General features: G+C 35.9%; 2 protein-coding genes and 1 long non-coding RNA gene across 4 annotated transcripts; 2 read left to right on the top strand and 1 right to left on the bottom strand.

Annotated features, from left to right (window-relative positions):
• Positions 1-21077: 21077 nt before the first annotated feature.
• Positions 21078-35481, top strand: LOC114301615 (serrate RNA effector molecule). Its single transcript, XM_028246576.2, has 12 exons — positions 21078-21676; positions 26439-26557; positions 28915-28972; positions 29915-29989; positions 30137-30211; positions 30311-30358; positions 30586-30654; positions 30795-31598; positions 31686-31734; positions 33791-34071; positions 34170-34352; positions 35017-35481. The coding sequence occupies exons 1-12, from the start codon at positions 21243-21245 to the stop codon at positions 35075-35077; spliced, it is 2256 nt and encodes a 751-aa protein (XP_028102377.2). The 5' UTR covers positions 21078-21242; the 3' UTR covers positions 35078-35481.
• A 1823-nt stretch (positions 35482-37304) lies between these two features.
• Positions 37305-50260, bottom strand: LOC114301616 (protein FAR1-RELATED SEQUENCE 3). Of its 2 annotated transcripts, none has more exons than XM_028246578.2 (6): positions 50063-50260; positions 45370-47689; positions 45174-45263; positions 44254-44403; positions 39663-39779; positions 37305-37875 (listed from the first exon to the last, which is right to left on the bottom strand). In XM_028246578.2, the coding sequence occupies exons 2-6, from the start codon at positions 47611-47613 to the stop codon at positions 37831-37833; spliced, it is 2646 nt and encodes an 881-aa protein (XP_028102379.2). In that variant the 5' UTR covers positions 47614-47689; positions 50063-50260; the 3' UTR covers positions 37305-37830. The 2 variants fall into 2 exon arrangements, with proteins under 2 accessions (XP_028102379.2, XP_028102380.2); XM_028246579.2 differs by having other exon boundaries at positions 45370-47778; positions 50063-50239.
• Positions 50261-57913: 7653 nt separating this feature from the next.
• LOC145806768 (uncharacterized) lies at positions 57914-67846 on the top strand. The gene is made up of 4 exons (XR_014350254.1): positions 57914-58337; positions 62376-62443; positions 65153-65746; positions 66964-67846. It is a non-coding gene; the product is annotated as an uncharacterized LOC145806768 (long non-coding RNA).
• Positions 67847-72089: the final 4243 nt, after the last annotated feature.

Below are 72089 nucleotides of genomic sequence, written 5' to 3'. Positions count from 1 at the left end.
AAACTGTGGACTCACCTTTTTCTGCACCCCGCCTTTCGGAAAGGATTTGAAAAAAAGGCCTCACAGTTCGGACTCCTGCGGTTTTGAATCTAATCTCACAAAGTGCAATGTGAAATTGATAATCACCAAAGAGTCGAAATCTAACAAATCATTTTGGAAAATTGATTTTAAGTCAAAAGTGCCAAAATTGGACTGTTTTGCCAAATACAGAGTCGCTACCTAAATATTTTATTTTTCAAGAAATTTAGGAAACCCTGACTCGTGCCGAAGGTCACGTGTCCGTCATCACCAAAGTTTCCTCGACTAAGGAACTTAGGTATGATAGGGGAAGGTCCTGAAATAAGCACCTCTTGCTCGCCCGATCAAAGATCGACCTCTACTAATCATGATATGATTTTTTATAAACATTATGTGTTCTTGTTCCGGTTATTAAACCAGCATTACTACGTGATGCGCACAAGCAAGTATAGACTAGTTTGCTCAATTTGGAACAATTCAACTTATGTTTGTTTGCAAAATTGGTTTGAATTTGCCACCCTCAAGTGAGCTTTAAAGATGTGGATTTGCCATCAAACATAGTGGACTTAAAACATGATTTTCCATAACAAAGTGGGCTTAAAACTTGCATTCGTTGAATTGTTCCAATTCAAACAACGAGCCTTCATCCACAGGCATTCATGCAGTTTAGGAAGTAAGCACATAGACTCATGGCAAGCATGCGAAACATAGCAACATAGCAATCGCACTCATGCAAGTATGCTAAAGCATAAAATTTACCGAGTACTCCAAGCCAAAATAGAAACTAGATAGAAAGATGCATGATCCTAACTATACAAGATGCCTAATGCAATATATGCAATATGCAATTAATAGACTCGGCTACTGATATGGCATATGGATCAATTTGATAACATGCGGTTAAACACATATTCAAAGATGTATTAAAATTGCAATGCAGTTTGAATGATGTGCCGAGCCTCGGTGCATGCAATACAAATGAATGGATGCAAGCATGCGATATGCTAATCAAAACATGACCCTAATCTAACCATCAAAAGTGATTAAATAAATAGGAGAAAGACGTAGGATTGGAAGACATACACACACGCACGCACACTTATTACAACATTACGCCCTCACGAAGGAGAGTCCAAATGAATAAGAGCTAATCAACTAGCTACGCTAATTAAGCTAACTATTACAAATCAAAATTAATTAACTATTCTAGTTAACTAATTATTACAAACCGAAATCAAATAACTAGCTAAACTAACTAATTATTCACAACATTTAATTAGCTACAACTAATTAATTACAACATGCATCTAAGCTAGATATTTAAGCGATAAGCGAGCTTGAAAAATGCAAGAGAAGCTCATGCACGTGCTCGACTTTCACCCGAAAAGAGACTGTCTTACTGCTGCATGTCTCTGTTTTCACATTTGAACACCAAAGAAGCTGTCCACTTTCAGAACACCTCTGTTCCACCTCAAGAACACACTATGCAAATTTCATTGGTGGCCGACAGGGGGTTTGTCGGCCACTGGTGATGGCTGTCGGCCAGTGATGGTCTAAGCTTCCTTACTGTAACAGAGAGCAAAACAGAGCATTTCTCAAGGGTTGTTTGCACACTTTGCCTCTCATTTTCATGGAAAAACCAAAGGAGGGACAAGTTGTGGTTCACAAACCATCAATCAAGCAATTTCATTGCATGATGGCTTGTGAAACCAATTGTGCAAGATCAATAAATGCAAAGACAAGACCAAAAGGACCATCACCCTATCATGCATGATCAAGGGCAATGGTGACCAAGGAAAGTAGCACATTTCATCACTTTTGAGTATACAATGTCCCATTTTCCTTATGTTCGAATTAACGTCCGATTCGAACACATGCAATGCAACACGAAAGATACTTATCTTGCCTCTTTCACTTGTCATTTTTTTATTTACTCATTTTAATTACCAATTCATTCTTTAATCGATTTGTCCATTAGTGAGTGTCCTTTAATGAAAAGATGGCTCAAACCACAAGTTACTTTGGGCATGAAAGAGGCATTACACTGTTGGTAATGAACCCCCTAAGGGATTAAACCATTAGGTGTAACACCCTCATTTCACACTTAGGCAAACAAGTGGTTTGAAAGCACTTCCAAAGCAAACAAAAGAGTGAAGAATTGAGGGAGATTATAGAGATTAAAGTGTTGAAGTTAAGTGCAAAACAACACTAAAACATGCTATCAACTCAAAACAATGGTGATTAAAGCCCTAAAACACCAAGCTAGTGGAGGAAATTACACTACAACCTTGCCATGTAAGGCTCAAATGAATTAACGAGCCAGAAACAGAGGCAAAACAGCCCTAAATACAGTCTAAAACATGCTGGACTTAAGCCACAAAAAGCTAAAACAATAAGCTAATACATGAGGCTAACTAGGCATGCAAACAAGACACAAGGAGGAGAGGCTAACCCCTCCAATTTTGGACTTTAAAATGAGGTTTTTGCCACTGAAAAACCTCTAAAATTCAGTGGTTAAAAGGCCCAAAAAATTTGGTTTTAAAATGATGAATAATAGTACAAAAGCTTAACAAATAAAGAAACAAGAAGGGTGGACCTTAACTTCAGCACTTTAATCAAAACTTTTAAACCATAAAAATAGAGTTTTTGACAGTTCAAAATCAGCCAAAAAACAGTTGAAATAGATGGCAAAACAAAGATACAAAACAAGTATAAACAAGGTAAGTGCTATACCTTTGAAGCAAAGCACAAATTAGGCACAAATTCCAACTCAAACCTCCTTCTAGACCTCAAACAAGACTCCAAGGAACCTCAGCTAAAAAACGGTCAAGTTTGATTAAGGGTTGGTATGCAAAAGTATAGAGAAACTAGGCAACCAAGCACAAAATATCAAAAGAGAGAGAGAAAGCTAGAGAGAGAGATTTTTTTTTAGTCTAAAATTGCTAACCCTCCAAAATAGGAGAGGAACCCCCCTATATATAGAAAAACAAGTCATGAGCTTAGGAACATCCTACCATACATGTATATGGAGATGCAGCTCAGTGTGCAACAGCTAGTACAACTGTCAACAAATATCTGGAAAAAGACACTAATGGTCGTCGGCCACCACTGGTAGTCAACAAGCATAAGCCAAGACCGACAACCTATGGGGCTAGCCGACAGGTCACCCACTCTTCCAGACTTGAAACAACAAGCTTTTGGTCCAAAACAGTGCACAAAATAGATAAGGTTTCAAGACTCAAAGGCAAGGTACTCCACCAAGGACTTTGAGCACTCAAAATGAACACAAACAAGCACAATCATCGAGTGCACAAGCGATGACGTCCGAGTCTTGAGGACGGTCAAAAGTGGGGTGTCTATAGTTAGCTTGGAGAGGAAGACTGAAAACAAAAGAACTACTACACATGTTTGGAATTTTTGAGGGTGATAATGTTCTGAATTGCACTTTCTATCATGAGGCAAGTGAATCAGTTGATTATATTTTGCTTCATTGTCCTTTCGTTTGGAAAATATGGTCTACTATTGCTTTATAGTGGAGTTTTCAGTGGGCTATGCCCAGTTCCATTGAAGGTCTGTTACTTTGGTGGATAGGTTGGAAGTTTAAAAAGAAAGTTAACCAGGTTTGGAGGGTTTTACCTGCATCAATATTGTGGTAAGTGAGGACATATAGAAATGAGTGCGTTTTCAAGGCAGTTCAGCCCAATTTTCTTGATCTGTGTGAATGTATTAAGGTTAGAGTGACAATATGACTGAGATCTCATATTAGTGGTGCCTTATTCCCAGTTAATGATGTTGTTTTCAACTTTCAACAAGCCATGAGGTGTATTGGGTCTTAATGAGTTAAATGTGGTATGGTGGAGGTGCTTGGTGGTATTGTTGTCTACAGAGGTTGTAGGAGTATTGGGCTACTGTTGGTTTTTGTCTATTGGTTACTGTTGATTTTTGTTGTTGCTGGTGTTTTGTTTGTTAGGATTAGGCACACGTAGAAATCAATCATATACACAGAAATGAGACACAAGATATTTACGTGGTTCGGCAATTGCCTACGTTCACGGAGAGATATTTCACTATCGAATTTCACGGAGGGAGATTACAGTAGGGCTGAGCAAGGAATCCGTGAAATCCGTAATCCGATCCAGTCCAGTCCAATCCGATAGGTTTGGATTGGTTTTTTGAATCCGTGGTTCGGTTCCGGATTGAATAATTAAAAATCCGTAGTTCACGGATTGGTTCCGGATTGAATCCCACGGTTCCGGATTGGAACCGATCCGGACCGTATACAAATAGTCTATATTTTTATTATACATCCTCCCCCATAGTAGCTTTTCCTATTCTATGTAAAATCTAAACTCAAACCTAAAATCGTATAATATCTTCTTTTATTACTTTTGTTTGTTAGTTTTAAGTTTTAATTTGCAATGGTCTAAATACTTATGGTGAAACCAGTTTTCTTATGGTTGTTTAAATTCTAGAACAGTATGTCGTTATTATAGAAAAACATGTTGCTATTATGGAACTAATATAGCGCTATGTTTATATTTTTATGAAATTCAAGTGTTATATATATATTTTTGTTATTTAATTATGTGAATCCGTGGTTCTAAACCGATCCAATCCGTATTTAAATGGATTGGTTCGGATTGGTTCCATGATTTAAACGGATTGGATTGGTTCCAATTTTTTAGGAACCGTAAATAACGGATTGGTCCTGGTTTTATCCCAATCCGGTCCAATCCGGACCATGCTCACCCCTAGATTACAGAACCCACACTCATTTCCTCTCTATAGATTTACACACTCTCTCTGATTCTCTCTTACTCTATCTGTATGTTACCATCCATTTCTCCTCACTTTAATTTATACACAAAAGAGGGAAAACAAAATCAAGAAAAGGAAGCCAGCTGCTTTCCTTATTCTGATGAACATTCATAACACAACAAGAAAAATATGGGTTGGTCATCCACCTATCCTCTCCTCTCCTACTCTTTGACTTGGAGCTAGCCTTCAATTAATTCCTTTATGTGGGTTGGAGCTAATAATTCTCTCATCCATGCCCATATGGATAACTGATTTCTCACTTGAAGTCCATCCCGATCAGATTCTCGCAAACTTCCAGTTTGTCTCTGGTGACAACCTTAGTCATCATGTCAGAAGGATTCTTGTCCGTGTGAATCTTCACTAGCTTCATCAACTGCTTTTCCATCACTTCTCGTATCTAATGATACCGGACATCAATGTGCTTTGTATGTGAATGGTATATGGAATTCCTGCTCAGATCAATTGTACTTTGACTATCACAATGTATCTTATACTCTTCCTACTATAGACCTAATTCTTGGAGAAACCGCTTCAACCACAACATTTCTTTCCTAGCATCTGTCGCAACAATGTACTATGCTTCTGTTGTAGATAAAGCAACATACTTTTGTAGTTTGGACTGCCATGAAATAGCTCCCCCTGCAAAGGTGACCAGAAATCCTGATGTAGATTTTCTACCATCAAGATCACCCGTCATATCAGCATCTGTAAATCCCTCCAAAATTGGTTCAGCTCCCCCAAAACATAGACACATCTTTGAAGTTCCCTTCAAGTACCAAAGAATCTATTTGACCACCTCTCAATGCTCTTTTCTTGGATTGGCGAGGAATCTACTCACAACACCAACTACGTGAACTATATTTGGTCGGGTACACACCATAGCATACATCAAACTTCTTACTGCAGAAGAATAGGGGATTGCCTCCATTTATTTCCTTTCAAAGCTAGTCATGGGACACGAACACTTTGTCACCTTGAAATGGTTAGCCAGTGGTGTGCTGACTGGCTTGGCATCTTTCATGTTGAACCTTTCAATCACCCATTCAACATATTTCTCTTGTGATAGCCATATCTTCTTGGTTTCCCTGTCACGAACAATCTTCATACCTAAAATTTGTTGTGCTGGGCCTAAATTCATCATATCAAAATACTGCGACAAGACCTTTTTCAACTTGTTGATCATAGTAGTATCATGTTCGATGATCAGCATATCATCGACATATAACAGTAGGATGATGAAGTTTCCATCTGAAAACCTTTGGAAATATACACACTGGTCTACTACTGTTCTTGTGTACTCGTGATCCACCATAAATGAATCAAACTTCTTGTACCATTGTCTTAGTGCCAACTTCAGGCCGTAAAGACTCTTCTTTAGTTTGCAGACTAAATTCTGTTTCCCTTTAACTTCAAATCCTTCTGGTTGCTCCATATAGATCTCTTCCTCTAAATCACCATGGAAAAAGGCAGTCTTGACATCCATCGTTCTACCTCCAGATTCAAGCAAGCTGTTAATCCTAGAGCTACTCGAATGGAAGCCATCTTCATAATTGGGGAAAGGATCTTATCAAAGTCAATCACATTCTTCTGCCCAAAACCTTTTACCACCAAGCGAGCTTTATGCTGCAATAGTTTGTCGTTGCCATCTTTCTTCAACTTATACACCCATTTGTTCTTCAAGGCTCTCATGCCTCTTGGAAGTGGAACGAGCTCATAAATGTGGTTCTTCTACAAAGAACTCATCTCCTCCTTCATGACTTGTATCCAACAGTCTTTCTCTATATGACTCTTTGTTTCCGAAAAACTCTTGGTCTCCCCCGCATCAGTAATTAGAATATACTGAGAAGCGGGATATTTGGTTGATGGCATAACAGCTCTTCCAGATCTCCACAACTGAGGCTGTAACAAGCCCGCGTGGGCCTCGTGCTACAGTTCAGACTCGATTTGTGTCACGGTTCTAAGTCTGAACCAAAGAGTCCAAATCCGGCAAATCGTTTTGAGAAAAACAGATTTTTGAAAAAGAAGTGCCAAACATGGACTGCTTTGCCAGATACAGAGTCGCCACATAAATATTTTAAAATGGGGAAATTTAGGAAACCCTGACTCGGTGCCGAAGGCCACATGTCCGTCATCACCGGAGTTGTCTCGGCTCGGGAGCTTGGGTACGATCGGGGAAGGTCAGCTATGAGCACCCCCTCTCGCCCGGTCCGAAGATCGGCCTCTACTAACCGTGATATCCGTATTTGAAAACTTTATGTGTTCTTAAACCAATTATTAGCCTAGAATTACTATGTTATGCGCGCAGCAAACAAGTATAGACTAGATTGCCTAATTTGGAAATAAACATTGCATATCCGTTCGGTTTGAAAATGCTTTGGAATTTGCTACTCGCAAGTAGGCTAAAATGCGGATTTCAACGAGTCTTTCTAACTCAAGCAATCCAACCTTCACCCACAGGCATTCAAAACAGTTTAACACATAAGCATCTAGCCACATGTTAAGCATGCTGTCATGGCAACATTCACACTCATGCGATATGCTAAAGCGGGAATACTTACATAGTACTCCATGCCAAAACAAAGAACTTGTTAGCAAACATGCATGATCCAAGTCCATGTTAAAAATGGCTAATGCAACACATGCAAAGATGCAATCTAAACAGGCTCGGCTAACCCTAAAATGGCATATGAAATGCTACAAGTAACATGTATTCAATTTGGAATTGAAAAGTACAATGTAGTTTGTATGATGTACCGAGCCCGGTGCATGTCAACAAATGCATGAACGCACGCATGCATAGCATAAGGTATGCTAAAATAAATGTGCCCTAATCTACCATCATAAGCAGGTAAATAAAAGGGAGAAAGAAGTGGGGGTTGGAAGACATACACACACGCACCCACACACACTTATTACAGGTTTGCCCTCGCTCGGAGGGACCGAATAAATATTACAAATTAATTAACTACGCAAGCTAATTAATATTACAAATTAACTAATTTAATTAACAAATTAAATAAATTAATTAAAGCAGGAAAACGCCTCGGGAAGCGCGCCACCATGCATGGGCTGCCTCTGTTTTCCTTCCTTTCCTCCTCTGGAGGCTGTCAAAGCCTCAGGACTGATCCCTTGGATAGAGAGGATCACCACCGGCTGATTGAAATTGCCACCGGCAGTGTGGTATGGCCATCGGCACAAAATTGAACCTGTCGGCAGAGAAAATGGTGCCGGTCGGCACATTACACTGTCGGTCGGCAGAGTATTCCTGCAGAACCTGCAACTCACAGCAACAGAGGGCAAAACAAAGCATGGCAACACAATTCAAGGCATGTATGCACCAACCATGCCCCTTATCATTGTGATGACTCAAAGGGACACGTGCCTCGGTTCTCGGACCACCAATCACGCATTTCCATGCATGATGGCCCAAAGAACCAAGTATGCAACTTTGATTTCAAATGTATGCAAACCAATCAAACAAAACTCCCAATCCCTATCACCCAAGTCAAGGGACAAGGAATGCATGCAAGATGCAATGCAACCTAGGCATACAAGCTAAGGATGCAACATGGCATGGCAAAGCACTTATGCAAGCATACAAGCATACATATGGCAATGCAAATAAATGGAAAGATGGACTTATACATGAATTAGGCAGCTCTAAAATAGACCTAAAACAGTAGCCAATGTGCTAAAAAGTGAGGGCTAAATGGCATGCACACACACATGCACATAAGGACCAACACTTAAGCACAAATCAAGCAACATTCAAGCACACTTGAAAGGGACAAACATGAACAATTAGCATGCATTATAAGCATTGAAATCATGTCATAAAATGATGCCAAATCAAGTTATAAATCAAGTCAAGCATGCAACGAATGGCCTAGGTGTTCAAAGTAAACCAAAGTGGCATTGAGCTACACTTAACAAGACCAAACAAGGCATGCATTAAGCGACCAAAGACAGGTTTATAGCACGTTAAAACAAGGCTAAAGGACTCTTTAGATGGCATCTAAATGGCCCAAATACAAAGGCATACACCATGGCCAAAACATGGAGCATTGCAACACATGCTTTCAAAGCATTAAAGAGACATGCAGGGCAATCCAACAAGCATGGAAATGGGACTGAAATAGCATGTAGGATGATTCCAAATCATCAAAACAATGCAAAGATGGCATGCTACACATGCACATACTCAAAGGCCAATAAGCCCAAATACAAAGGGGATGTATAATGCATGCTAAAATCGACCCAAATACTTATGGACAGATATAAAACATGGCAAAATAAGCACATAATCTTCACAAATACAAGCCTAAAACATGCTCCAACAAAGGCTAGCAACCTAGAACATGTTAAGGCACAAATAAGGCATTACATGGCAACTATGCTAAACATGCATGGAGTTCCAAAACCAACTTTAAATCATGTTATATCATGGATATATAAGCATGAAAAACAAACCAAACATGCTCAACACACACTCAAGCATAGGCTTCCTTAAGAGGCCAAAATATGCCCTTTTCAAGGACAACAAGGAGAGGGGGTGGCCCTTTCCTTCTTGGGACTTCAAAGCATCATCTTCACCACTGAAATCCCTCAAGATTTCAGTGGTGAAGAGACCTCAACACCAAAATCCTGGAGCTAGCACAAAATGGCTCAAAATGAGGCCTTTTGAGGCCTAAGGGTGGTCAACAACCCTCAAACAACAAAACACTCTTAATAAACAATAAAGAGGGCCTAAAAACAGAACTTTTTTATGTTATACAATAAGCACAAAAAAAGCTCTAAGATAGGTATAAAATCAATGCAAAAAGGGGGGAAAAAGGGACTAGAATCTCACCCTTGAAGACCCCTTCACAAATGGTGCTCCAATGGCCTCCTTGAGCTTGAATCCAACACCAAAACTTCAAAACAAACTCTTTAGAACCTCAGCTCCAAGAGGAAGGTGAAACACTAGGTGTTTGTGTGCAATAGTGAGACACAAAACACCTAGTGAACAAAATGAGAGGGAAAGAGAGATAGAAAGTGTATATCTAACCCTAACCCTAGAAAAACCAGAGCTTCGTCTGTATTTTTCTCTCCCAAAAATGTCTAAAAGCCCCTCTTTTTGCCTTAGAGAGAGCTTCTCTCTATATGCCTCTTGTAAAGCTTACAAGACAAGCTTTACAAGAGGGAGATCCCTCCATACACGTGTATGGAGGGGAGCAAAAGCAATACAGCTGTCTAAAAATATCTGCAAAAGCAGATGAACAGCAATCGGCCGGCCAAAAATGCCATCTTGGCCAAAAAGAGTGCTGGTCGGCAACAAATAGTGCTGACCGGCAACAAAGAGTGCCGGCCGGCAAACTACATTGCCGGTGGCAGCAAACACCAGCCGGTGGCATCTAGCCACTGCCGGTGGTGGGTGGGGATGGTCTACAAGCCCCACCCTGCCTCTCAAAGGCAAGATGCAAGTGTTTGGTGCAAAACCAGACACTAAACGGTCAAGTTCGGAGATCCTGAGGCAAGGCGCGTGAGCCGAGACCTCCGGGAACTCCAAACGAACACAAACATGGATAATCACCGAGTGTTCAAACGGTGACGTCCAAGTCTTGAGGACGGTCAAAAATGGGGTGTCTACAGAGGCCCAGTTGCCTCTGGTTAAAAGCGTTGCTCCCCTTGCTCAACACCCTCTCCATCCAAGTCTTCATCTCTTTCCTCCTGATCCTCAATTTCTAGCATAGGATCCTATAACTCTGGCACTTCTTGTTGCACATCATCACAGCTAGCATTTTGTGATGGCTCAGAAGATGGTAACAAGTCTGGAGTGATGACATCTCTAGAATTTGCAACCTTCTCAAAATCTGTTACTGTCTAGTTTTCTTGGAACATAACATCTCTGCTCCTGAACATCTTCTTGTTCACTAGGTCCCACAACTTGTACCCAAATGTTGCATCTGAATAGTCCATAAATATGTATGGAGTGAACTTGTTATAAAGCTTATGTATGTTTTCCTTGGAGATATGTGTGAACACCTTACACTCGAAGACTCTCAAACGAGAATATGATACATTTCTTCTGGACCAGACTTCCTCAGGTATTGCAAAATTCAAAGGGACTGAAGGCGACCTGTTGATGAAATAACAAGTTGTACAGGCGGCTTCAGCCTAGAATGACTTTGGCAGCTTTGCCATTCTGAGCATGCATCTGACTCTTTCAACAATAGTGCAGTTCATTCTCTTTGCCACACCATTGTGTTGTGGGGTACCGGGAACTATTGTCTCGTGCTGGATATCTCTAGTGGCACAATATGCTTCAAAAGCATTGAAAGTGTACTCGCCACCATTGTCTGGGCGAAAACACTTCAAGTTCTTCCCGATCTCTCTTTCCACCATTGCATAAAACTCTTGAAAGTGCTAGAATACTTCATCCTTCGTCTTTAAGAAATACACCCACAACTTCCTTAATGCATCATTAATGAAAGTTAGAAAATACTTGCGGCCGCCAAGTGACTCCACTTCGATTGGGCCACAAACATCCGAGTATACTATACTGAGCACTTATGTTTTCCTCTTGCTTGTTAAACTAAATGATACTCAATGCTGCTTTCCATAAAGGCAATGATCATATGGCTTCAGGGCACTCCCTTTGGATGAGGGTATCCTAGATTGCTTTGTCAACAAATGCAATCCCTTCTCACTCATGTGAGCCAGTCTTCTGTGTCATAAGTCCGGTGACTCATTGTCTTCTGCTGCATTAAGACTTCCCAAACAAATCTTTGTTTGAGTCTTGTACAGTGTTGAAGACATCTCTTCTCTAGTGATTGTCAAAGCTCCTTCTATCAGCTTTCAACAGCCATTTTCGAATGTACTTGTATAGCCTTGTTGGTCCAGGGCGTTTCCAACGATAAGAGTGAGGCACAAATCTAAAATATGCCTCACATCTTTGAGAACCAGCTTGTGTCCGACATTAGTCTGAATACTAATGTCTCCAATACCCACAATCTTCGAATAGCTAGAATTCCCCATTCGAACAGTGCCAAAATCTCTAGCATTGTACGAGCTAAAGAGTTCTCTATGGGAAGTGGCATGGTAGGATACAACTATGTCTACCACCTATTCTGTACAACTGTGGTCAACCACATGAAGGCAATCCTTCTCTTCACTAACTGCAAGAAGTATTTCATTAGTTGTTATGGCTGTCATGTTCTCTTCTCCTTTTGACTTATTACTTTGGCCTTTATCTTTTCAACTTGGGCAGTTCCTCTTTATGTGACCCTCCTGGCCACAGTGAAAACAAGTAAAAATAGAGTTTTCTCGACCTTTGTTGTCTCTGGAATTACTACTGTTGTTTCATCTGTCTCTGCTCTTGTTTCTTCCTCTGTCTCTTCCTCTTCCTCTTCCTCTTCCTCTTCCTCTTCCTCTATCTTCTGTAGCGAAAGCATGGGACTGATGACCTCCCATGTCTTTCTTTCTTTTCTCTTCATTGTATAAGGCGTTCATGACCATGCTCATGGTCAGTTTCCCTTCTGGTGTGGAGTTGCTAAGAGAAACCACCAACGTCTCCCCACTATCTGGTAAAGAACTGAGCAATAGTACAGCTTGCATTTCATCGTCCAAGGATATCTTGATGGTTGCAAGCTGATTCAACCAGATTCTTGAATTCACTAGTGTACTTGGCAACAGACACACTATTCTTCAACTTTAGATTTACAAGTCTTCTCATCACCAAGGCTTTGTTTCGAGTGCTCTTTGACTGTTACATTCCTTCTAACATATTCCAGAGGACATATGCATCTGTCTCCTAAGCGACATAGTGGAACACACTGTGGTGTATCCATTATCTGATCTGACCGACAATCTTTCAATTCATCTTTATCCAGTCTTCATCCTTTTTTACTTCTGGTTTAATCCCTCTTAGAGCAATAGGGTCAAACAAGTCTCTATAGTATAGGATGTCTTCTATCCGCAGCTTCCAGATTGCATAATTGGAAGCAGTCAACTTTATCATCGATCTTGAAATTGATGTGGATTCCTCTATTGTCTTCTTACTTGTACAAAAAATTTGAGTTTGGACAAACGAACCACACCGTTGAGTCTGGAATGGTCAAATTAGCCAGAAAAGCACTTCTCTTGCTTTTCTAAAAACCTCAATGAAATTTCTCTCAACTCAAGGGACTAAATTGTAATATCCCAAAACTCTAGGGATCTTATTATAATTTTTGGAAACTTCAAGGACTGAAATTCAATTTACCACAACTTTAGGGACTAAATTAAAATCTTAGAAACTTCAAGGGCTGAAATATAATTTACCACAACTTTAAGGATTAAATTGAAATTTCAGAAACTTTAGGGACTGGAATGCCATTTTAGAAATTTTGCTGATGTAATGATGACATCACAGTGACATCAGCATTCTTCAAATGTCTTCGCCGAACTGAAATTTTAGGTGAAATTTTGGCGAATCTTCGACAAGCTTTACGGCACTCATTTTAGCTTTGATTTTAACGAATTTTTTATCGTCGGAATTGTCTCAAAGAGACTCAAAGAGATGTACCTTCTAGTGTGCTCAAAAGTTGATTTCGAGTAATTTTGAAATTTGACAATTTTTGAAAAACACACTATTTTTCTCCAACTGGGCTCTGATACCACTTGTTAGGATTAAGCACATTCAGAAATCAATCACACACATAGAGAAATGAGACACAAGATATTTACGTGGTTCGACAATTGCCTACGTCCAAGGAAAGAGATTTCACTATAGAAATTCCCAGGGAGAGATTACAGAACTCACACTCACTTCTTCTCTATAGATTTACACACTCTCTCTGATTCTCTCTTACTCTGTCTGTGTGTTGTCAGCCCTTTCTTCTCACTTCAATTTATACACAAAAGAGGGAAAACAAAGTTAAGAAAAGGAAGCCAATTGTTTCCCTCCTTCTGGTAAACATTTATAACACAACAAAAAAAAATATGGGCTGGTCTTCCACCTGCCCTCTGCCTTCTTACTCCTTGACTTGAAGCCAGCCTTCAATTAATTCCTCTATGTGGGCTGGAGCTAACACTGGTTTGCTACTGCTAGTGTGTTGCTTGTTGGTTGCTTCTGGGTTGAAGTGTTGGTTTTGCAGATTAGAAGCCCTGCTTTTGGTGAGATGTTGTTGCTAATGCTGAGATACTGCTGAGATGCTAATATTAGTGTTAAGATGTTGTTACTGCTATTTGTTGGGTAGAGTTCATAGTTACAAGGGGTGATTTTGTCATTGGTTAATCCTAAAGGAATGCGTTGTTATGGATGTTAGTGTTTGCAATTTTGTGGTCACTTATGTTTTGCTTGTTTTGTTTTGCTCTATATGTTGGTTACTCACCACCTCGGAGCTGGGAGTTTGTGCTAGTAGATGATAGAGTATATATCTTGGTGCCAATCTAGTTGGGATCTTAATGTTTCACTGTGATGCTTTTTGCACCCTCCTCTTTATTAATGTACTTTTTCCATACTTTGTATGTTTTTCCATCAATAAAGCTTCTTTTTTTTTTTTGCTAATAAAATAAATAAATAAATAGTAACAGCGTATAAAACTACTAACTAGTGTTAAATAAAAAATAAAAAGTCTTAAAAATTAAAAATTTGTCCGTCCAATGTAAATATATCATCATTAGACTGCAATGCAAATGTAACGATTTTTTTGTTTTCCTTTTAAATTTTGAAAGAACAAACAAGATCATCACATTTTTCAACTCACTTACTGTAAGAATATTTTGGTTTTATCTATACTATAATTTAATATGAACACTTTAGTCCTTCTATTCCAAACATATAATGAAAATTATATTTTTACCATTCAAATACTCATGTCTGCACTAATTGATTTACCTTATCTTGCTAGATAAGAAAAATCAACAACAGTTAGCTCATTTGATAACTAGTTAAATTTTTAATATTTGTACTATATTACTTTCTTTTCACAAACAACTAAGGGTTTCAAACAAGGTATAATTGCATTACATATCAATGCATTAGCTAATTTTGGTTTGCCAATTCATATTAAAGTAAAACTACATTGACCTCCTATTAGCAAAATTTCTACAAAGCCACAATCGACAGATGATTTGGCTACAAACTTCGCCAACAACATAAGTAAATTCCAACAAGTGGTTTAAAAAGAAACAAATCAAGGAAGAGAAATAAGAAATTGAAAAATAGCAAAATATAATTATATTAATCTTCATAGAGAGTAAAATTATGTCTGTCGATGAACATAATTTTGTTAAAAGACTAATGTTATTCTACTTTTAGAAATTAAGATTAAACTATTTCTGATGACAGAAAGAAGTTTCTGATGTGTTTAATGTTTTGTTGATCATTTGCTTGGAATATCCTTGGCCTATTTATAAGCCTAGAATCGTTGTCTTCAAGTAACTGCTAGAGCAGTTTTGTATTCCAACTTCCATATGTTCAACATCAACCCACATTTCCACTATTCCAAGCAATAACAAATAAGAAAATTTCCTATACAAACAAAAATAAAACTAACAATAATAAAAATAATAATAAGTTTAATTATGACCATAATAACTACCTTTAAAATGAATATTCATGATCTAAATTGACGAACAAAAATCGATAGACCACAATCAATAAGACTAGATTTGTCTACAATCAACAAAAAATATTTTACGATGCAAACACCTTCTCTAAGTTACTAACAATTAGAAACACTGCTTTTAAGATGTTTGAAATAACACTAACCTGCCCTATTAGTGTTATTGATTGATCAATGTTAACAAAAATTATATGCTTTACCATTTTAATCTTTACTTTAACACCACTAAATAATGAAACAAAAAATATAAAAAGAAAAATTATACTTCACCTCTCTCTATATATTTTTTAGATATTACAGTGAGACAATCGATAGCCATGGGGTGGAGAGGTTGGTAGTTTGGGCTGAGATGATCCCACTGTGAGGATATGAGTTCTAGTTCTATTCGGTTTCTGTGATGTATTTGGTTTCCTTTTAGGCTTAGGAGTTAGAGTTGTATTATTTTAGGCCTAGGAATTAGAGTTGTGTATAAGTGATGTATTCTTTGTCTAATTAATTAAGACTAATATACAGTTTCATTTAGAAAACTTACATGGTATCAAAGTCGTCACCATTATTCTCTAATTCGAAACCCTAGAACTGTCACCATTGTTCTTTGATTCGTGCTCTCTTGGATTCACTGGTTGTCTTCAACATGGGTGGGGTGACCCATCTGTTCCTAATTCGGAATCGCGATCGCTAGTCGAAGTCATGTTTGCTAGTCATCGCAATACTCTCAGTGCGTCGACTTGGTGCTTTGAGTCGTCTTCTTTCTCTGATCTAAAGTCGTAAAGGCTCTCTGGTTTTTTGGTCTGAAGTCATAGATCTCTCATCTAGGTCTAATCGTGCTTGCCAGCCAAGAAGGGCTCACTCTCGCTCTGCTTTGTTCTCTGGTTGTCTTCGACTTAGTTCTCTGTCTCTCTCGCGAAGGTCTGCTCTCTCTCTCTCGGTGGTGTCATTTTCGCAAAGCCTCTCTTTAGCTCAGCTTCGCTTCGTGAGATCGCCTCTCTCTCCCTATCACTCATCTTCTCTGGATTCTGTGATTTTTTCAGATTTACTCTTCTATTCTACTGGTTCTAGGTATTTATACTTGAAGCCTTAATTTGTTTTATTTATACTTTGACCCATACCTGTGTTTTATTATAATGTTGGACACTAAAATTCAAGCCATCAAATGCAAACTCACTGGTGGCAATTATGTCTATTGGGCCAGTGTTATGAAGAATTTTCTTCTTGGTCAGAAAAAATAGAACTATGTTTCTGGTTCTGTTCCTCGTCCATTAGACCCGAAGGCGAAAGGATATCTAACTTCCTGTGATACTTGGGATTGTGATAACTTCCTGTGATACTTGGGATTGTGATAATGCCCAAGTTCTAACTTGGTTTCATAATTTTGTAGATAACTGTATTGGAATGATGTTTTCCAAGTACAGTACTGCCAAAAAGGTGTGAGATTATTCACTAGGTGTTTATCAGTAGTCCAACTTTGCCAAGCAGTATGAGTTGAACACAACTATTCAGAGTGCTCGTCAGCGGGATCAGACTATTCAAGACTTCTATATTGAGATGACAGGCCTCTGGAATCAATTAGCTCTTATGGAACCACCTAGTCTCAAGATACTAGACGCTTATATTGAGTTTCAGGAGCAAAGTCATTTGGTGCAGTTCTTAATGGATCTCTCCTCTCAGTATGAGGCTATCCGAGGTAGCATCCTTCACCAGTCTCATCTTCCATCTATAGATGCTATTGTTCGTAAGCTTCTCTCTGAGGAAACCCATCTTAAGACGACTAGTCAGACTATGCCTCCCTCTGTCTTCTTAGCTCCTGCTAAGCCTCCTTTATTATCAACTCCACCTCCTCATTAGACGATTCTACGCTATATCGTGAGCTTGTGGATTGCTTAGTCTATCTGACAGTTACTCACCCTGATCTTGCCTATACTGTCTATGTGGTTAGTCAGTTTGTTTCTGCTCCTCGCCCTACACATTGGGCTACTTTGATTCGGATTCTTCGCTATCTTCGCAATACTATCTTTCAGGGCTTGCTCTTATCTTCTACTTCTTCCTTAGACTTGATGGCCTATGCAGATACTGATTGGGCTAGTAATGTTAATGATCGCAAATCCACTTCTGGTTTCTGTACGTTTCTTGGCGATTCCCTAATTTCTTGAAAAAATAAGAAACAAACTGTTGTGTTCCGTTCTACAGCCGAAACTGAGTATCGTGCTATGGCTCATGCTACTGTTGAAATTGTTTGGCTTCATAGTCTCTTATCTGACTTGGGTGTCCCCTAGTCTTCTTCAACCTCTCTCTATTGTAATAACCGAAATGCTATTCAGATTGCTCATAACACTGTCTTTCACGAACAGACAAAGTACATTGAGATTGATTGTCACTTCGTCTGTCAGCATCTACAGTATGGCTCTATCTCACTTTCGTTTGTCTCTTCGACTGTCTAACTTTTTGACTTCTTCACCAAGACTCACACCACTGCTTGGTTTCGATTTCTTCTTGACAAACTCTCAGTATTTTCTACTAACACACCTTGAGTTTGAACGGGGGTGTGAGAATATGAGTTCTAGTTCTATTCAATTTCTATGATATATTCGGTTTCCTTTTAGTCTTAGGAGTTAGAGTTGTATTCTTTTAGGCTTAAAAATTAGAGTTGTATATAAGTGATGTATTCTTTGTTTTATTAATTAAGACTAATATACAGTTTCATTCAGAAAACTTACACCCATGACCGATAAAAAAATACCAATACCAATAAGAATCATTAATGATTAAAAGAGTTAATCATAATGTTCAACGACACAAACATAAATCAATTCCAAAGATACAAAAGAATCATTATCATCTTCTATGAAGATATTCAATATTAATTGCTTCTTCTTTGTGCCTATCATTGTTAAGCAAGATAATTACAAACTCTTACATTGTATATTAAGAAGTTAGAAGATTTTGCATGATGAAATCGTGGTAAAAGAGAGAGATAGAACCGTTGGGGTTGAGGAAGTTGGTTTGGGCATGAGGTAATAGAGTCATAGAAGAAGCAACTGTAGACCATAGTAGTGGAATGAAGTGATTACGGTAGCAGTGATATGCAATAGTAGTCGCATGTAAATAATGACATGTTGCTAATTGAAATAGCAAAGCTTACTATCTAACCAAAGGGTTTTGCATTTGATTTTGAAAACAAAAGATAAGGGCTTTTACATTTGATTTAAAAATGTAGTAATGGCATTTTTAGTCTTTTATGTGCTAATATATAGGACACTAGTATTTTCATGAAAGAAATAAGAATAAATAAATAAATATTAATATATCACTTGTTAATCTCAACAAGTTCTTTTAGTCACATTAACATGCATGAAAATAGTGAAGATAAAGGCATCAACAAAGGTAAAAAGTGGAAGTAGAAGTGAATGGAGGGTTGTATGAAGTCAAAAAATGTTGGTAATTGAGAGAGAGATGAGCATAAAAGAGCTAAGAAGAGAAAATAAACATTTGGAACAAGAAAATGGTAAGAATGTTGCAAGGATGAAAAATGGAGTAAGAATGATCAACAACATATATAGGGAAATCTAAGACAAAGAGGTAACGATATGTATTAAAAAATATGTTATGGGACGAGTTTGATTTGGATATGAGAAGAAAAGAGAAAAATTTGGTGGGGACTGTAGTAATTATGGTACAAGTCGATCGTATCTATGACAATGTCACTGTGATTTTAATGATGGGTGTAATTGTAGGTGTCGTTTTTGGGTAATGATTGAGTAACAATATAGAAAGGTGATGATAAGAGAGAAGAAGTAACCAAAGAAGGGTCAGATGTGGAAAGGGTTGTTATGGTCACTAGTAATATAGAAAATTGGTGGTGCCATGGTAGGTGTCGAAAGGTAGAAGTGGATATAGGGTTATCGGACGTGCACAAATCGTCCGACCCTATCCTACTCGTAAGTTTTTGGGCAATTTCGAGGACTGAATATGGGCGAGTACGAGTGTAGTTTTGACTTAATTTGCAGGTTGCGGGAGAGTTGCAAAATTTTACACAATCTCCTGCACATTATATTTTTTTTTATTTATAAAAATCTCCACTATCATATCAAATTCTCTTTTTCTTGTAAACCCTAAGTAGCAAAATTGAGCAATAGCCGTCTCATACCCTCAACTTATGCTAATACACCCTCCGTTTGGTTCTTTAGAAAATTGAATTGAAAATATAAAAAAAAAAAAATATTGTTATATGATTCAAAGTTCTCTGTTGTTATAAAATAAAATGGTTATATAGGGGCAGAGCCAGCCTTGAGATTTATGGAGCCTTATGTGGGTTTTGAAAGGAAGACCCGTCTACATATATTTTTTTATAAAAAAAAAATTATGGATAAAATAATAAGTTACCAATAATTTTATTATTATTATTTAGTAACTACAAAAAGTTTCCTTACACATATAATCATTAAAATTTATTTTCATATATTAAGATAAGAAAAAATCATTACAAAGACTCAAAAAAGATAAAATAAGGTCTTTTTGTTTTATAGTTTAGCAATAATCAACACAAACAACGTAATTCACTGATATTTGATAACGAAATGATTATGTTATTCTAATCATAATTCACACAAACCATAACCCACAAATTATTTGACAACAAAACGCAAATTATTGGGAAAAAAATTGGAAGAAAAAACTAAGGCAAAATTATTCAATTAAATTATGATAAAGAGAGTGGGCAAAAAAATCAGAGCAAACAAAATGAAAGAAAATAAATTAGAGTAAAATCATTCAATTAAAAAATGATAAAGAGATGGCAAAAAATTAAAATAAAATTATTTATTCTATTAAAATCTTGACACTAGACTTTATTTGGACTCATTATATCATATATATGTGTCTGGACTAATTATATAAATTTTTAATTAGGCCTAACAATGATTATATATATATATATATATTAATTTACCCCAAAAGATTTTTTTGAAGGGCCTTTTAGACTAGGCCTTAAACAATAAAAAAAGATTGGACTGTGAACTTTTATTAATATAATATAAAACTAATAAATTTGGGGCCAAAGTTTAGAAGGCCTAGGCACAACCCTTAATGGCCTTAGCCTAGGGCCGACCCTATATAGGGGGCATGGTCTATTGTTTCTTTCTCTAAAGTCCCTCTCTTTCTATAATGTACAAAATGTAAATATTGGCAAATGAAATTGAAGAACAAACAATGTAGGTAGGGTTTTACAAAGAAATTGAAAGAGTGTAGAGCTTAAGAAACAAAAAGAAAAAAACACTAGGGAGAGATTTGATTGCTTTCTCATTTTCTCATAGAACTATTGATTGTAGAGAAAACAAAAAAAATGGATAGGAAGATTGGATATTAGACAAAGGTATAGAAATTGAAAAAATGAAAAAGAAAAAAAAAGGTTATGAGTTCATTTCTTCTGTCATCAGTAGTTCTACCTGCACAAACCGCAAACCACAGTTACGGCAGATGCGAATCTATTTTTTTCAACCTGCAGGCCTGTGGGTTGAGAGAAAACAAACCCGCACCCGACTAGAACTAGCATGTGAGCAACAATTGAGCAACATAAAGGGTGTATTTGTAAGGCTATTAATAATTTGGAGTGTGGTATAATTTTCAAAACGTGAAGAGTCAAACAAATAAAACTTTATAAATTGAGGGTGTATTTACAATTTACCCATTTACACCCTCTTTCTCTCTCCTGGGAAAATGCTCGAAGCCTAGAAAGAAGTCTCGAAATCAGTTCTGAGAGAGTATCTATCGTCTCCTCCACATCTCATCCATTTTTAGGGTTTCCTCAAATCCCCACCATCCATGGCGGAAGTGATCAGCATGCCGCTCGACTCTCTGGACCGCCGTCGAGACCGCAAGGACGACAACAAGTCCGCCGACGACCCCGAATCGTCTCCTCCACCTCCGCCGCCGCCGCCTCCTCCTCCGCCGCTGCCGAGGCGTCGAGACAGGGATTCCAGGGAGAGGCGTGACGACAGGGACCTCGACCGCCCTCCCAACCGCCGCGGCGGAGATTATTACGATCGCAACCGCTCCTCACCTCCGCCGCCGCAGAGGGAGAGGGATTACAAGCGTCGTGCTAGCCCTAGCCCCCCTCCGCCTTATCGCGACCGCCGTCATTCTCCGCCACGGAGGTCACCTCCACTTCCGCCGTTCAAGCGGTCTCGGAGGGATGATGGTGGGTACGATGGGAGGCGTGGAAGCCCTAGAGGTGGTTATGGCCCTGGTGATAGAAGGTTAGAATTTTGAATTGATTGTTGAATTTTAATTTGTTTATTGTTGAATTGATTGTTGTGTGTTAGTTATTTGACTCAGAAATTAGCTGTGAGTTATAGGAATGAACATGGAAGTTAAAAGGCTTCTAGTATACTTGATTTTACATGAGGGTTTTGGGTCTTGGTGATATTGGAGAAATGTTTATTGGTCTCAGAAAGTATATGTTGACTGCTTGTGGAAAGAAATTGTGACGTTCCTAGGTGGGTCTGGTGCTATTAGATAAGTATTTTAGACATATTATTGACTGGGAAGAATGCATTTGGTGTCTTTATTTTGAATTCTTGAAGGTGTTATGCGAGTTTTGTTTGTTGGTACTGGGTTAATAAATTTCTTTGACAGCTTTGGTGCTGTTGTAGAAGTGCTTAAGCCGACTTTTGCAACTCTATGTTGTGTATCACTGTTTATGGATTCAGTTTAAGCTGACATTGTTCTAGTGATGTTTGGGAACTATTACTCTCATCTGTTTATGTTTGGCACATGTTAAAGTGTACATTTTTATTTATTCTTAGTAACAAAAACAGGAAAAATGGGAACTTGCTTCAAAGAAATGTATGGTAGTTAAGTGCCTGAGGATCATTATGATGCAATCATCTATAGTTTCATATGAGTCCTTAGCCTCCAATTTTTATCATTTCACGTGCCATTCATAAATGAAATCCAAGTGCAAGAGGAGGCCCTCATGGAGATCACAGCATGGTTGATTACCTACTAGAAAATGAAGAATTTATGATGTTGATCATATTAAGAGTCATGACCACTCATTGCTATGGTGAAGTTCAATTCCTGAAGCAAGTGTGCAAACATACAAAGGAAATGAAAAGTCCCCCCCCCCCCCTCTCTCTCTCTCTCTCTCTCTCTCTCTCTCATTGATCCGACCTACAGATGCTAAGAATTTGTTAAGGAAATGGTGACAACTGACAAGAAGCATAATAAGGACATCCAAAGTGTTCTTAGTCTAGAATAAAAACAAATATTGGCATTTTTTTTTTTGGTTTCAATAATGAGAAATGTGACTTGTTGGATGGGGCATGTATGTGTAGTGGAATTTTATCTGCAAACCTGTGGAGGTTCGCCATCACTAATGAGATAAGGGTAAAATTTCCCCATTGGTTCTATATTTTCATAATGAAGTTATTCTTACCCTACTGAGGTTCATAAGCTGGACAAGAATGCTGGGTTTAGTGCTTTTAAACTATATATGGAGATCGTTAGCTAAATTGTAGCTAGTAATATCTCTATATGGGAAGTGGGTGGGGACTTGAATCAATTTCTAATGGCTCATGTGTAAGAAAGTGCATCCAAGTTAGAACCTTAATGAGGTTGTATTGGGGTTACACATCATTTAGGTGTTTACGGTCATATATTGACTCAGAACAAAAGTTCAATTAATTTTTGTTGTGGGTAGATTTGTGGTGGAATTTGAGTTGGAAACTGCACTTAGGAGTCTATTAGCTCAAGTATCAGAGTCTACCAAAAAACAAAAAAAAAACAAAAGCAAAAATGACTGAAGTGTTAAGAGAACGTTGCTTCTTCTTGGTAAGCTTGATGTTTGATTTGCTCCATCTTGTGCTGAATAGAACTAGTTATGCCTATGGCTTAGTGCCTCTTTTCTATTCCATATCGTCCTTCCTTCTCATGGGCACCTCCTGAAGATTTTTTTATAGTTGATCTCGCATAACATTTTACTGTAGCTTGGCTAGAATATTAATATCAAGATGAAGTGTAATTTTATTTTATTTGTTATTTTGGGGTGCGCAACTTATGAGAAGTGTTGGTGTAGAAAGATTGATGTATCTTGGGAATCATTATTGCTGAGCTAATGATGTACTTCTTCACATCCAATCCAATGCTACAATTGAAAACAAACTCCACTTATTTAGATCAAGGTTGGAAATTGCAAAATTTGATATTGAAACATATTGCTCCAATTTTTTGGAAACACTACTTGAATACCTCAAGCTATAGAGCTAAAACAAAGCTCTCAAATGAAGGGAAAAAGAAGAATAAGAGAGAATTGAAATCGGAATTTTAATGAAAATCTTCACTAGAAAGCTCGATTGTGTGTTCATATAAATAGTTATACCAAACTTGGTTTCCAAGGAAGATGTCCCAGGAAACTTTCCGTACTAATAAGTACGGTACAACCAAGTAATTTAACTCTCGAGTAACCCTAATATAGCAATTACTTAGACCCCAATTAAAACTCATGCCCATTAGAAACAAAATGTATAGATACTACCTCAATCATAGAAAACAAAAATTACTATAAATTTTAAAACGTAAATATACCAGATTAAAATAAATAAGCTATATTTTGAAGCCCAGAAAGCCAACTGTTGTGCCAAAGAAACAACTCTATATTTGAGTACATCTATTTCCCACATGTTGGTGAAAACTCGGCCTCAAGTTTTGTAATGAGAAGCACAAAAGCTTCTATAATTCAAAGTTGAATCTTTGAAGTGGTGATTAGTAGAGGTGAAGCATGTCATTAATAGAATTTTTTTAATTGGAGGCAAGAATGATATCACTAGAATACTTGTCTCTTCAATTGCATTGTTTATTTTCTAGGATAACAATGTCAATAGGCGATGCACGTTAGATTTAATAATTTCATTGACTTTTTTGAAACAGTAAAGTTAATAGATATTGCATTCAGTGTGGGTGTTTGGGAAGTGAGTTTTTTTGTAGATTTTTTTAGTTGTAGGATATTATTGAAGAATTTTTTTTTTTTGTATTTGGGAAGATAGTTGGGCGTTTTTGTGGTTGAATGTGATGTTTGTGAAAGAAAAAGTGAAATGATTTTGGAGTTTGATGTGATATTTTGTTTGGATTTATTTTTTTTTGGTTTTGTAACTAATTTGTCTTTCAGTGGAAAAAAACAAAAAAAAAATCTAAAAAATTTCTTTCCAAACACCGCCAGTGCCTTCCCTAAGTTCCGTGTTACATCATGCTAGTTGAATTGTTCTTAGTTGTCACATTAGTCACAAGTGATGTCTCCTTAATTTTTCCCTGTTGCTAAGGTGCTAAGGTGGGGTCTTATGGGAAGATGGTAGGTACTAAGATGGAAAAGAGACACAAGAGGCAAGGATGGTCAAAGCTAAGTGTCACGGACTGGGCGTTTGTCATCCTCCCGAGAAGCCAGCTACACGAGTGGTATTGCGTACCCCGTGCATTATGTCCAAGGATTAACCCAGGAAATGCGATAGGAATCTACCCTGCCTGCCTTGTTTCTCACAAACTAATATGCTTGTAAGGTGCTTGGTGTAGAACTCACATCCCTAATAAGTCGGTACGTGACATGCTACCACTACCAGTTCCTGACACCCTCGTTAGGGGGACATTATCCTGCATGCCTCCATGCTTGTCTGTTCCCCTACCCATGGGAACCCGCCTCGTGCGGACACCACCCTTGGTGTAGACGCCACAATGAAGGTGCTTGGTGTAAGTCCCACGTATCATCCCCATCACAGTGCCCCTAGGCTGGCTCTAATAACACTTGTCACAAACTGGGCGCTTGTCATCCCCCTGAGAAGCTGACTCCACAAGTGGTACTGCGTACCTCGTGCATTATACCCAAGGACCAACCCAGGAGATGCGATAGGGATTTACCCTACCTGTCTTGCAGCTCACAAACTAATGCACTTGCAAGGTGCTTAGTGTAGAACTCGCATCCCTAATGAGTCAATACGTGACATAAGCCAGTCTTAAACTAAGAGAGGATGGCAATAAAGAGAGCTTTGGGCTTTTCAGAGGAGATAGGTGGCAAATAGCTTGTTATGAATGGAGGTCTTCTTTTATATGGTGGTTTAATGATGGGAGACAACTCAACATGCTCAATGTCTTTGGGACACATGCCTCATCCCTCTTGGTTAATGTTTTCTAATTACTAATGGCACCTATGATTACACCAAAGGGCTTATGGGAGTGCAATGGTTAAGTCTCAACAGCTGTATTGCGAATCTAAAGGAGTTAGGTGGGATATTTCTTACGAGGTGTTGCATGTCTTGCTAAACATGGTCTTTGCTTGTGGAGATCTTTCTCTCTCTTGTCTCGGATGAGTGTGGGATGAGGCACCTTGATGAATCCTCTACTCTAACTTCTAAGCCACAGATCCTCTGATGGGCTCAAGTTCCTATGCCTTGCTCCCAACCTAGATTAGTGTGGTTGTGTCAAGGTGCTTAGAGTCAAGTGTGAATGGAAGATTTGCTTGGTGAGACACCGCTCAATGGAGGTAGGGTACTTGGCCGAGCCTAAGATGTAGCCCTGAGTGTAGTGGCAAGGACAACTTGATTGGAGGATGAGCCTACGTCTTAATGTAGATAGGGGAAAACACATTTATAGAGAGCATCATGTTGTCCACAAGCGAAGGAGACACGATAGTTTGAGTGAAGCTTTCTTAACCAAACCATGGAGTGCCATGAGCAATATAGGCATGCCTTAATATCTTGGCCCCAACACTTGCCAAGTGTATCATCTACCCTATCCACGCCTTTCTTTCTTTTACACTTTTGAACTATGGTTGTATTTTTATTTTATGGTTTTCTTATAATTTGTTCTTTTATCTCTTTGAATCTAGTCTTGTGCATAGGATTTTTCTATTTCTTTGTTATACTTATGGCTACTTTAGTTGGGCCCGGGTATCTATTTGCATGTCTTCTTTCTTTATTTTCGTAATCTGTGTGTACCCTTTTTCACCATTGTTCAATATTTTTGATGATATAGGTTTGGATATGATTATCCATATGAACGTGATATGGGCAGCAGGCCTGGTTATGCTGATGAAAGGCCTCATGGTCGGTACATGGGTCGTTCATCTGCTGGTTATCAAACTGGTTCATCTGGTAATCACTGGACTTTTGCTTTAAACACGCAATTCATTGAGAATTATAATTGGTTTTTGGGTTTCAACTTGAGTATTGTGATAAATGTTTTCATAGCCTAGAGCTTGTTCTATTTGAATATATTATTAAAGCTTTTGGGTTGTCTTTCCCAACGAAATTGTCAAATAGCTTAATTTAATATGGAAGGAATGCTTATATTTGAGCCTTGGATTTTAAGTGGTGCCATATTTAATCTCTGAATTCATCAATTGGAATCTTGTCAACTATCTGCAGACTACAGTGATAAATTTTATGAATTTTTTGATCCCTAGTAACTTTCACTACTATTCATGATAAAGATGATCATGGCATGGCACTATTTGTTGCTGAGTTCCAATCCATCTAAATTGTTATGCCTGTATGTGCAGTAACAGTGGCGCTCATAAGTATTGTTGATGAAATATTTGAAAATCATAGGAAATTACAGACTCGGTATATTTATTTCATGTATTATAGACAACATTCATTAATAGATTTCTGAATAATATCCTGGTCACTTAATGTGCATACTGCATGAAGAATATCCAACATGAGAGAAACAAGTAACACATTTGTAACGCTAAATTGCTTCCTATTTATTCAAAAACTTGAGGGTAATTGTTGCTCTATAGTATTTATAACACAAGGTGAGACGACCTTCTGGATTATTTTTCTACACTGACTGCTTGTCTCCTAGGAAGCACGGATACAGATACGGGATACGGATACAATACGATACGGATACGGCGATACGACTAAATTTGAAAAATTAGGATACGGGTACGGCGGGGATACGTTCATAAAAAATATTATTTTAACAATTTTTAGTAATGCAGTATGCATAAAAATAAAACCTAAAGCAAAAGACAACTTGATAAAGAAGAAAGATTCCTATAAAACTAGGAGTCTTCAAGGTCAATAGCTTCAACTTGTTCCCCTTTATCAGTGAATATCACAAGACCTTAGCTAAAGCGAAAAAACCATTCTTAAATAAAAATTTTAGCAAATATACTTTTTTAAGTCATCAATGATAGCCTAGGAAGCACGGATACGGATATGGTGATATGGGGATGTGGATATGGCGATATGTCAAAATTTGAAAAAGTATGATACGGGTACAACGGGGATACATTCGTAATTTTTTTTTTTATTTTATAATTTTAATAATGTAATATGCATGAAAATAAAACTTAAAGTAAATTAATAAATAAAGAGAGGGATTCCTATTAACCTAAAAGTGCTCAAACATTTATAAAACATCCAAAACTAAAAGCAAAAGCAAATGCAAATGCAAATGCAAATTAAATATCATCCTTACATGCCAACACCAAAAAAAGAATGAGAGCAGAGAGAAGAAACGTAAGAGAGTGAGAAAGTAAGAGAGAAGTGAGAGAGACAACAAGGATACATCAATTTGACAAATTCTATTACTTTAACTCTCACTATATTCCTCTTATCAAAGAACTAAACAAAATATTATAAGTAATATGTAACTTCTAGTATCCGATACTTTCAAAATTAAGTATCCGATACTTCAAAATTAATAAAAAATTTATTAAGAAGTATCCGATACTTTTAAGAAGTATCCGATACATATCCGCGAGTATCCGAGGAGTATCGGTATCCGATAAGTATCCGATACGGATACCTCACCCTTTTTGAAGTATCCGTGCTTCATAGCTTGTCTCTTTTATTAATTTTATGTTTAAGCATTCTATAAATCAACAATCAACACAAACAACTTAGCATGGCAAAGGAACTAACGTGCTTGACCTTTTAAATCAGCTGAGTCTTTTGTGCTAACCTTCAAAATGGCACAGGATCAAGTCTCGAACTTTTTTAATGATTTTGTCAAGGTGGCATTCATCGATTTGCTCATAGGAATTAAATGAAAAACAAATATATACTCCCTCCGTCCCAAAATAATGGTCCATTTTGAAGAATCTAACTTTTTTTGGTAGTACAATTATTGCACTTTAAAAAAATTGATTTTCCAAAATTACCCTTTAATAGTACGTTTTTGGGGAATATCAATGTCATAATTGTACTTTTTATGTTAATGAATTTAAAAGAAGGGCAAAATAGGAAATTTATATTATTTTTGTACTTGATTTTTGAAAATAGACTAATATTTTGGGACAATGAAAAATAGAATAAGGGACTAATATTTTGGGACGGAGGGAGTATATATTTTGGGTGATGTTTCTTTCTTTTTAGGGCTAGCTGTGCATTCTTTGCCCAGAAGTTTGGCTGCTGATATTCTGTCTGGCATGCTGATAATTTTTAAATTTGTCTTTTATTGTTAACATAGAGCATATTGGGTATTCCTTGTTTTGCAGACTGGGATTCAGGTCGTGGTGGTTTCAATGATGCCTCCAATGCAGGGAGTTCTCAGAGGTAGGCATTTCAGACTGGTTAGACTCTAATGTATCACTATGCCTTGTAAGACAAGGGTTTCTAGTAATATGTTTTTTGAGGCTAAGCCAGAGTTTGACTTTTTATTTAAATTATTGGAAATTTCAACTCTCTGTGCAAGTTGAAAGTAAGATGCTAATTTCATTTTATCCAATAAGAAAAGAGATGCTAATGTAATTTTATTCTTTAACAATTTAGTTGTCACCAGATTTCTTACTCAAAAGCTTTGTTTCTCAATTTTCGCTAATACACAAACATTTGATTGCTAATTAAGAAGAGATGAGAACTCCATATGCTTCTTGTTCTTCATATTTAAAAAATAAATAAAAAAGAAAAAAAGAACTTTTTTATGTCCACCTCTCTCTCCTTGTCTCCCTTTGATCCTCTTTCTGAGCTGGTTTTGGTAACCATCTTAGTATATTATTATGCCCTAGCCAGATATTCAAAAAGATTAATACTTCTACCACTAAGGGGGAGTTCATGTATATGTGACAGAAGTATCTATGGATAATGACTCGTTACTTTCTTTAAAAGCATCATAATGACTCGTTACTTTAAAAGCATCATAGATACTTCTACCACCAAGGAGTTCATGAATATATCATGTGTATTTTAATGATCTACAATAGTTTGCATTCTTTATAATGCAATTATGACGTTTTTATAATGCAATTATTACGTGAATGATATCTTGATGGTCAAGTTATGGAATATATGGCCTCTAATTTAATTAGTGTTATTTTTAATTTTTTTTCATTATCTTTGAATAAACTATTCATATTTTTGACATATAATAAACTTTTAAAAAGTAAAATTTAATGTGTCCTAGGCGTATTGTGTCCTGTATTTTGTTGAAAATTGTTGTGTCGTGTCACTTGTCTATGTTTGTGACAAGAATGTAACACTAAAAATTTTATTTTTCAGAGAAGGTTTGATGTCTTATAAGCAGTTCATTCAGGAGCTTGAAGATGACATTCTACCAGCAGAAGCTGAGCGCAGGTACAGGAAGGAATGTTTTAATTGCTGTATGTGTTTGAACATAAATTGAGCTTAGCAACTTTCTTCAACTGTGCTTCCCCCCTCTCCAGTTTTTCATTTACTTTTGCTTTTTGGAATCTTGGATTGACCTTAGCTTTTTGTTAACAGATATCAGGAATACAAGTCAGAGTACATATCGACTCAGAAACGAGCTTTTTTTGATGCTCACAAAGATGAACAATGGTGCATTTCTTCTTTTTCTTTTAATTTGTGGTCACTTTTTCTATCATATATATATATATATATATATATATTTCTAATTGATCTTGCTTTTGTATGTAGGTTGAAAGACAAATATCATCCCACAAATTTACTTGCTGTGATAGAAAGGTGTGCTACTTACATCATTGAAGGATGGAAGTTGGTAACTTAGTTTTATGTATTTTATAATAATAAAAATTCTCGTGTGGTTAACTTTAAAAAGTCAATCAAGAGATGGAAAAGGAAAACCTAAAATAAATGCTTAAGATGTTTTTGGTTAAGGGTTGCTAACTGTTATTTGCTGTTATCTGGTTTTTAATTTGAGTATTGTTTTTTATTAATTTATTTTTGTTTAGGAGGAATGAGCTTGCACGAAAGATGGCAAAGGATTTCTTGCTTGATTTGCAGAGTGGAACATTGGATTTGTAAGATCTACACTTATGCACTTAACACTGCACCCCAAACCATGGCACCAAGCGTTTTGTATTTTTTTATTTTCATTTTTATTTTTTAAATTTATAAATGATTTGATACCATACCAATTACTTTTCCTCGCGTGAAGCAGAGGTCCTGGTGTTGATGCTTCATCTTCAACCAAATCAGGACAGACAAGTGATCCTAACTCTGAGGATGAAGCAGACATAAGTGGGAAAAGAAAACGGCATGGTAAGGCCCCAGCTAAAGAAACTGATCTTCTTTCAGCTGCTCCCAAGGCTCACCCAGTCAGCTCTGAACCCAGACGGATCCAAGTTGACATTGAACAGGGCCAGGCCCTTGTTCGAAAACTTGACTCTGAAAAGGGAATTGAGGACAATATACTATCTAGGGTTGATAATGACAGAATGAACAGGGACAAGTCTCATGGTGGTTCCAGTGGCCCGGTTATTATTGTACGGGGTTTAGCCTCTGTCAAAGGCCTTGAGGGTGTTGAGCTACTGGATACCCTTATTACTTATCTTTGGCGCATTCATGGAGTGGATTACTATGGATTGGTCGAAACAAGTGAACCAAAGGGTCTCCGGCATGTCAGGTTAGATGGCAAGAGTTCTGATGGACCTAGTAATGGGGCCGAGTGGGAAAAGAAACTAGACTCTCGTTGGCAAGAGAGGTTGAAGGGTCATGATCCGTTGGAAATAATGACTGCTAAGGAAAAGATAGATGCGACTGCTGTTGAAGCTTTAGACCCCTATGTCCGAAAAATTAGAGATGAGAAATATGGGTGGAAGTATGGTTGTGGAGCCAAGGGTTGCACAAAGCTATTCCATGCTGCTGAGTTTGTCCATAAGCATTTAAAGCTGAAGCACCCAGAACTTGTGATGGAGCTAACTTCTAAAGTGCGTGAAGATCTGTATTTCCAGAACTACATGGAGTAAGTATTTCTTTCTGGTTAGGATTGTGTTTTCCTCTTTGTGTTGATTATAGAGTTACAGTGATGATTAGCTACCTGTCATTGCAGTGATGCAGATGCACCTGGTGGGACTCCTGTTATGCAGCCTTCTGTACCGGTACGATTCATTCTCTGTAATCTGTCATTCACATATAAATAGATTAGTGTTCTGTGCGTGTTTATGTTCTTTGGGTATGGAAGTGAAAAGAATGATGCACTCATCCATGCAAGAGGCCTAGGACCAGCAACCAACCACCTTATTGCCCCACTTGGTTATAAGCTCACACTATTTAGCTTGGTCCATGCCAGTCTTTTTTTTTTTTTCAAAAGGTGAAAGTGAACCAAGATGACATGGCCTCTGGGGACCTAAGCATGAGTTGATGAGGCGAAGCAATGACTTCATCAAAGAAAGGCAAACTCCAAGGATATTAAAAATAAATAAATAACATAGACAAAAACTTGGGTTGTTTGGGATGCTACTAAGATATCATACTTTGTGTCTTTTTATCTTTTTTGAGTCACATCACCTCTCTATTTTTTTGTACATTTTTTCGTAAAATGTCAAAGAGTTATATTCTGAAAAGCATGATGCATTCAAGATTTCAAATACTAAACCTAAACCTAAACCTGAACCTAAACCTAAACCTTAAAACAACCAACAAAATTCAACATTCCAAATACCAATATCCAACAAATATAAGACATCCAACAAACACTTACATTGTAACAGTTGGAAACATAAAAGTGCAAAAGAATTGATTCAATGCTTAACAAATAATTTCATAGATGCAGGCTGTTGGAAGACAACAATTCCTACATCCTGGACTTGGTATATGTGAGCTGATCTGTTTGTCTCTGGTGTTTCTTATGGAACACACACACACGCACACACATATGGTGGCCTGTTAATGGACCTGAAACATCTTTCTTGCACTGTCAAGGTAGAATACATGGGCCGAAGATACACATGCATCTGTGGATTATATGCTGCTAGTTTGCAACGATATGAAAAGAATAATTTATTGCAGAATCCCTGACCTAAAGCTGCAATAGGCACATAAGTTGTTAATTTTAGAAATATGTAAAATCAACATTTGTATCGATGGACATGGACGAGGGATGTGGATCCTAACCTGGTGTTGAACATTTCTTGAGATGCATGTTGGGTTCAAAAGTGACCAATATGGTGACCATATGTGGGCGAAGTGCCCTATGTATCATACCAAAAATGAAATCAACTTTGTTGGCAAAAACTGTAACTCAATTATTTTTGGATTGAACTACTAGTAAATCCTATTGTAAATTTTTCTTTTCACACTTCCACACTTCCTAATCTGTTTGGAGACTACTACTGTGTTAGTTGGATGTAAGATCCCATGAATTGAGTATCATAATTCTCAAATGGATGAGGATATTATTATCTTCTTATCAATGCCTAATTTATCCCAAAAAAATTTAAAAAAATCTTATCAATGCGTAAAATATTCCACATTTCTTCCTTTTAAAGTAAAAAAAGAACCATCCAAATGTAAAGAAATCATTAGGCTGATGTTTCTAACCTAGTTTGTACGTAGACCTCACATATGCCTTTCTCTTGGACGACTCTGTAACCTGCATTGTGTATTACTGTTTGTTAATATTGACAATGGGAATTTGTCAACTTAGATGATTCTGTTTTATTGTCATTGCACATTAAGAATTGAGCAAACATTGAAAGGAACTATGATATAAATAATTAGCAGATGGTGAAAATTGCACCTTGGAAGTCGGATAAGGCCTTTCAGTTGGCCATGCATGTGTGTCAATTGTAACAATGACTTCCGAGTTTTCATTTGTCTCATGTTTTCTGGTGTCAAATGTCGTGCTCAATTTCCCAAGTTAATGGTATGCAGAGAAAGATAAGGGTTTTGTATTGATCTACTTGATATTTTCACTTCTGCCTTGAAATCCATGTGGACTTAATAGTCTACGGACATCATCTTGTATATAGAAGAATTACCATTTTGTGTACTTATATTTCTTCTTGACTTTCTGCTAATTATTCCATATGGGTTATGCAATTTGCTGAAGTTGCTCATTGAATTTCTGTGTCCAGTGTTTCATGTGTACAGGAAGCCATTATTTTTTGTTCAATTATAATGTTATTATAATCACTATCATCATTGTTTCTGCAGAAGGAGAAGATACAGAGGCGTAGGCCAGGTCCAGATAACCGACTGAAAGATGAACGTGGCAACCGTAGAGAACGTGACAATCGAGATAATGGCAGTGAAAGATTTGATAGGTCTGAGAAGCCACAGTCATTGGATTTCCAGTCCAATAATGATGGTCCAGTTGGAGGCAATCCAGATGAACTAATGTTTGATTCTTTTGGTGGACAAGGAATTCATGTTGCTCCTCCTTTTCCTTCAGATATAGCCCCCCCTCCTGTACTTATGCCTGTTCCTGGGGCTGGGTAAGTTCAGTTCATTCTATGATTTGGCCTTGTGTGATGGCAGTTGGTATTTTATTTGGCTTATCTTATTTAGCATTTGCGAATGGTTATGATTCCAGACCATTGGGACCATTTGTCCCAGCTCCTCCTGAAGTTGCAATGCGGATGCTGCGAGAGCAAGGTGGACCTTCCCCTTTTGAAGGCGGTGGTAGAAATGGGCGGTCAGGGCCTCAAATGAGTGGGCCAGCCCCAATCATTGCTTTACCTCCAGCATTCCGACAAGATCCTCGACGTTTACGAAGGCAAGCTCTAGACTTAATTTTTATTTTTTCAAAGTACTGATTTTTTATTTAGGCTTCTATTTATCTTCTTATTTTTCATTTTACAAAGTCAGTTGTTTGAGAAGCTATTGGACCAGCTTACATTTGTTTTATCTTGTTTCAATTTTTTCTGCATTCTACTCCTGTTTGTGATCTTTCTGTGTGTTGTGCAAGTATGTCTTTTTTTTGCAAATTGTGCTTTTATTTTAAGCACTGAAAGATTTTAGGGAGGAAAACTGATGATGCTAATTGTCTACACAATCAATAGGACTGGCATGCAAATTGTGTACATATCACAACATTGTGTCACATGGTATCAGCAAAAGTAACATGTTTTCCTTTACCAACAAGCATAAGCGCTATATTAATTTACTGCACCTAACCCACCCTCCACCTCCACCCTTCTGCAGGTTGGTCGACCTCATGAAGTTTCCATGAGAATATGTTGTTTCTTGTTTATAGTTTTTCCTTCCAACAGTTTATCCACTTGTCCTTCCTCTTTGCTTTGTTAGTTTGATATCAAGGATATAATTGTATTTTTTTTTTTTTTAAAGTCTTAGATTAAGTTTCATTACTTTTTTTTGTTTAATCTGGTCCTGATGATGTAAGGTGTAGCACTAACTCACATATACATACATTGGTGCAGTTATCAAGACCTTGATGCGCCAGAGGATGAAGTCACGGTGATAGACTACAGAAGTTTGTAGGCCTCTCAAGTGTATCTCTGGCATTAAAATTTTATCCAACTGGCTTGCTTGTCTTGGGGCGAACAACTGTGCTGTAATTTTGCCAGAGTTGTCCAGTAGTAGAAGCAGAGACAACCTCCATTTCCATTGTGCCATAAATCCAAGAGGGTGAACTAAACTGCGTGCTAGTGGTGGTGTTTCTCATGATTCTTTTTATGTTTCCAATGTAGGTAATGCTTCAAATTCTGATAATATAAGAGAAAGGCTCTACAGTGAATTAGTGGGAGTTTTTTAAACAATTATGACTTGCTAGTGCTATAAAATTGACCTCCTTCTGGACATTATTAGTTTCAGATAGCTGTGTTGTGTGTTTGTTTCCCTTTGCCACATCTCCAATAATAAAAGTGAACAAAGAGTTGTGAGCATCCTCTGCAATCTGTTATTTTTAAGGCGTGGAACTGTGGTATGTCCTCTTTTGCAGATGATGCCTTTTAATTTGGCAATTGAAGTTTGATAATTTATTTATGGATTGAGGCATAGGACTGGATGATTCAAAGGGCAGGCAGGGTGATTTTAAGTTTTTGTATGTGTTATGGCCTGTTGTTTGTGTATGTGTTTGGCTTTTTTTTTTTTGTTTTACTCAAAACAAAAGCAACAGAAAGTATGAAAAACCTTGTTTGTTTCATCTTCATTCATGCAAAACAGTTATCAAAAATTCCAGAACAGTTTTTTGTGTTCATCTAAGAAAGCAAGTTCTTTGGGGAAATTTTTTCTTGTGGAAACAGTTTTTGGATACGGTTTGTCAATCAAGTATTCTGTATTTATTTGGAAAATGAAAAGCAGTTTGTTGTATTTCTCAGATTGCGGTGCTTGATTGTCGTGTCTCACCTCCCCTTACTTTTTTCACCACCGCCCCTAAACTGCGTGGCCTGTTAATCAAATTTTCTTTAATTTTTTAGATTGTGTGTGTTGATGGATGAAATTTCGTTTGGTGCTCTTTGTAATGCAATAAAAATGCATTATATCCCTGTGGGAGAAATTTCAGTTCAATTTCGGTCATATGTTGGCTGCTCTTTGGGGTTTCGTCTTGGATTTTTCAGTCTCTCTATCGGACTCTACACCTTGTGTGTACCTACCTATGTTGTTTATCTTTGCCAGACTCTACATCTTCTATGCCTTGGCTTGTTGGACTTTACACTTTGTTTGCCTCTGACCGCCTCAGTTCTCAGATATCAATCTCACGTGCTCCTTGACTTCTAATCGGATTTCACAGCAAACCATATTATTAGAATTAGGTTAATGTTGCGTGTCACCATTTCCGTTAAATTAAGTTCAATTCTTCATTGATTTGCTTTTGCTCCTTATAAAGGCTAACCCTTGTGAATGGAGATTCCACTATTGTTTATAGTTGCCCAAACTTGAAAGCAGAGTTTGCTTACAGAATTGTATTTGCTAGATTCATCAATAGATTAAGCATGATGGCAAGATCCTTTTAGAGCGAAATACTTCAGCGACAGAACAAATTTTAAACCGCAAAAGAACAAAAAATCATAAATATGTATTGAGAGAGATTTCAATGATATGGATTTCCCAATCACCCCATTTTTGATAAATTTTACTTTCTTTGTTCAATTTGAAAAATGTTTAATTAATGCCCCTTTATTTCTTACCTTCAAACATAATTATAGTTTTATACGAGGGATAGTTTTGGAAACTTGCACATTTTGTCTTTGGACTACACGAGATGGACAATCTTTTTTGGGACATCCTAAAATGAAAGATGAACAAATAAAATGAGAAGGAAAGATCATCATATTTTTTTAATCTGTGATCATTAAGATCTCTAAGCAAGATCAATATAATATGAAATTTGCACAGCAACGTCAATCTTTTATTTGTGAAATTTGTACAAAACATCAATATTGCAGTTTCAAAACATCAATCTTTTAGAATGAAACCCTGTATTAGTCTTTCCCATTCAAATTATATCCCACTGTTCTTCCTTACCTCATATCTCAAATGAAGTAACGATGAAACCCTAATATTATACAGCATTTGATTATCCAAAAAATTTTCTTTTTAAATGTTATATAGCATTTGAATCTGACTGCATAAAAGGCATACCTTTCTTTTACAATCAACAAATTACAAAACACGCAAGCACCAAAATTTATCATAACTAAAATGATCCCACAAATATATGAACGTGCTAATTACAAATGCAACTAAAATCAAAGCTCGTCTCACATGTTAGAAAGTAAAATCAGCAGATTTATTTCACTTACACAGCCAACCAGACCCACTATTCTTTTTTTGTTCCAAAAAAACTCGCAAAGATGCACAAGCGAAGCACCAATGCTCGAAAAGACTATAAACAAACACAATGAGAAGTTTACAGCTAACAGAATTTATCGACGGATTTACCATTTCCCTACAAAGAAAATCTAGAAAAAAAATAAAATAAAATAAGGAGCATACACAATTGTCTCTTCTCTTTCCCTGAGGTGAGGCATCACAATCCCTAACATTTTACACACAAGAATATCACTCTTCGATGCTTGGACTCTAGGTTTTTGCTAAGTTACATGTACAATATGTAAGAACAATGCTTAAATGGAAAGGCAAGAGATGCTAGGAAACTTAATAGACAAATAAATCAGAGCATCCCCAACTCACTAGGAGCGGTAGCTGAATAGTGTACATTAACCAAATACCTTCTTCCATCACAGTAAGACGGTCAGACACCAAGCTACAGAACAGAAACGACATCATCTCTACTTCCGTTGCTTTTTCGATGGAGTCTCTGACTGCGACTCAGCCTGCCAAAATAGAAATTCACATCCAGATAAGAAAAATCAAAGTCACGACAAAAGGGGTTGGCAAGTGGCATTGTTCTTATGTTTACTTCAGTTACACAATGCCGTTACAATTCCACATTCAGAAATGCAATTAAAGACAACAAATTAGACAGTTGAATAGAGCCTCATATCAGGATAGAACAACAGCAACATTCATTTTGTTATCACATAAACGCTGTAATGGAGTTTAAAACACATGGACTTGAACTACTATTCCTGGTAGGAACGCCCAGATCACAAACACTACCATTGTGACCAAATTAATCGCAATATGCTTGGACCAGGCCCTAGGAATGGACAAGAGATTAAGAACCAACAACATGAAAGCTATGAAGCAGAGGCACAGGTACGAGTACTGGTACGATACAAGTACGTCGATATGATAAAGTTTAAAAAAAGTAGGGTACAGGTACGGCTTGGTATGTTTGTAAAAAAAAATATCTATTTTTAATTTGGAGTAAAGCAAAAATTGATTAAATCGTTTAATTTGTCAAGATATAACCCACAATTAACATTTAATGTCAAAAGTAAAGGTATAAACCAAAATTAAATATCATTATATTAAATAACTTACAAATCATAACTTAATTTTAAAATCATGCTAAGTATAAAACTAAAAATAAAAAACAAGTATAGAAAAAGGAATTTATCTGGGTATATACTAGGTACGTCTGGGTACGCCAAAAATTAAGAAGAAAAAAATTGGGTATGTGTTTCGTGTACCCGGTACGTATGCAAAAGTACTATACGAAATACCATATGCCGGTAAGTACCTAGTACGGGTACGCCATGTTTGTCGAAGTACCCATGCTTCATAGCATGAAAGTATCACATGCACGAACTCATTTAAAAATATCCACTTGGCATAGTACTTGCTATATGAAAAACAGTTCGGCTCAAAACAGCCAAAAAGACAACTTCAATTTGAGTGACTTGAGTCAGCATCTTAGGGGACAGATTGCACACATTGTGGAAAGTTTAGAGAATGTGGGTGCCTTTTGAGTGTCCACAGTATCTGAGAAAATATATTTAGCTACTTGTGCATAACTGAAGGGAAAATGCAGGCCACATTTAGAAATTTTGAGAATCAACAATTTTGAAAATTGTAAAAAATAATTTGGATAGAGAGATTCTAAAACGAACCCCTACTCGTACCTTTTTAGTGCCATGTAATTGTTTACATTTTGACCATAGTTGCCAAAAACACTAATATCCCAGTGATTGAAGGTTTGGAGCACACATAACAAAATGTGTAACATCTTTAGACCACACTAGATTTACCAATCCAAATATTTGTTCGTCTAGTCATTTCCTCAATGTATTCCTTGTGAGAAAATGCGTGTATATATATAACACCTGACTCGATATATATCCAAATTTAGAGTCTAGAAAAGATTTGACAAGAGAATATCTAAAGAAATGGTTCATAAACAAGTTATATAGGATAAAGAAATATATTTTTTAAATAAACTCGGCTTGACTCAACTAAGCCTTTTCCTAACTACTTTGGATCTACTACATGAATCCTGCTACGCCATTTTGCTCAATCAAGGGCCATAATCTCAGTTAAACCGCAAGCTAACATGTCTTTCATTATTATCTCAATCCAACTTTTATTTTAGTTCTCCTTTTAGTAAAACAAAATATTAAAAATGCAAATTTTGCCTTAATTAGTCGGCAGACCCTTACAAGGGTAAAAAACCATTGAAAGTAAATTATCACAATACAAGCAGGTAGATAATGCTTACAGCGATCGAGAGCTGCTCACGGATGTAGGCCATTGATCTCAACATGGCACCAAGAGTATCCCTTGACACCTGGAATTTAACATCTGATTCTCCAGAAGTTGTCTCAGTGTCTTGGAGCTGAAAAGATAGGATAGAAGAATGTCAACAACAAATGAACTAAATAAAGTAAAGCGTGTCAAAGGATGCATGGAAAGAACTTTGGCAACAAAAGGGTGCCTGCCTACATCAAATGAATAACCAATCCCAGTACCACATATCGAACATTCATGCATCAAATATTGTTAAGCATGCATCTTTATTTATGGATGCAATTGGCTTTTGGGAGTGTGCGTGGGAGTTGTAAGAACAATCCCAACCCAATAAGCTGAAATTTGGACTACATTTCCCCTACAAGGATTGATTGAATTCGGAAAGCCAACCTGACCCAAGTTTGGCTTGGGCTTCAGTCAAGGCATTAGGCAAGCTCTCTTGAGATATACTTTTATTAATTATTTCAACGACTACTGATGCTTTTCTTTACCAAGGAATTCAGAAGAATGAAAATTTCAATCTCTATAGTTTCGAATCAATGGTTGCAACCACTGCCAATTTTCACCTTGTAGGTTTTTATGAAGTTTAAGGCATTTCAGTAATTTTCATATTAGGACAGAGGCTATAGTTTTGGTCAATGGCCAGCAAACAAGTTATGCTTTAAGACGGTATTTGTGTAATTTTGATTAATCCTTGCGAGATGAGCTCTTCTTCTTTCTCTCTTATTCTTGCACAGCTACAATATTACTGATCTCAGGCTACTGTTCAAAATCCCAGGACAGCCCTCTTTCGAGTTTCAACCCCAAAGTTGCATCCAATCAAGCCTTAACCAACCCTAAACCCTTCCATACCTCCTACCATTCAATTTAATGATCAAAACACTAAATTAGCCACTGTTCAGACCCTTCAGCAATGCCAGTTTTGAAAAACCCACAATCTGGCCGTTTAAAAAACCAAGCCAATTATAGCCCTTTGCAATTCATATATCCAGAACCTTACTTTAACAATTCACAACCTAAAACCTCAAAAATTTCCTAATTTTCAATTCTCCCCATTTGAATTTGTTCCCCATTCTTCCTACCTATTTTCACCAAGTTCTGGCTTGCTTTCTGCCTGTCTATGTGCAACGAGAGTGAGCATGTGAGAAGGTTGAGATTAGAACATGCATAGAATTCTACCATTGTCTAGAAACAAATTCAAAATTTAATTATTATTAATTAAATGCATGTGTTCCTCCAATACGCCAAGAAGCACATTCAGAAGCACTGCCAGATATGCTTCTCAAATACCTAACTTCTAATTTTTTTTTGATCAGCAACAGATAAGTTTAATTTTATTAAGGCTCATGGCCAAAAAGAAGAGAGGATAAGGCATCCTCAACAAGGAATAAGAAAAAAATACATCCAAAAAGACAACCAAACCAAAAGACCACCAACTACAAACTATACAAAACAAACCGACACCAAATCTGAAACAATCAAAAAAAGAGGGATCCCACGGAACATAGGACTCGCCGAAGCCCAAAAAGACGCCAAGTATCTCACTCTATCCCATAAATAATCTATATCCCTAGTTCCTCCTTCGAAGATACGCCCATTCCTCTCCAACCAAATGACCCAGAAGATTGCAAAGACTACACAACTCCAAAGAACTTTAGCCCTCTTTGACCTTCCAAAAACTTGAAAATCAAATAATAGCAATCGAGCAACTCCTTTAGGAGCCACCCACTGTACATTGCCCAAACCAAACACCCTATTCCACAAAAGCCCTGCCACCTAACTTGTAATTTTAATCCATTTTAGGTCCATCAAATGCCTTTTGCAGCATTTCCTTCGAAATAAACAGAACCCTTCCAAAAGCAATTCCATACGTGGCCAGAAACCTACTTAATAAACCCAATCATTCCTTCAATCGAGGAACCAACCTGGCCACCTGAAAACAACGGAAATGAAAAAAACTACTTTTGCTTTTGGCAGCCCCAAAGACAGGCCTAATTTCCATCCTTTCTTGCATTATTGAAATCCCAAAATCATAATGCTTCTTATATCTATTGCAAACCCAATAACCCCATAATTTTATCAGCCTTCCCACCACCAAAAACAAAAAAAATCACAGCCAGTCCCTAAAACCTCCTAACATACAGTCATACATTTGTTTGATAACTTGTAGAAACCTAAATAGAGTATACCATTGGCACAGATTAATTGTTAGGGTAAATTACAGTGACTCCTTTTTATGACAATTATAGAGACCTCGTCTCAGGTTTCTGAAATGACACTAACCTCCCTTCAAGTTTACTTTTGAGTTTCACCTTCCCCCTTCCATTAGTTGACCGTTAACTTGACTAACAAATTCTGCTGAGATAACCAGTTTATTTTATTTCAACTCCCATTTTTATGTATAGACATAAATACCCGGAAATTCTATTTGCATATCACAGAAATCTCAGTACACACCATTTATGCCACTCGGATGTGAACTTCGAACAAAAGTCAAATGTTCAGACATAGATTTCCGAACAAAAAATGTGTTCGGAAGTTTATATTCAAACTAAATGTATATCTAAACAATTCATTTTGTAACTTTTGTTTAGAATTTTATATCCAAATGACACAAATGGCATTATGAGATTTTTTGTGATGTATGAATATAATTAGGCTAAATACCCTTCATATTTAAAGTAAGGGCAATGATTGGTGGCCACAAATTCTGTGGCTCAAATGGCCCGAAAACCCCAAAACGGTCGTTTTGGCGTTTTCGGGCCATTTGAGCCACAGAATTTGTGGCCACCAAACATTTTCCTTAAAGTAAAGTAAAAGACAAAAATACTCTTGTTTCTTCCCCCTCCCAAAACCCATCCCACAAGACCTCCTTTCTTTCTTCCCCTCCCAAACCCACACCACACCCCTGAAGAAGTCAAAAGAAATTGATGCAGGAATGGAAACACAATAAATTGCTTCAATTGGTTCAATCAAAAGCAACTTTGATAGTGCAGAGAGAGAGAGAGAGAGAGAGGGAGGGAGAACAAATAAGCTTCTTGCTAAACTAAGAAGTTTAGGAAAAACTGTCGATAAGATTCAAGAGCAACTTTGTGCATAATCTAAAGGAGACAAATAAATTAAATTACAGCTCATAAGGATTGTTAATGACGAACCGTTGCCGAATGATTATGAAACGGACAATGAGTACAGGGGAAAGTATGGACAACACCACCACCACCACTACCACAGCAGCACACCACCACCATCCAACAACCCTTTTTCTCCTTTCCCCTTCCCCAACGAACACCCAGGTTCCTTCCACCATCACTCCCCTTACTACTGTGAACAACCCATTTCACACTCTGCACTACTATCCACACCACCCCTTATCCAACATTGCACCCATCACACACCCACCTCTGCCTCCACCCCTACAGTGCACCACCACCCTCTAGCATAAAGCCACCTTCTAGACGAGGAATGAGATTGGGGCATTTTGTCAAACACTTTATGTGCGCTAGATCAAAACCATCATTGGCATGGTGCAAATACTGAACAAGACAAGCTTGGTGTCGATAGGAAGCATATATGGATTGGTGTTGATGGTCCTAGTCATGGGCGATGGGCTTGGTGTTGATGGTCTTGGTCTTGACACTAATCCACTGCCACACCATCTCTTTTCTAATTTGTCCTTCCACAACTAGCTCATCATCAATCCCAGACCTTCACAACTTACCGGTTGATCTCACCTCACACAATATCACCTCCTTTGTCACCATCAAATTCTGGTTGTGGTGGATGGTCATAGGGAAAGGAAGGGGAGGAGTGGTTGTGGTTATGGTTGCACTCGGTAGAAGGCCAGGAGGTGGAGGCAGTGTGGGATGGTGCTGCAGATGATGGTGATCATGAAAGGGATGGGTCAGATCATAGAAAGAGGGGGGATGAATTGCAGGTTGTTTGGTTGTAGATGATTGTGTTGTTTGGTTATAAAAATAGAGGGCATTGTGGTTAAGTATGTTTGCTTACGAAAACAATAATATATATAGAAAAATGTCTCATTAAATGCAAAGATAAATTAGTAAAACAACACCTTCCGCTAATGACATTAGGGGAACAAGATGACAAGGGAGATCAATGTCATGTCAAAAACCTCACGAAAGGTTAATGAAATTATTACAAACCTCAGTGGAGGTCACTGTAATTCATCCTTTAAATGATATCCTTATTTGTAGAAGAGTGTTCTCCCATAAATCCTACATCATTAAGCTTTGGCAAATGGTTATCTAACATAGAGAAAAATGCTTATAGTGTTGCAAAAGAACCAAGAATACAGCAGTAAGCTTTTAGATGAAGTATCAATGAAATAAAGGCTGATTGTGACTAGTATTGAATGTTCTGCTTGAAGAAGAACCAAGAAGAATCATCCAAGTAATTCAGAGAATTAACAACCCAACACCAAACACCCACCCCACCCCACCCCACAGACAGGAAGGAAGAAAAATTAAATAAATGAGCATGCCAAATAAATAACCAAATTTGCAGAATATTATAAAATATTATGATATTTGGGTTTGACATACCTTCAGATTTATGACAGCAACCCTATTAGCAGGGGTAGACAGCTGTTCACTGATGTAGGACATCGATTTCAACATGGGCTCCAGTGTGACCTTTGAAAGCTGAAACTTAACTTCTGATTCTCCAGATGTTGCCCTGCTATAATCTTGCAACTGCAAGTGACAAATTTAAACATCAATTCTTGGCAATTTCCAACTCCATGGCTAGAAAATATCAATAGCAAAAGTCTTATACCGAGGCTACATATGGTTCTCAAATAGCCCATGAAAGTTTTATAATGCCCCAAGGACCAAAATAAATGTAATGAATCTTGAAACATTTCTTCTATTTGAAAATTTCTCTGTATGAAGCTCTCCCCAAAAAAAAAAAAAAACTTCTGTGGTAAGGGAAAAAAAATTATACAAAACAAGCACCAAAATGGGATGCAGCAGTATAAGTACGTATGTAACAAAAAAACTATACAACTAATACAGCAACTCCCTAATCCAAATGCTCCACAAATCCAATGAGCTGTCTAAAGAAGGATAAACTATCCCTGGTATCCAAATATAAGAATCACCAATTTATTTCCACCCATATGCCCCACATGATCCATATCACACGAAGTGGAGCTTCATTCCTAGCTTCTTCTCTTACCAAGCAGCCCTTCAACTAAGAAATAAATCTTCTATTTAGTCCCAAAAAAGGAAGAAATAACTGTCTCTAATCTATGGAAGAGACACAATGCCCAAACAAAGCCAACAATGATCCAAACTTTATCCTCACTCTACAATGAATAAGTGATTTCCGAATAAAAATATGGATAGGAAATACAAGAAATACAATTATATCAAATATGAGGCAAAGAGAAAGCCTCTAAAAATTAATTGATCAAATAAAAAATTTGCAAAGGGAACCTTATATGAAAACCTGCAGTGCATACCTTCAGGTTGATAACGGCAACTCTATTTGCAGGTGTTGAATTCTTATTCTCCATCACCCAAGTCATAGACTTAAGACAAGGAAGAACCGCCTGTGCAAAAGAAGGAAAAAAAAAAAGAAAAAAAGAAAAGAAAGTCATGTTCCATAATACCAGAAACCACAGATGTATTGAGCAACAAAATATATATTTCCCCTACCATGTTATCAGGATGACCATCATCACGGTGAAGAGACACGGGAGCCATGCGCGGCAAATTCAAATCAGCAACAGGTTGAGCAGGAACACTAGCATCATTAAGATTAAAGCGGCGTGTAATTTCATCTTGTCGTGGCCAAAGTAAAGGGGGCATATCTGGAGCCAAATTAGAGGTCCTCTTGTCATCATAACCAACCCCACTAGTGTGTGAGCTAGGGGGTGCAACTTTCGCTACGTTTTTCTTCATAGCAGCCACCTTCTTTCCTCCTTCCCCAAGAGCAACCATTGCCACGTTAAAGGTCTCTGGAGCTATTGCCCCTTCCTCCGCATATTTGATTGCTTCCCTGCAAAGATTGTTGTACCGCAATGTGAGTGACTCCTGACCTTGAAGTTCAAAGCGTTCATCAAAGCCAGCCCCACTTTTGGCATTAGTTGTCCATCGCTTCAAGATATAATGAGATGGCAGAGTAAGTACATTTGTCACGGTAAAAACTGTCAAAATGTGCCGACAAAGGATACCTAAATACTCAAACATCTGGCAGCTGCAACTAGCTCTCATCTCTGGCCCATTCAATGTGACAATATACGCTTTGTTGTCATCCTCAAATTTTGCAACCCTAAACGTGCTAATAGCGCCATCACCCTCAATCTTATTTGCGGTATACACAAAGGTCTCAACTAACTCATCTTGAAATTTTGCAAATATTTTCCTTGTGTAGAGATTTGCTGCCTGTTTCTCCATAGGTGAAGGTGTCCTCAACACTGGTGCGGTGCATATGGTGTCAAAATCTGCTTCTATTTCGTTTTCAAACGAATTCTCTAAAGCTCTTTCATACTGTCTAAAGAACATGGGTAAAGTCGTTTGCTGGTTTACATAACCATCAAAAAAGGAACATTGAAGTCCTTGGCTTGGAGAAATTGCAGCAAAAAAAGTATCCCGAAAAAACACAGGAACCCATTGTGCCCGTGCATTATATAAAGATTGAAGCCAATCATTCCTCCTGAGATCATATTTATTGAGGATAGAATCCCACGATGATTCAAATTCTTCAATTGTCTCAGTCAAGTTGATACAATTATACAGCTCCACCTGAAAATTAGGATACACATGACATACATGAGCCAATTTTTCCTGGCCTTCTCTTAATACATCCCACTTGTTAAAACAATGGCGGATTTCAGGGAAAACCTGCGCAACCGCTGCTTGTATGGCTTTGTCCTGATCTGTGATTATAGAGACAGGAGCTTGATCATTCATCGCAGCAAGAAATGTCCTGAATAGCCATACAAACGTAGCCTCAGATTCATCTAGAAGTAGTGCACAACCAAACAAAACCATCTGTCCATGATGGTTCACCCCCGTAAACGGAGCAAATGGTACTCTATACTGGTTCACTCTGTACATTGTGTCCAATGTAACAGTATCACCAAAACGACCATAAGCAGATCTCGACCTTGCATCTGCCCAAAATACATTAGCCATGCGATTATCTTCATCAAGTTGTATTGCATAATAAAAACCAGGATTCTCAGCCTGCATTTTCTTGAAATAATCCAGCAGATTCTGAGCATCCTTCCCTAATGTCTTCTTTCGACTGGCAGGTCTAGCAGCATAACTCAAATGCCCCGTGTTCTTAACTGCACTACTTGATTCTACAGGAGGAGCATTCCTAGCTCCATGATTTGTTTCAGCAGAGATACGATTTCCGTCCATGGACACGTACATGACACCACTAGGAACGACGCCCACACCTTGGTAAGTTTCAGCCATATTCTTTACAGCACCAGCAAAATGCCTGCGCGGTCTAAGGTAATGCAGCTTACTAGGACTCACTGTAGAGTGACTATGCTCCTTCACAAATTTTGTCACAACCCATTTATCTTGATCCTTTAACTCTATTCTGAGCAATGCATCACAGCTATCACCAGCCATTCTTTTTAAACCATCTCTGGCGCATAAAAACTCCAGAACAGTAACCGTCGCATCAGACTTGGAACGGCTATACTGATTAACACGGGTGCTAAAACCCACACGCCTGGCATACTCATCATAAAAAGTCTTCGCAACATCTTCAGAATCAAATTCCATACCCACATGTGGCTCAGCACCCCCATCGTCATCCTGAGCTGTAGAATTTCCAGCTGCGTTTGCTGCTTCGCCATTATTGGGTTCAGCATCTTCATCATCAGCAGTGGCATGGTGCCCCATGTTCCCCTCTTCCACGTCAATCACTTCGACATTCATGTCAAACCCTTTAAATTACGAAGTAATGAATATTATGATCTGTAGGCCAACAACATTGGTATGCTCTCCTTTTCATCTGAAACAATGGTGATGCCAATCAGCATAAAATGTCAACCATTCAAGCTTGTTAGAACATATTACAACACAGATAACATCGTGATTAAACTGCATAAAGAAAGTCCAGTAAGTAACAAGAAGAAAAGAAAAAAAAATGTAAGGTACTGTTGACCTTGAATACTAAGAAGTCATATAAAACGATCAAAAGACCTATAATGTTATAAGACTCATAACCCTTCCGAGACCCCAAGATGTAACCACACCTAAATTTCTTTTCCACTCATTTATCTGCCAAGAAAACTCAAGAAAACAAATGAATTATATTTCTAATCCTAATTATGTCACTACAACACAAAGAGAGAAAAGAGAACTTATACGGAGATACAACTAGGCAGTGTTTGGCAACATGAAATAGAATTAGACACCCCAATCCCAAATTAGTTGTTGGTGTGCTTTAATAGATTTGGAATTGCCATTCAAATCCAATTGCACACGGCCCAATCCCAATCATATTAGTCATCCATCTCATGTAAAATTGAGGATCCAATAAAAAACTCAATAGACAAATGACTCTCGCGCTCTTATTGTTTTCATAATGTAACGCCAATAGTTTTGGTTGATAGGAGATGGTGACAATATCGATGGCAAAGGAATCAGTAGTGCCGATGGTGTTAACAATCCCAATACCAAGATTCATGAGAAAGGATAGCTAGAAAGTGGATAAAATTCAAGAAACATTAAGGGAAGAAAAGTCTTGAGAACAATGACACAACATAATAGAAAATGGTTGAACCTTCCAATTGTCTTTGCAGATTTAATGAAGGTCTAACTTTTCCATTTTCGTAGACTTATTTGGTATCTTTTTTTACCACCATTGATCACTTCTTTTTCTTTTGCTTTTTCATAGATCTTTCAGCCTACCTATGATTCTCTAGTTCAATTCTATTTGGAATTGCTTGTCAAACCCATTTGGATTTATAACATTATCTTTGTACATTATGGGTTGTTTAATTTTCTAATTGAAGACTCTATGGATAGTGAAGACATTTGAACTAGAGGTGCTCGCGGATCGGTTCAAGTCGGGTTTTCTATCAGCCAGTTACTTGAACCGAATGCACCAGGTCATGAAATTAATTTACCGTCATCAATCGATCTGTTAGTCAAAATCGACTGTATCAAACCAAACGGTTTGGTGGTCAGATTAGTCCGTGATACAAAAACACAACTTATCTACCTCAAACTCTATTCGAAACCTTAATTAAATTCGAGTATACAACTAAACTCACAAATATTTATTGGGTGAAGGAGAACTGAGGGGAGGGAACTTGTTGGGGGTGAGAGAAACGAATAGATAAGAGAGAAGAGAGAGAGTGAGAGGGGGATTTCGTTGGGATTGAAAGAAGCGAATAGACAAGAGAGAAGAGAGAAAGTCGGTCGTAATGGAAGAGAGAGAAAGATACTTCGCACTGGAAAAGACTAAAGACAGAGTCAACAAAGACTCCTAGTGTACTGTGTAAGTCTATGGGAATGGTGTACTGTGTACTCTGCTTAAGTCTCTATGGGAATAGTATAATATATAAGTGTTAATGGGAATAAGCTGATAATGCTACTTGTAAGATCTGTATTGCCTGCAAGATGACATGATGATAAGGGTAATCTCCAATAACTAATAGAATGAAGCCATGTATTCATGAACCTCTTTAAGTTAGATTGCCGGTTGGTTCGGTTTAAGCAATAATTTTTTTTCTCACAACCGTTACTGACCGACCAGAGAATATTTTTCAGCTTTTCCAGCTAACGGTTGACCAATCTGAATGCAGATCTGACCGTTATGTTATGTGATGGTTTTCATCAGGTCGGGCAGTTATACGAATAGCCTAGTTTGAACTATATCCCTACCTTGATATTCAATTATTTATTTAACGAGTGAATGGATTCCAAATAGATTCAATTCAGTACAACTTTGTGAAATAAAAAAGATATAATTCAGAGAATAATCAATAAAAAGCAGAAAGAACATAACATTCTATCCAAAATTAGACCTTTAAACATAAAGTTGTTCAAAAAAACAATCTTTATTGTAATTGAATGGCATATGCTTGATAAGCTTCGAGACAAACCAGCTACAAGCCTAAAACTTATTAATCATTATGAACCCAGTTAGGGAATTAGATGGAAAAATATAATGAAATAGTTTAAACAGCAAGATATACAATACCTCAAACTCTTAATATAACACATTAAGCTAACATACCCAAAACTAAAAATCAAAAATTGATCATTTTTATTCAAAACCCAAAACAAAACTATATCATCCCTCATATTGAAAATACAATATGCAAATACGTACAAAAAATACTGAATTCAAGCTATAAAAGAGAGAGAGAGAGACCTGGGTAAAGAAGAATTGTCAATTGAAGCATGTTTTTCCAATCAGGACAAGGAACAACTATGAATATATGTATGTATACATAATGGGTAGCTATGGAAAGAGAGAGAATTGAGAGAAAGGAGAGATGGAGTTTACATGAGAGAACGATTCAAGTGAAATTTTCAAGCCCTAGCAATAGTCATTATTTGGTCTTAAGTTAGGGCAATAAGCAGAGTCCGGTTCGATTCTCATGCCGGTTCGGGTTGAAGCGGGACTGTAAAATGTATCGGATCGGGTTAGTTTGGGATTATCCGGGTCCAATCCTATCGGATAATCTAGTCGGTCCTCTAATTCTCATGGACCTGAAAGGAGTGGCAAAATTTTTTGACCTCATTGTATTTGATCTAATCTAATTTTAATAAAAATATATTTTGGAAAGCATTGACATATATAGTTGAGTATAAGGGGGTTGTTTGGAGTGTATTAAATAAGTGTATTTTTTATTTTTTTTATTAAAAAATTAAGGAAAAAAATATGGATGTTTGGGTTAACTTTTTTATTTTTTATAGAAAAATGTGTATTAAAAAATTGTATAAATTAGTGGGTAGGGAAAAATTAGGATTGAGAATTGTGCAGCCGCAATATTTTTACTTTTAATAAATAGTGATAACTTTTTAACTTTTTAAGTAATTTTTTGACTTTTTAACTTTTTTTTAACTTGCCAAACTTTGCCAACAATAAGTAAGTCCCACCTTCTTAAAAAAAAACCAAAAAAAGGATAAGTAAGTCAAAATTATAAAATTACTCATTAGAATAGTTGATTTAAAAGTAGAAATTAGCATGCAAAGCTTGAAAAAAACCTACCTGCTCTACTGTCTATCTCTATCTTTGTCCCCACTATTTAAAATAAATGTAAATTTAAATCTTGTTTGGCATACACTAAAAAAGTTAAAAAGTAAAAAAGTTACTATCCTATTTAGCCTTCGTTTGGGAAGTGAGTTGGCTTTTTGGCTTTTTTGACTATATGAGCCTGGGTTCAAAAGCTTGGTTTGGGAAGGACTTTTGGCTTTTTGGCTTTTTTTATTTTTTTGTGAGAGAAAAGTGTAATGATTATGGGATTGGATGAGATGTTTTGTCTGTTGTGTCTCATGAGCCTATTCTGTCTTTTATGGCTCATTGAGCCAAAAAAGCCCAATGAGCCCTTGCCAAACCAACTCACATCATCTTATTTAAATCATATCATCTCTCTACCACATCACTTTAAACTCAACCCATACACAACTCATATTTCATAAAAAGTCAAAAAGTATATTTAGGCCTCGTTTGGGAACAGGCTAATTTAGTAACTTTTTGGCTATTTGGCTAAAAAGGTAAGTAAAAAAAACTTGTATGTTTGGGATGACTTTTTGGCTAATTACGAAAAGATGTGCAAAAAGTAGAGATAAAAGAGAATCTTTGACTTTTTTGTATGAGTTATTGACTTTTTGACTAATTTAGTAACTTTTTAACTAATTGGCTAAAAAAATTAGTCCCCAAACGGGGCCTTATTTAGAACATCACAAATCACTCCTTAAAGATGGTTATAATTTACTTTTTGATTAAAAACTGATTATAATCAACTTTTTGTGAGAGATTATAACTCACTTCCCAAAAGACTTCTTTTTTTCATTCCCAAAATACCCTTCCCTTCTAACAGAAGCTACATTGATTTTAGAAGCCTCAAACAGTTACATTCAACAACAAAACACGACAGTTATGAATGACTACTTGCTTTTGGTCCCACTTAAAAGAAATTAAACTTAAAAAAATTCTAGAAAATTCATTTTTTAGAAAATTTTACTTTTTCTTTCTTTTTTTTTTCACGGATTTTTTAATATTTTAAGTAATTTTTTTAATTTTAAGACACCTAACATAAATATACTTAAAAAGTATAATATTTGTGGAAAAAAATTTTAAAAATTCACTACATACAAAAAATTTATTAAAAAACAATACAAAAATTCAGTACATTTTTTATATTTTGTGTATTTATTAATTTTTTACAAATATTTTACTATTTAAATATATTTAAGTAAGGTACATTTAAAAAAGTAAAAAAAAATTATTTAACATTTTAAAAATATATATTAAAAACAAAAAATTAAAAATTAAAATCAAACACAATGAATGATTTCACTCACAACTCAAAAGAAAACCATTCACACTTTGCTCTAAAATCAATAAGAAGAAGAATTAGATTTTCTAGATATTCCACCTAAATTGTACAAGGAGGGGGCTTTTCTCATATTAAACCAAATTTCTATCTTAATTCTCAAATTAGGTTTAGTTTGGACGAATTTTCCAAACTAGGCTAAAGCACTATTACAAATCGCGTTTTCACTGTTTGAAGCAGAAAATTTGATGAATAGTGAAAGCGCTATTACAAAAAGCGCTTTTAATTAAGAAAACGCTATTACAAAAAACGTTTTTACTGTGCACATGAAAAAACGCTATTACAAAAAGAGCTTTCACTATACATATCTCTCCCCTTCAGAAAACGTTTAAAATATATTAAAATGTAATCAAAATTAATCTTGAGTTCTCTGCAGCTCAAATGGTAGTGCATTGGTTTTGCCACATCTCTGCACAGCTTCAAATCACATGCACACCAACTCCAAACAATTGCTATCTAAAATGAAATTCAACTTTTTTTTTCCTTCCACTCACTCTATATTTTTTATATTTATTATGTAATTTTTTTATCCAAAAAAAATGTTTGTTTGGTTAAATATTTTAAAAAATTAAAAATAAAAAAATTATTTATTTAAAAAATTAAATAAACAATTTATTTATTTTTAAAGAATTATATAAAGTAGTATACTATTTATACTATCATCACATCACACGTATAAATAGTATACTCACTTAGACCTATTATACTATCATCACATCGCACGTATACTACTTTTTTTTTTTTAATAAATTGTTTATTTTTATTATTACCCATTACTTTTAAAATATGTTTATTTTTAAAATATTTTAAAAAATTGAAAAATGTACGCTTTTAAAATATTTTAGTACATTTTAAAAGCATACATTTTGCTGAAAAAAAAAATTTTGAGTACGTTTTTACTGTGCATATTTTTTTAAAATGTACAATTTATTTATTTCAAAAATTGAATAAACAATTTAAATAAATAAAATACAATTTTTTCTATAAATAAATAAAATACAATAACTAAACAATTTTTCTATAAAATACAATTTTTTTCAAAATGTCAACATAATTGTTTAAAAAGTATTCAGTGTATTTGGTTTGAGTTTTTTGGATTTAGTTATTTGAAAACTATTTTGATTTTCGTATTTTTTTGTTTTTAGTGAATATTTTTAAAATTTTAAACATTTTTTTTAAACTTTTTTAGATGCACCTTAGTTAGATGTATCTAAAAAATAAAAAATTTGTGAAAAAATATTTTAAAAAATTAATAAATACATAAAATATTTCAAAAGTTCTATCAAAATTTCTACTAAAATGTCTCATATGATTGTAGGACCCACATGAAACCCACGTGGTGTGGGTCCTACACCCATATAAGAAGTAAAAATTTTAATAGAACTTTTAGGGTGTCTAACATTACTCTCTTTGAAATTTTAATGTGAACTATGAGGTGGCACACACTCTCTGTGCATTATATTGCATTTTTTATGATGATGAAGCATTGAATAAGGGTAGAGTTTTGGAAATTATGCTAGAATTCTGTTAAAGGATTTTGTTAATAAAGACATTAAATTAGTACGATTACTCCTGCTTATATAAAAAATAGTAAAATCTTTTAAAATTGTTAAGATTTAATATTTTTTTAATAATACTATATGCACCAATTAGTGTACTAATAAAAATGGCAATGGGGCAGGGCGGGGCCGGAAATCATACTCTCCGTCCCTAATCCCCGAAGGTACAAAATTTCCCATTCCCGCCCTCAATCCCCGACGGGAAACCCATTATCCCCCCGCCTCCGCCCCCTAACAGGGATTGGATTTCCCCGACCCTGAAAAATTCCCGTAGCACTCGCTCTCTCTCTCTCTCTCTCTCTCTCTCTATGTGTGTGTTTAGTTTCTCTCCCAATCCCCTGTTTCATTTTCATCAACATCAACTTCATTTTCATCAACATCAACATCAACATCACCAACAACAACAACATCATCAACGGCAATAAACACACACACACACACACATAAAGAAATTGAGAGAGAAAGAGAAAGAGAGAGAGCGCGCGCTACAGGATCTGCTCAAATCTGTCGGAGGAGGCAGAGGAGGTGACGACGGTAAGGAGAAAGCGACAGAGGAGGAGGAGGAGGCAACGTTGCAGCGTACTGCCTCGGAGGGGGAGAAGACACCAATTGCGAAGAGAAGAGAGAGAGTAGAGAGAAGAGAGAGAGTCAAATCATATCGAGGGGTATAATAGAGGGGGGTTTATACATATGAACGGATAAAGTGGTGTTATGGTAATTTCAGTTCAGGGAAACGAGGACGGGGACGGGGATGGGGATGGGGATGGGGACGGGCCGAGGCCGGGAAACATATTACAATCGCCGGCTCGGAAATTATTGGGGATTTGTTTTCAAATACCATCACCGACCTATCGGGAGTATTTTTTGGAAAAAAAACCGTTCTAATTGGGGTCAAGGGGTTGGCTCCCCATCGGGCCGGGTTCAAATTGTATCCTTATATACTAATTAGTGTACCAATTGATGATGTGACATAAATTAAGATGTTTTTAATATTTGTAATTTGTATAATAAGTGGAGTCAATAATAATGTCATAACTACTGTTGCTACACTAGTTAGTACACTAATTAATGTATGTAGCACCACCAATATATTTTTTTGGGAAATTTTACCTGCACCATAATTTTACCTCTCTACATTTATTTTCTCATTACACCATTAAAAAAAACTAAAATGCTCATTACACCCTTTATAATATCAAATTTGACCCTAAATTAAACCCTTTTCAAACTCTTACAAATTTTTCTCATTACACCTATTCCTTTTGAATTATTTCGGGTCATGTTATTGAACAAATTATATTTGTCCAGCCATCTGTTGTCGCGCGTTTATAAATTCACTTTCATTAAAACATCATTTTCCCTCCTAAATTTATGATGATTCTGTTCAGTTATACATTGTCAAACAATTTAGATTATTCTGGTGTCATGTTGCTGAACAAACTAGATTTTTTCTGGCCATTTGTTGCCGCACATTTATAGATTCACTTCTCTTAAAATATCAAGCATCCATAAAAATATGAGGTGTACAAATATACATAAAAACATTCATAAAACCTGTCAATATAAATATCTATAAAAACACATTGAGATGTTATCACAATCCATATATGTCAATAGTTTCAGTAATTATTACATTAGGACTGATAAGCGTGTTTGGTTTGGGTTTTTAGGATTCACTTTTTAGAAAATTAAATTTTTTTATTTTTTATTTTCGTGTTTTTTTATTTTTACTAATTTTTTTAATATTCTAAGCAATTTTTTCAATGTTTAAATACACCTAACATAAATACACTTAAAAAGCATAATATTTATGAAAAAAAAATCTTTAAAAAATTCAATAAATACAAAAAATACAAAAAAAAAAAAGAGAATTTAGTATATTTTACGTATTCTTGTGTATTTATTAATTTTTTTTAAATATGTTTTTACAAATATTTTACTTTTTAGATACATCTAAGTAAGGTCCATCTAAAAAAGTAAAAAAATTGCTTAAAATTTTTAAAACATTCACTAAAAATACAAAAAATACAAAAAATAAAAAAATCAATTTCTAAAAAATTGATTCCAGAAAATTGAAACGAAACATATAGATATGTATTCTCCTATCCATTAGCACACAAGTGATGAAAGCGAACCCAATTACTTGCTATCGAAGATACTGGATGGTTAGAAAGCAAATAAATCTAACAAATCTCATCTATAATGAATTCATGATTGCAGTCCGTTAATAATGCACTACTAGCCTTATTACAATGAGTGGAAGCACAATTCTTCAACGCAAAAACATAAAAATGTGAAAAAAAATGAAACTAGCAATGTTTGGTAGGGAGTTACAAAACATATACTTTTTATTCAGCAGTAGGTTACTGAACAAGTATATTTTGTTTAACAATGGGTTATCGGATATATATTTTTTGTTCGGCAGTATGATTCGGGACTATTTGATTTTGTTCAATTTTGGTACATCGAACAAAAGTTGAACAACCTTGAAAAAAACAAAGAAAAAAACTCACAATTTCACCTTTTTATTGATCTTTCACCACCATTTATTCGTCCATTGCTTTCTTTATAATCAAAACACTAAGATTTCCACTTTTTGAATGTAGATGTATAATAGAGAAGAAGAAATGAGAAAGAAAAAAAAATGTAGGGATTGAAGTGTAATGGGTGTAAAGAAAGAATCAAATCTGTTTAATTTTTATCTTTTGTCCTTAAAGATAATTTCACACATGAGTAAAATTGGAGAAAAAAACAAAACATTTCAAAGGGTGTAAAGAGGTGAATGTGTTGTGTAAATATAATTTCCCTAATTTTTTTTACATATAGAACAAAACACCATCTTTGTATTTTCCTCAATTTTATCCATTAATTTCCCTTCTATTATTTTATTTTATTATAAATATATTTAATTTGCAACACATATAGTGATTGTATAATTCTAAATAAAGTATTTTTATTTATTTGCTTTATTATTTTTTGAAATAAATATAAATATAAATGTATATTTATTTTTATTTTTTAGCATCAATTTTTTTTGTAAGTTATAATATTACAGCATTAATGGATGAAAATCTAATTATAAGTGAAATTCATCAATCCATTTCAAATAGTTGTTTCAACTTGAATGAGCACTATTATTTTATGTGATTTATAAAATTATTTTTTGTTATAATGATTTTTTTTTAATTATTCAACAGGAAAATCACTTTATTTTGCTATATTTTTATAAATAAATCAATTTGTTATTCTAACAATAAGGACTTTTGTCCATATACAAAAATATTTAATTTTTAAAAATCACCCTACCCTGTCACGACCCAAAATCCTCCTGTCACGATCCAAACCCGCTCTTATAAATTTAGTATCGTAACCAACCAATAATATGTAGATTACTGAAGGCCTCTTAAACAGAAATCAAATTATTAGGGGCTAGCGGAAGCAAATAACAAATAACAAATATACAATGTCCATTGAGATGTGTAGACTTATATGAAACAAAAAAAATTATACTTTATATATGTATACACACATCATTCTTACGTCATCATATATATACAGATTAGAGAAAAAAAAAGGACTTAGATCTAATAACAGAATAAACAAAAATTTAAACTTTAATCACATAGCATTGACCACTTGACATATCTTGAACATCCATGGGAGTCACATAAGTTGGCTGACAAAGACAAATTCCAGGCAGAAGCTCTAGGCTTGGTCACACGCCTGATCACCTACATACATAAATAATACAGTGGGCTGGAGCCCAGTGAATAACAACAGAGTAAAGGATTTATGAATGATGTCCATCACAGATTTAGAAATCAGAGTTCATATCAAAAACAGATTAAGATTCACATACTTATACAAAATTCATAAGCAATTATATGTGGTACATCCATAGCTAACAGATCAGATTGTTCATAAGACCCACATGTATAGTTGATACCGACGAGTATAAGGTCAACATCTTTGTGCACGTATAGCCATGGTATTATATCCCCCAGGTAAGGGCTACGTAAACATACACTACAAGAAATTAAGATTTTAAAGACAAATTTTTAGAGACAAAAATAATTTGTCTGTAAAAATTATACTTTTAGAGACAAAATGAAAGAATTTAAAAATAAAATAAAAAATCATATTATTATATTTTTAAAACAAAATTATTTGGTTGCAAAAGAATTAATGACTTTTTGCCTACAATTTTGATTCGTCCCCAATAAACTCAACTCATACATTATTTTATTTTATTTTCATTCTTTCAATTTCAATAGTTAGGACTTCATTTCCTTCTCCACACCAATCTCTCTCTCTCTCTCTCTCTCTCTCTCTCTCTCTCTCTCTCTCTCTATCGAAGCCCGAATTTCATTGTTCTTGGTGGTTTTTTTATTTCAATCCCTCTCTCTCGCGATCGAATCCTTGATGGCTGTGAGCACAAACTGATCGTAGTGTTCTTCTGATCTCGTTGATTTCAACAATTAAGGGATAACATAGCATCTCTCTCCACTGTGATTTCAGCATCCAGGTTCGATCGATTAGTCGATTTCAGTCTCATTGATTTGGTTTTTGATTTCAGCATCCAGTGTGATTAATCGATTTATCAGTGCTGTCACGACCCCAAACCGCCCCTAGTAGTTTGGTGCCGTGATGGCCAGTAATCCGAGATTACCGAAGGCCAACTTTCAAAATTCACACACGATCAGAGTATAAATATATAGGGCTCACAAGTGCGGAAGCAATAATCTAAAATACAAGTGGTTCATAAGAGCAGTGCATAAGTCAAATGGAATGGCATACATCTTTACATAGCTCTACAACTTGAATACAAATAGAGATGAAGTACAAAATACATATTACATCTTAGTAAAAGGCTTCTCAAGCTGACATGTTCAAAATACATAAGCTTCAAAGTTGCCGACATAAACAAAATACATGAAATACAAGTCAAGATACATAATATTCAGGATCGCCGACATAAACATTGCCGACATAACATGCATCCAAAACATTTTGCAAAACACACATCTCGGCGTAGCCGACTTCTTGCTTGTTACCTACATATATACATAGGGAGGGTGAGCTTAGATACTCAGTGAATGGTATAAGTAATAAAGGGTTTAAATGAATGATTCCCGAGGTCCTTTCAAAACAATACATATTATATTCTTGTCAAAACCATACATAATATAGCTTAGCTTGGCTTTAAATAAAACATCATTCGAAACTTGGTCTTTCAAAACTTACATACTTAACATACGTCAATCTTAAAACATAGCCTCGGCATAACCTTGGTCCTTCAAAACAAAAGCATAACCTAGGCATCGGGCACACCCGTTCATAGTCCGTCGGTGGCCGATATCTTAACAAGGGTGCTACTTAGACTTAACGTCCCCTAGCACGAAAGGACGGTGCTACTTAGGCTTAAAGTCCCCTAGCACGGAAGGACTCTCAAAACTAGGGGTGTACACGGTCCGGATTGGTTTGGTTCTGAGAAAATCCAACAACCGAACCAATCCTAACGGTTCTGTGATTTTGAGAACCAGACCAGACCGTTACACTTGTAAAACCGAACCAGAACCAAACCGAAAAAATGGTTCGGTTTCGGTTTGGTTTACGGTTCCAAAATTTCTATTTACAAGAATAATTTATTAATATTAGCAAAATAATTATTCAAACTAATTACATTTAACTCATGATTAAAACTAATAATATAATGGCATTACTTAATATTACATATATATACCATCCTAATATCATTAAAATTATAAAAAATCAATTAATAAAAATAAAACTTGATATTATATATATATTTTTTATTTTATTTTTTTAAATTCGGTTCGGTTCGGTTTGAACCGCGGTTTTTTCATAAAATCCATTAACCGAACCGTTTTTACGGTTCTTATATTTCTTAATCCGTAACCGAACCAATTCTTAATAGAACCGAACCAAACCGTATAATTCGGTCTGGTTCGGTCCGGATTACCGGTTTGAACGGATTTTTGAACAGCCCTACTCAAAACAAGATGTGCTGCGAAAGTTTAGAGTCCTCCAGCACAAGGGACTTCCAAAACAAGGGAATAATCGACCCGGAATTGATTAGACAAACCCACCCGCACAAGGCAGTCGGTGGCAAGGGAGATATCTCAAACGAGGGTGCTGCGAAAGTTTAGAGTCCTCCAGCACGAGGGACCTATGTTACAAAGGCCCGTAGCCCTTTAACACTAGAGTGCTGCGAAAGTTTAGAGTCCTCCAGCACGAGGGACTTTCAAATCAGGAGGTGCTGCGAAAGTTTAGAGTCCTCCAGCACGAGGGACTTTCCAAGAATGTCGTCAAAACAAAGCTTACTTGATACGATGCCATTCAAAATAAAGCTTATACTTGATACATAAAATAGGGATATCATTCATGCTTAACAAATACTTTTATCAAAACAAGGCAAAGCTTTATCAAATCCTTAAGAACATAACTTTATTAAAAATACCGCTCACATTAGTTCTTGGGACGTCAGGGTCAAGGCAAAGGTCCAAGTCCTACAAACACATGGCAAAATCTACTGAACATACTTCTCAAAACAAGTCTTACATGCATGCAATGATCTCGGAAAAACATGTTGGGAAACATCTAGGGAAACATGTTGGAAGTCAAAACACTGTTTTACATGTCAGGGAGACATGCTGGGTACCAACCAGGTCTTTGCCGAGGTCCCACACCTCCTGGCCGAGGTGTGGCTACCTAGGCTTCGGCATGCGGCTGCATGCCGTGGTGCGCACAAGACAACTAAGGTGTAAGTGATCATGCAAGGTAGGCCAAGGTGAGATACAATGCTTGGCCTAAGTGTGAGGTCTAAGTGAGAGTGATCTCGGCGACTACACTTCGGGAAGTGAGGTCTGGAGATCTGGGTTTCCACCCGTGAAGAACAGGAAGAACATGAACATGAAGAGCACGAAGAACACGAAGAACATGGATGCCAAAATCATAACTTCCTTATTTACAAAATCTGGGGTTTTCATGTTATGAGTTCAAAACATAGACCTGGTTACCCATACTTGAAAATCATGTGAAAACAAACACAAAAACATGGATCTAGGCATGAGGTTTCGGATCAAAACATGACTTTTCTTGAAGAACATATGAATACTATTTCTCTTTCCAAAACCGAACTTCAAAGCAATACATGGCTGATAAATCATATTCAATCATGCAATGCAACATCATAAACATAAAGAACAACATGGCAGATCAAGAATCTAACCTTAGAACACGGATCTAACGGTTCGATCTCTAGGGGTCAAGCTTGGAAGTCCACTCTCCCTCAAGAACTCCTCTCCCTCTTCTAGAGCTTCTCTCTCTACTCTTCAAAACAAGTACAGAAACAAATCATGGGTTTCTCTCTCTGCCGGCTGGCTTAACTCTCAGCTCGGACACGTGGCAACGGCTGGTTGGTTCTCTTCAAAAAGGTGATAGATTGACAAGACAAGACTATGACAAAGCGTATCTAACAAGCTACTCGGTAAGGCACTCCGGCAAGTGATGACATCGGCTAAGAACAAGACTTCGGTAACTAAGGTGACAATAACCTTGGCTAGGAAGGACAACACTTGACTAAGCTGTGCCACACCTTGGCCTAGATATGCCACACCTCGGTCTAGGTCATACCACTCCAGGACAAGATCACTTGGGTGCAAAGGTAACATCTCGGCCTTGGTGATGAACACCTCGGCCTAGATAATGACATCTCAGCCAATATGTCAAGGCGAAGGTGGAGGTCAAACAAAGGGGTTCCAAGATAATTCTAGACTGAAGATGACCTCGGCTTGGAATGATCTAGGCTTAACGTAACTTAGGCTTGGCACGACCTAGGCTTGACATAACCTAGGCTTGAGACACCAAGGAAGGGGCAAAGCATGTACACAACACTCAGGCAAATCTCATAAACACAAAACAAGGCATGGACCTTACTTAGGCAAAACAAGTCAAGATTCATGAATGCAAACTTATCAAGACAAGTTATGTTAATGAACTTGAATATGACTAGGACATGAATATGGGTCGTTATCGCATCTTAACATGGCAAAACATACAAATGCATGCAAGCGTGACTAGGACATAAAATGTGGGTTGTTACAGGTGCAGTGTTTGTGTTGATGATGTATTATCATAATATGATTCGTTTTAAATTCGTATTTGTGAGTGTTAGATTTGGTAATTGTGGATATGAAATAGTCGTAATTATGGAGAGAGAGACAAATGCAAAATTTATATTTGTGAGTGTTTGATTCGTTTTGCATTTGTCACAAAATTTATATTTGTGAGTGTTTGATTCAAAATTACTTCATTTTGAAAGTAATATTAAATTCCTGATTTGTCTTTTAGTCTTAATCATAATAATTCAACGACTCTGTTTGGTTGAGCAATTTTCAAAATCTGTTTAGTTTGGTGAAAACAAAAATTATCTTATAATAGCATGTATTATCTTATTTGCCATAATTTTCTCAACTGAAGTTTAAATGACTATACTGAGTCATTGATCCTATTTGTGTGACGGTTGTCTATCTTTCCACAGGAAGGATGACAAACTGAAACTTGTGGTACCTTGTTGTGTTGTTGTCAGGACTACACCAATGACATCAGGTAAACTCCAAGAAAGAGGGTCGGGTTTGTCTATCAATTGGGGGGGGTAGTTTTTTTTGTCAAATAAACACTGTTGAGTAGATTAGGAATTTAAATTGGTTTGCTTCAAAACTTGTTTCCTAGTCTAGCAGTGGGAATTTATAAATGTGTTAATCAAGAAGATGAATGTTGCCCCCATTAACTCTACCAATTCCTCTTTGCATATATTTATACAAAGGCTAAAGTTAGTGTTGATGTCTCACTTTTTAGATTTTTAAAAAAATATCCCAATAGTAATTACACGAGTAGTTATGCCATTAATTTTTTTTTTTCAAACCTCTTAACTGTTAGTCTTTTTAATTCATAAAATGTATCAATTTTCAAATTTTGATAATGCAATCATATGTTTCAAAATCTTATTTCTTTGGGGAAAACAAAATTGATCATATGCAAACTAATGTGTGTGCCATCACATAATATTTTATCTACTGTTTTATTGAGAGATTAATTTAATAGTCAATTGTTCATTTTCAATTGTTGCGCCTTTGAAGAAGCTAAGACATCCTGTTGTTGCTTATTTCTAATCCTGGGTCAGTTGGGAGTAGATCACTGAATATTTGAATATTGAGGTTTATATGTTGTTATATTTTTATTTGCATATGGTGGTTGCCCTAGCAGAATCTTTCATCTTTATTCCATTTCTCTACACATATTTCACAATTCCAATCTTGTCCTCTACTTCCAAGCATGATCTGTTGTTATCTTTTGATAAAGAATTCTTGCTATTGCTTGTTTTTGACTTTTTTTTTTATATTTTTTTTATGAACTTTTGTATCATGAAACTCATTTGCTGTTGAGTTTGAGGATCAACATTTTGAGGGCTAAATGTGCGCTTTCTTATTCATGGGGTAGCTTATTTCGTTGCCTCATAACTCTAAACATCATTAAAGCTTTAACAATAATCATTAGTTAATTTGGATCTATTTTATTACCTAGATATTTAATTGGAGTCTGAAATTTTCAATTTTATTTATTTTTAAGCTTCAGGCAATCAAGGATGGTAGAGAAAACTCATATGTATTGTATATTGTATAAGCTCAAAGGCCTATTTATGAAGTTCTTAAAACTTTTTCTAGTATCAATATGTGAATTATTGTTTTAGGTTCTTTTGGTAAAATATCTGCTAAATTGAACAGGCTAGGAAAGAAGCAAGATACGTGTTTTGCAAATAGATTAAAATAGATTTTGATTAAAAATGAGGATGTGAGAGAACAGTGAAAACTGTATGTGAAAGAAAGTTCTACAATATCCTATTTTGTGGAGAATGGAGCCATAGTGGTATTGCAGAGGCATTAGGCACATCATCATAATCAGCTCAAATTAATTAAGGCAGTGCTACTAGAAAACGTTAACACCCTAGAGATCTATGTTTTGGAATGGACATTTTGAAACATAGTAAACTTTCGTTCCAAAATGGTGAATTTAGCATTTAAAGCGATCCCAAAAATTTTCCCCATTTCTTTCCTTAGGAGGATAAAATCCAAATGTAAGGGTGGAGTTTTGGTAAGACAAAATGAAAGTAAAAAATTGGCTATAATGCTCATAGAATTTTTTTTAATTTTTGTACGTTATTAGCTTGAAAATTAGTTGACTTTTTTTAATAAAATGTTTAATTGTTAAAAGAAAATTGGTCTCACATGTGAAAAGTATTTTAAATTCTGTTAGCGTGATATATACATATAAGTGGGTCATTGATTTAATGGTTAATACTAGGCCCAATGACCTTGGGGTTGTAGAATACTATCAAAGGTTAGGTGTGTATCCAATCTTTCCCGTCCCAAACAACGAGAAATATAATAAAACATCTTTACTTCAATTCTTACTCATATCATAGGTATTTTAATCCAGCTCCAACAACTAACTCTCTCAGTGCTCCGGGGAAGAGTGTGTCGTGTAGAAACAGCATTGCATAACGAGATTAATGCAAAACAACCTATAATTTTGTTTAATCTAAGAATACCCATAATATTGAAGACTTAGAATAAGAAACTCTCCCTGAAATTTTAATAATCCAAATTACACTGATTTGCCTTGAGGCTTACAACTAATTTATAGTACGCATGTCCTAACCTAACTAGGAAATAATAAATTAGGCTAATTCCTCATAATACTTGGAATTAATGCAGAAAAACATAAAATTACCAAAAATATAAATTTTGAGTTAGAAACATGCCAAAAAAAACAACACAAAAAAATGTAAACTTGTAGACAAAGTAATTGGTAAAACAAAATTTAAAAAATAGTTAATTTGAAGAATCGAAAGCCTAAAAGATGGAATTTGGCCAAAAATAAAGTGTTTTTGATCATTGGGCCGTATTCAATAAAAACATGGGCCTTTCGGATTAATTCATGACAGCATCGGCCCAAGCTCATAGTCACTGGTATGCCATTTCACTGGTCCAATTCCTACAATTATGATGCACAACCACCTGGTCTAGATCACTCATGTATTTATAAATTTCAAGCTCAAATTCTTTCATTTAAAATATATCTATAGCCTTAATATCATCTCTTCTACTCCTAGGTATAGAATGTTGTTGGCTGTTAGCTCACAAATGAGGTTGTCTTTGGGAGGTTAATGGATGGCTTTCTTAATATGCTTGCTCAAATAATCATATTACTTCCACAATGCTCTCTCTGTCTATTAGTTCACTTCTGCTCATATTGCAGGAAACTTCCATTGGACTTTGGAAGATGTTGCCAAATCAATTGTTTGCATAATGTCTAGCCCATGCCAAGCTGGCCATACACGGACATTTCTCATGAATGGAAATTAGTATGTGTTCCTAATAGAATGACTAAATTTGTGTCCTCTCCACCTTTCTAGATGCTGAATGATTGGTATGATAGAGAGATTGATGCTATTAATGAACCTCATCATCCTATTCCTTCAGGGGCAATATCTGAGAATGAGGTATGGAATGTGATTAATTATTTTTTTTATACGCGAATGAGCACCAGAATTCATGTATTTTTAGATTTTTTTTTTTTTTTTTTGGAAAAAGGAAACAAGTCTTTTAAAATTCTTTCCCTCGGGTGATTACCCAAATCTGGGTACTGCTTTTGGGAGGCCTTGGGTTGGCTGGTTTATTGGATGCGTGGGTAAGTCTTATTTATTAATAGGTGGCCAGTGATCTATTTTTCTTCTCATAAAGTATTTAAAATGAATGTCAGTCCCTGAATGCTTGTCATGTATAGGCAGGGCAGGGCATTGCTTTAGGCAGATCCTTTCCATCTTACATTTACTCAGCTCAACCTTTGAAGGTAATACCCAATATCCCATTCATTTTAATGCATTCTCGTACTATATTATTCATTATAGTCTTCAATTGGCAATGGGCTATGAATATTCCCAGAAAATAATTAGTCAAATATCAGCTATGTCATTTCTTCTTTTCCCTAATATCCTCATTCATCTATCAGACCTCACTGGGGATTTTTTTTCTGGTTCTAATATGTAATTTCAGGCTAGTACCTAACCATTTCTTATACTATGCCTTTTGGTGACTGCTCTAGCAACTAGCCATTGGATGAACAACTGCTGCCTAATAGTTCTAGATTTTACCAAAGCTTTATCCATTTCATGTTTTGTTTTTTTTATTTTTAAAATCCATTTCATGTTGCCTAGCACAAGTTCAGGCTACAATCTTGTTTTTTGTTTTTCTTTTCTTGAATATTTATCTAGAGAACAACAGGGGTTAGACATAGTCTTAGGCTCTATTTTTAGATCATGAATTTAGATTGAGAGAAAGTCAGAAAGCCCTTGCAAGAAAGATACATTAAACTTGAAAGTCAGTTTTGTGAAAGATTGCCTCACAAACTATCACTGAAACTCATTAAGAAAATCTCAAAAATTCATGCTACCAAAGGTTCCAAATTTTCAAAAGCCTAAGAAGATGAGGACTCATTTTGATGTTTAGGCTGTGGTCTCAAAAATCTTGGGCCGATATTGGTGAGCCGTGGTTTTGTAGGTGGGGTTGGAGTTTTAACAGATCCAATCCGAATCCGATCCATTTACTGGCCTAGTCTATACTGGTGGTTGTCATGGATGTGAGTGTACATTTAAGTATATGGGTGTGTTATTTTGCAGGAGATGATGTGCAACTAATGACAAGGAGGCAAATGCAATAGTCTTTATAATATAAATTAGAGTGCTTTTGAGCTGCAATATGGGTTAATTGGCTATAATAGAAACAATTACCAACTTCAATGAATATTTATGCACATCATCATTAAAAGTGATTTTCTCTTCAGAATTAGATTACTGTTTTTTAAATAAATTTATACCCATAAACATCTCGGGTTTTAAGAAACTGTGCATTTCTGCATTGTCCTCTGATAATTGAATGAACATGTTTATGAAAGTGTATAGGACCCTACAGATCTGCATTTCTTATTGATAGCATTTTTGTGGTAAAAATTGTAGTCTCTGTTTTGACCGTGGATTGAATGAACATGTCTATGTTGTTGGTCGATTCTAGGTAACTCCACTAACAAGACCGGGCATGCAAGTCTAGTAAGCATCAGGTAGCACAGCAGGTGACTACTTGTGCGCATTCTACCACATTAACAACACACCTACAATGGTGGATTGATACGTATACTGAAATTTTCAAGAACCCTCTACCCTTATAGCAGTGTGAGTTCCAATGCTAACGCTTGTTAACTCTGTACACTGAGTTTAATTTTTTGACCATAGATTGTTATATTATAATTTGATTGGTATATGATTTGCCTATGGTTTGTGTTTATTGCTTTTTAGTTATCAGCAGTTTGATCTTGTGATATTTAAGGAGTGACGGGATTTTTTGTTTTTTTGGTAAGAAGAGTGGTTAAATGTTTAATTCTTAGTAATTGCTTTTTTGTGCCTAACACAGGGTTAGATTTTAGTTTAATCTTTGTTAACTTTTGAATATTGATAGTGAATTTTGGACGGCTTTGTGTACTAAGATTTATGTGTGATTGTTGTAGATACTACAATTGACACATTAAATTGCAATCTATTAAATTAATCTGTCATTGGATAATTTTTAATTGGTAATCTATTTGAGAGTTTGGCCTATTCTATGTCGGTTCTGCAAGCTTGTGTCGATTTGAAACTTGCGAGCTCTCTGCTAGATTTTGAATGCCATTTCAATGAAGTCCTTGAGAAGAAGATGCGATGAGTTTAGTTGTTTTGTTATGTAGATAGATATAACTCCAATTACAATCTGTTCATTGAATAGTTGAATGTTACAAACAATGCTTATGACACTAGCCTTATAAATTGGAAATGATACTTTTGAAATCTCTGTCAGTTTATGGTATACAATCAAGATATTACATACTAATGAATTAGAGCATGGTATTTTTTTGTTATTGAAATATTTTTTGATTAAGCCTCTTTGAATGTGATGAGCATTTTTTTTTTTTCCGTGTAGTTGAATTTTAATTTGGAGATGAACAAATAGTCTGGTGATATGTTTGATATTTTCTGTTTGGTTGTTGAGAAATCAAGAAAGGAATATAAGTTGATGTTCATACTAGTATTTTTAGAGTAATTGTTACAAAAATAAATAAATAAATAAAATAAAAATATCAAACTTTTAGAGACGAATTTTAGTTGTCTCAAAAAAATTATAACCTTTACACACCACTTTCATTTGTTCCAAAAACTAAAACTTTTGGAGACCACTTTCATTTGTCCCAAAAACTAAACTTTTAGAGACCAATTTCTATTGTCTCAAAAATTAATTTTTGTCTGGATTATAATTAGACTTTTAGAGACAAATTTTGGTGATCTCAAAATCAAAACTTTTTGCAACCATATATTTTTGTCTCTAAAAGTCTATTTGTAGTGACAAATGCAAAATTTTGTCTCTAAAAGTCATCTTTTGACTTTTTCGGACGGACCATTTGGGACAAACTTCGCAACGGAGAAAATTGGTTGGCAAAAGTTTTTCCCAACAAATATTATACTTTTAGGGACGGAATAAATTTGTCCCTAAAAAGCTTATTTCTAGTAGTGATAGGCCTCAGTATTATTTTTCCCGTGCGAGAGCCACATGAACATAAGCCACGGTATTGTTTTTCCCAGGCGAAGGCCACATGAATATAAGCCACGGTATTGTTTTCCCCAAGCGAGGGTCACGTGAACTAAGGATGTCACAAATATATTTTAGAAAAATGGACATTCATTTATGATTCATAGAATAGCATTTCAGAAAACGGATCATATAATTTCAATCAAAAAATACTTATAATCAAACATAGCTTTACTAAATTGTTACTCAGAAATAGCTCCAGAAGTAGAACAGACACATCAGATAGACGGTAGCACGTGACCTACACAAATACATAATATATACACATTGAAATACAATATCACTTTCTTGATCAAACTTCACTTCTCTTGTCTTTTCCTGTCTAAATAATCCGAAGTTCTACTACACTTAGGGCTAGTTTGGCATCCTTCAAAAAAGTTAAAAAGCCAAAAAGTTACTAAAAAAGTTAAAAAGTTATCACTATTCACCAAAAAAAATATTAAAAAATTAATTTTACACAAAAAAAAAAGTACAACTCACTTCTCACGTGAGTTGTACTTTAGCCGACTTTGGTTGGACAAAGGGAATAAGCGGGTGCACAACCAAGACGGTGTTGTTCGGCCCGTGGGGCCCATCATGGATCCTATTTTGATAATCTGAACCGTTCATTGTGTAGAACTCGTCGAGTACTATATGCTTGTAAAAAATCACTTTGATTGGATATCGCTAACTAAATGATCAAATCAGTTTTGTATAAAAAAATCTATTGTGTTATAGTTAACAATTGACAAAAAACTAATCTGATCAGATAACTATCGATATCTGATTAACGTGATTTTTTACAAGCATATAGTACTCAACGGTTCTGATTAGAAAAATGGGACCCATGGTGGGCCCCGCGGGCCTAACAGTACTGTCCAATTCAATGCCCGAAAAGGACGCAACCATCTCATATATACTACTCTACACAATACGGCTATCGTACTGCCCACCGTACTGCCTACTCGCCAAAAAGCTTCTCCTATACACTAATTTATACAATTTTTTAAATACACATTTTTTCATAAAAGGTCAAAAAGTTATCCTAAACAATCATCTTTTTTTCCTCAACTTTTTAGTCAAAAAAGTCAAAAAGTGCACTTATTTAGGACATTCCAAACAACCCCTTATTCTTTCTTTATTCAAATGAATCGGGTTCTCATTTCACATATTCTTTCATTACTAAATCATTCTTTTCTAAATAAACCAATTTCTTACTTGGCTTCTTAATCAATTACTACAATTTGATGACTTATTCTTTAACCAACTAATTTATGTTGATTGTTAACCTATTAATCCTCAACGAGGTATAATTCATGACTAAGAATATGTGGGAAGAGATGAGAATGGAAATATGAATGCTCGAGCTCCAGTGGTTTGTAAAAGACTGCAAAAGTACTAGAAGCCTTCAATGTGTGCTCGAGAGGTAATTAGTCGGCTCGAGTAGTTTGTAAAATTTTAGAATTCTGAATTTCTCACCAATGGTTTCCAAATGCATTTTTTAATCTTCAAATCTAAACATATCTTGATCAAAAGTGAAAACACTTTACAAAATATGAACAATTATTTATTTATAAATCATTTGCTCAAAATCTCATCGAGTTGTTAAAACTTAAATCAAACTCCCTGCATGTAATATTTTCAAACTTCTTTTCCTTTGAAAAATAAGTATGACATTAATCATGAAACTCATGAATTTTCTGAAATAAAATTCAATACAAAAACTTTCATACATCAACACTTTAAAATCCAAACTCAAAATCATGAAACATAATTATTAATTAATTGATTCAAGTCAAAATCTTACTTAATTTCAAAATTAAACTCCATGAACTCATGGTTTCTAACTTCTTCAAAATCAAATGCACAATAAAATTGCATATAATTTATGGAGTTTAATTTAACTATAACTTTCAAAATCAAATAAAAAATAATTAATTTCTAAATTAACTTTCATAAACTTAAGCTTAGCTCAAATTCTTCATTTTCTTGTCAATTTCTTTCTAATCACATAAAATTGATTTCAAATTCTTTTCCATTTTCCTTCAAAACATGAAATCAAAGTTATAAACTCCTTGGAAAATCATTTGCATGTATGAAATTGACATTAAAATTACCTAATTTTATATTTTGATTCATTTTCTTCATATCAAACCCAAATTCAAACTCATAAGTCTTTTAAACATGAATTAAAGTCTAAAACTTTGAAATTCCAAGATGCATGTAAGGATGAGTTTCAAATTTATGAAGAATAACAAAAATCAAACTCAAACTAATTAATTTCCAAACTTATTTCCTTAATCTTAAACTTAACTCATTTTTTATTCATCTTCTTGCTAATCTCTTTTCAATTACATGAAATTGAACCTAAATCCTTTTTTTATTTAAACTATTAGGTGAATTATTTAGAGGAATTAAACAAGAAATTTACCTCAACTTGTTGAATTCTTGAGTCCTCTAGAAGAAGTATGATTGCGTTTGGTAGAGTTTAGAATTATGATTTAAAAATAGAGTTATATTTTGAGTTTGTGAGTTTTAGAATTATGATTTGAGTGTGGAAAATTTGTTTGGTTATGAGTTTTGAATTGAGTGATGTGACACATGATATTTAATTAAAAAATTTACAACTCATAACTAAACACACAATCCAAAATTTTATTCAAAACTCATAAAAAAATTTTAAAAAAAATTTCAAAATATTTTTTATTTAAAATATAAAAATAACAGGTACCAAAAAAAAAAAAACGAGCACCGTTCCGGTCAATCGGCCGGTTAACTGACTGGACGTTTGTGGGACGACTGGATAGACGTGTTTTGAAAAGTGAGTGTGGAATTAATTTTTAAAAATTATAAACAAACAAAACACTAAAATTATATTGTAGAATTATATTTGGAACCTCCACCAAATACAGAATATTATTTTTTCTTAAGCTTTCTTTTCTTCTTCCCTTTACAGTGAATTGGTGAGCTCCTCAACCTTTCAGCTAAAGTGGGATGGTCCCTCACTCACTCACTCACTCTCTCTCTCTCTCTCTCTCTCTCTCTCTCTCTCTCTCTCTCTCTCCACTCACTACAAAAAAAAGTATTTTTTGCGACGGCAAAACGCCGTCGCAAATGGTCCATACGCCGTCGCTAATACTTTTTGCGATGGTAATTTGTCTTTTTGCGACGGCAAGTGGGGGTCGCGACAAAGGGGGTTGCAAAAGGGCTTTAGCGACGGTAAGTGTCGTCGCCATTGTTTTTTGCGACGGGAGACTGCCTTTTTTGCGACGGCAATGTTCTGTCGCCAATAATGGAAAAAAATCTGAGTTTTTGCGACGGTACAGTATTTCCGTCGCTAAAATGGGTTTTTTGAGACGGCAAGAATGCCGTCGCTAAAAGTGTCGTAGCTGATAACTATTGCCGACGGCAACCTGAGCCGTCGCTAAAGGTTTATTTTTCAATTACATTCCATAGCTTTTGCGACAGTATGGCTGCCGTCGCAAAAGCCTCGTAGAATTTTTTTTTGCGACGGGTTGTTATGCCGTCTCAAAAAAAAAAAAAAT

This window comes from Camellia sinensis, chromosome 14 (genome assembly GCF_055761805.1).
Source record: "Camellia sinensis isolate YWXY chromosome 14, ASM5576180v1, whole genome shotgun sequence".
NCBI lineage: Eukaryota > Viridiplantae > Streptophyta > Magnoliopsida > Ericales > Theaceae > Camellia > Camellia sinensis.
This window is presented reverse-complemented; position numbering and strand designations above follow the sequence as displayed.

Excerpts from the sequence above, each read along its gene's own strand:
- LOC114301615 (XM_028246576.2), top strand. The coding sequence starts at position 21,243 with ATGGCGGAAGTGATCAGCATGCCGCTCGACTCTCTGGACCGCCGTCGA. Across the intron at positions 26,558-28,914 it reads TTATCAAACTGGTTCATCTG|ACTGGGATTCAGGTCGTGGT; the intron begins GTAATCACTGGA and ends CTTGTTTTGCAG. Across the intron at positions 31,599-31,685 it reads TATTTCCAGAACTACATGGA|TGATGCAGATGCACCTGGTG; the intron begins GTAAGTATTTCT and ends CTGTCATTGCAG.
- LOC114301616 (XM_028246578.2), bottom strand. The coding sequence starts at position 47,613 with ATGAATGTCGAAGTGATTGACGTGGAAGAGGGGAACATGGGGCACCAT. Across the intron at positions 39,780-44,253 it reads TTGCTGTCATAAATCTGAAG|CTCCAAGACACTGAGACAAC; the intron begins GTATGTCAAACC and ends CTATCTTTTCAG. Across the intron at positions 37,876-39,662 it reads GTGAGCAGCTCTCGATCGCT|GCTGAGTCGCAGTCAGAGAC; the intron begins GTAAGCATTATC and ends CTATTTTGGCAG.